We start from the raw sequence: 72089 nt of genomic DNA, 5'->3' as shown, positions 1-72089 counted from the left end.
CTGCAATGTTGAGAATCCAATGTTTCCTAAACATTGCTTGTAGTGTGTTGTGTGTGTGTGTGTGTGTGTGTGTGTGTGTGTGTGTGTGTGTGTGTGTGTGTGTGTGTGTGTGTATTGGTGCTGTGACTGGTGGCTGACAGAGTGAAAGACACTCTGGTCAGCCAATCACCAGCAGCACAAATGATAGGAGGCAGGTTGGTTGGCAGTTATTGGGAGTTCAGCAGTGAGTGAAAATGTCATTAAGTCACTGCATGTTCTGCATATATAGACATGCGCTGGGTCACTTCAGTCTCCACCCCCAACTTTACCCAATCCTGAATAAAACTAAAAAGCCCAGCGCCACAGCGATCCTGGGTTGTCAGCAGCACATCTAAGGGGTCTGGTTTTTCTGGGACCCCCAAGAATACAGAATACACTGAGGAAGCCGCCGCTGACAATTACAGGTGGGGAAAGCGTTTGTGGAAGTCGTAATCGGAGGAGAGCATACCCTCTGTATGTGAGTTACTTACCAGCCGGCCGGCTGACTAAGTTTGCCTCAGTACCCATTGGTGCCTCCTGTAAAGGGGAAGATAAGGCTGTTTGTACATGGACCCCAGTGCTAAGGGGATATAAGGAGTCTGCTCTGGTACCATTGTACTTCTTTGATGCAACTAATTACACAAAATCACTGGCTATAAATTACGGTACATTGCAGGGACACCTGCATTGTTACTTAACAAGCTGCTAATAGGACATTGAATGGAGCTTAAGGTCCAAATGAGAGACTAACGATTATACTAATACTTGCATGCTCATTTTTGGCTGGACACTATTAGCCCCTGCATGGCTTATGTAGAGTATATGGCTGGATTGTTATATTAATATACATATATTAATATACAATACAGGATTATCCACCTAGTGGAACAGATAGCACTCACCAGACTTTACTTTCAATGAATCAGCAAAGAGAGAATTTAATGTAAAGGTAACCTCACATCTCTCACATCTCTGTAATAACAGTTACCTAATATGCTGACCATGCTATAATGCTGACTGCTGTGACCACGCTGTAACTCCTTGACAAAGGTCCTGGTGTGGACCGAAACGTCGGAAATGGATATTACATTGGAACTGTGAGATTACCTTTACATTAAATTCTCTCTTTGCTGATTCATTGAAAGTAAAGTCTGGTGAGAGCTATCTGTTCCACTAGGTGGATAATCCTGTATTGTACTATGGGTCCCACCTCTATGTGGGTCGGACTCTGATTGGCACCCCAGCTGTTGGCAGAGTTGCGTGAGAGTGCAGGGATTTGTATGTATATTAATATACAAATATATATTTTGTATTACTATACAAATATATATTTTGAAAAACAGTTTTTATGGAATAGTGGATTGATTATATAGGTGCATGCATTCCAGTGGTTTATTTTTAATTAAGGAATTTATATTTTATTTTGTGATACCGGCCGGTGTCTTAATTTTTTAAATGTATTACTGTATTGTGCATTAAATAGCCATACCTGGGTAAGAAGCGCGGTCCTATATTTTGTTTGTATTTACCCAATCCTGCTCTCCACTCTCCATCTCTATGCTGCCTTACCCATCTCCATCTCTAAATCCTGTATTGTACTGCCCCTTATTGTCATGTTGTCTTCCTGTTATTGCCAGACCTCATTGATATGTCACCTCCTTTTCCCCCTATGTTTTGTATTGTACACACTCCTCCCCTCCCTGTGGATAACTTACATTAGATGCCCAGGTTCTCTCAAGTTCCACTACTGCTCCAGGTTCTGCCACTGATCTATACCTCCCAACTTTCGATCAGCACTGGTCGGGACAAAGGTGTGTACAAAATTAGGGGGTATGGCTTAGTGGCAAGGGGGCATGGCCTTGATCAGAATGCTGTGCGGGAGATCCATGCCCCCGTTTTCATCATACTGGGTACTTCCTCAGCACGAAGGAAGCTACTGGACAGTCCCCAGCCTCTCTCAGAGATGACCCAGTGTGTGTCCATGCATCTGTCATACATTCACCTCTGTTCTGCAATGCAAAACAGCAGTGTCCAAGTGTCCCCCCAAATAGTCTACAGCACCCCCCGAAGAATAGGTGGCACTCCCACATCCTGCCCGCTTCTTAGTAAAGCAGGCAGGATTGGAAGATAATTATGGGAATAGTGGAGCCTTATTGATGGGGTGGGCTTAATTATTCAGTTTGCATAATTTTACCCCCACACCCTCCCCATGATTTTTTTTGACATGGTGGGGGTGGGTCATAATGACGTGAGCATCAGGCCCCACCTGCCAAAGTGGTCAACAGTGTCTCCTCTCTGGGATTATACCAGAAAGGAGCCAGAGAAACTCGGCAAGTATGAGTTGTACTTTCCATACACTAGGTGCCTACCAAAATGTGCCTATGCAAAAAACGTATGACTTGTATGCACCCGTTCCCTGAGTATGTGCAGTGAGAATTCATGCAAGATACAATATACTTTACAAACTGGAGTACATCTAACTCTCTACATCACACTAATGCAGTTGTTCTCAAACTGTGTGCCGTGGCACCCTGGAGTGCCTATTGACACTTGTAGGGGTGCCTTGGATTGGTTGTCCAGGACCAATTTTAATTGTTTATGGTCAATGTAATAGGCAAAACCAGAAACCAGTGCTGGTGTCTGTCAATCATAAAATACGTGGACAAACAGAAGCAAATCTTGTTCCTCATCACACAACTGGACCTAAGGATGACATATAAACACAATTTACTTAATTTAATATTTTTCAAAATTTCTCAATAGGAAACTTTGACCTAGGGTGCCGTGAAAAAAATTCTGATACGCTAGGGCGCCGTGATTCAAAAAGTTTGGAAACCACTGCCTAATGTATTAATTTTTCTTTTCCACTTTTCTTATATGTTGTTGCCAGACTCGTGTATTTTGCATATTAACACATCCCATTGGATGCCTTTGGCTTAATGATGCTCTTTAATCACGCACTCTGCCTGTAAATATTTGATACTTGTCTCTTTCACCAGCGCAGTTTACAATAAGAACACTACTGTCACACCGCTGTCTGGCGGGCTGATGTTTAGATTTGGCAGTTCCTATCATCACACGGGATTGGTATGTAATCCCGGTGGTTGGGATCCCGGCGATCAGGAGACCGACCCTGGGATCTCGACAGACGGAATCCTAGCAGCGAGTGCAGCGTGTCCCCTTGCAAGCTCACTGCGCTCGCCACGCATCTGGCCCACTATTATATTCCCCCTTGGGTGGTGGCGTGGACCACCACCCAAAGGTTAAATACTGGGTTTGTGTTAGTATTCTGACTGCTGGCATTTTGCCAGGTATCGGTATCCTGACCATCGGGATCCTGACCACCTGGATGTTGACCATATACCCATCACACTACTACTAGGAGGAGGAAAGTGTGCAATCACATATTAATGAGTAAAGCGTCCAATGAGACATTCTGCATTCACATATTTTGCATTTAGAAAAAGACCCTATCTATGTTGTCACTGTATCGTTTATTATATCATTATGATCAATTTGGTTTTATGCCAACTGCTTTAACATAGTAATAATACCGGAATATTATATGTTCTTATCACAAAATAAACCTTATATACAGCTCTGCCTGTTTGAAAAGGGCGTTCCACTTGTTAAGCACCAAAAGGTTACTTTTGTTGTCTCATACACAGTTATTTAATTGTATGCCATGAAAGAAAAATTGTTAGTTGATGATTGCCAATATTTCATGGTGATTAATTTTTCTACAAATGAAAGTACACCTAGGTAAGTTCAAGCACTGCAAAGATATTGTGGTTAATTTGTCAAAAACAGTTTCTTATAATTCATTTCTTTGGGACAAATCAGTCACAGCACAGGTTTGCCAAAGTGCAGTTTTCAGCACGGTGATGTGTGGTTTGTAAACTGTGCCATTTGCTATAGGCCAAACCACACATCAAAGGTAAAGACTGAAAATTGCAATCCTGATTTTTATACATGGAAGTCACATAAACTCTTCCAAGTATCAAGCAGCGGTTTATCAAACTGTAAGGCAAAAAACTGAAAACACAAATTAATAATGAAATGAAGAAAAATAGTTTCCTCTCTCCTTCATACTGTAACCACCCAGCCTACTCAGCATCAAGCCTAGTTCTTCTATGTAGAGTAGAACTGGTCCCTTCCTGTTTCTTCCAGGCTTCGGTTACTATATGATAATATATGCACACTAGGCCCTACGAGTGCCAACATGCACTGACATTTTTCTTTTAAAAAATAACTTCTATGGGTCAAATGATCTATTTCCAATGAGCACGTAACACAAAAATGGGCTATGCTCTGGTGAGCCTGACTACTTAACAGCCCAAATATCTCAGACTCATATAGGCGCAAAGGCAGAACTCTGGGAGGCAACGGAGTCAACTGCCGCCGGGCTCCTGCTTTGAAGGGGGGCACTTCTCCTCCGGTTCTGTGTGTGCAGCGACATTAATCAATTAAGTTAATTGACAGCAGCCGGTATCTCTTCCGTAGCCAACTTCCCCACTAGTCACTACACCTTACAAATCACACCCTCTTTATTATAGATACACTGGAAGCAGACACCTTACTGATGGAGCTATTTGCTCCTATAAAGGAAGCATGAGAATTCTATCTATATGAAGTTATTTCTGTGACAATTACACGTAACTTCATATAGTTAGAATTCTCATACTTCCTATGCAAGAGCAAATATCTCCATCAGTAAGATGCATGCTTCCAGTGTAATAGGTTGTGGGTTCTAATCCTGGATATGACACTTGCAAATTAATTGTTAGAGAAATAATCAGCATTGTCAGTGACGGAGCAGATCTATGTAGTGTGTGGCTGGACCCCTACAAAGATCTGCCTAGTTGCAACGGTTTTGTAGTAGCTTCATATAGTTAGAATCTGCAGGCTTGCTATATATATATATATATATATATATATATATATATGGGGGGGGGGGGGGGGTGTGTCACCAATATTTTTCTTGCCTCCAGGCATCTGGGACAAACTTACACCACTGTATAGGCGCTTAAGAAAACAACAAGATAGAAAAGTCAAATAATTAACAAACAAAGGTATTGTACTCCCCTGGTTTAAAGTGGTTCTTGAATGTCCCAAATGTCACTTTTATCGATGTTAACATGAAAAAGAAAAGAAGACACAGAGAGGAAAAAATCCTTGTGTAATATTGCTTGGGTAAATACACACTGCAATAACAATTTTCATGTGAAAGACCAATTGCGGTTGATTTAATAGTATGATGGGGTTGCTCCCTGTATCAAACCACTCACAAAAGTGTACATTATGGTCAGCTTATCACCACCTCAAAGTGAAAAAGATATATACTTTCACCAGAAAGAAACAGTTTCAGGGGATGCCCCCCTTAATAAAGAACTCACAAATGCAACACTTGTGTGCAGGCAACAATACATCTTTATCTTGTGTTCACACAAAAGACAAAAGATTCAGGAGATGCCCCCTTTCACAAAACACTCACAAACGGGACCGTGTATGGTTTGCAGAGTAGGTGGGTATAAAAAGCAAATTATGGGAGCAGGTTTTTATATTTAAAAAAACATTTATTATACAAACATCCATAAAATCTCTTTTAAAAGCAAAGATAGGGAAGCATACCCTGGTTGGAGATTGCAAGGGAATGGTGGATGCTGAGATAAAAACGGGGCCTTGTTTTATCGGTCCAAAAGTCCTTTCCTAGCTGGATAGAGTCCGTTCTGTGGCACAGACTACCCCACCTATGCATTTCAATCCTCTAGGGATCTTTGTAAAGGTGTATCATACACCTTGCACATACAAGAAGAATATTACTCTGTGCTCAGGGGCAGAGAGGAGAGACCTGGATCAGGTTCAATGTAAACCCCTTCCTCTCTGGCAGCTAATAGACTCTGACATTAGCTCATCCAGAGTCGCATCCAATACCAATGTTTGTGCGTTGATTGTCTACTGCTCATCAGCAAAATTCCTAAAACTACTATGGCGATGCATTAAACAGAATGTACACACAAAAACACTTGCATGTTATGGACATGACGATAAAGTGTTTGCGTACACGGACACTCAATCATTCACAATGGTGGCCATAAATTCTGCTGCTGTCATAGGGCTGATACAACTTTTTACTGGTGTGACAGGCGGCTTGGTCTAAAGACGCACCAGGCGGTATTTCAGCATCTCCAGATGCTGACAATGGGCGTCTCAGTCCTTTCCCTTTCATGTCCATGCAAGAATACACACCATAGCTGTCTAATAAGGAGCGTTACAGTTGATGCACTGACAGTCAGGCACTCAGCTCCATGTATTCTACTCCCCAGATTGTGGTCAGACAGTTGTTGGATACTAGTCTCCGCACAGAGTTTGCCATAGTTGGGGTTACATGTGCAGGACTTAGTTTCCCAAGAAAAGTCCAGATATTTCAAATATTTATTATTCTAGAATTCAAACCATTATTGCATGCGGATTAACAATATTTACAGGAAAATGCTTTGATTATTGCATTTTCCAGATAAAAGCAAGCAAGATGTCGCAATTACAGAAGAGGGAGACTGCTGGTCACGATCTGCTCATTCAGAATTATAGGAGCCCTGTGTACTTAAAAGTTTAACAATCCTACTAAAAATCACATATGACTTATATTTAAAATAAAAACCATAGTATAGAATGAATGATAATGTGTGGTCCAGCTGCACTTCATTATAGCCACTGTATGAGACCCTTCATGTTTTACTTCAAAAAGCTCTTACTGATATCAAGACAGCCATTGGGCAGATAACTTCTGCTCCTAGTTTTTAAATAATCTTTTTTTAGCTGTCCAGTGGAATACATTCTTTTTATCTCTTTTTTTTTTTTTTAAATCTGCTTGATACAAGCAGATGAAAATTTTGTATAAAAAGGTATTAAAATAATAATTACAGTATAATAATAATAATAATAATAATAATAATAACTGCACAATAAAATACACTGTTGTTGTAGAACGAGGTGTATTAAATATGTTATTATATGGCATACTTGCCAACTTTGAAATCTTCTCAGATCAATGAGAATATGGTGAGAGCTATCGATCATAGAAAAGTCTATGATGAGAATCTGAGAATTGTGTCATCGTGTTCCCTGGATATTTCAGGAGAGTAGGCAATATGTTACTCACTCACTATTTAAATACATAGGCTTACCATACTATCCCTTTAGACTGGGGCACTCGTGAATTACACAGGTTCAGTGACTGTTTAAAAAAGGTGAAAGTTGAAGTCAGCCAGCCAGCCACAGAACCTGTCTTATTCATGAGTGGCCCGGTTTAAAGGGATAGTATGTTAAGTCAATACATACACATGTTGGTCAATAGCCTTGTATAAAAGCATACACCGTCTTCACATTTTACAAGCCAGTATTATGTTGACCAGAAAATGCTGAAGTGGATTTACCGCAAAACATTCCAAGTGTTAGGCGCCGGGGTCCGCTTGTCCGCGCGGCCCGGCGCCTAGCAACTAGGGACGCTGTGCGCGTTCAGCCGCCGGCTCCCTAGCAACGCTAGACGCTGGGCGCGCTGAGCCGCACGGACCCTAGCAACGGGGACGCCACTGGCGGACCGCGTTCCCCGTTGCTGGGCTTAATGAACTAACACATACACCTGTCCTCCGGCCGTGCAGCAAGGCAGCTGCACGGCATTTATTCCAATCAGGCTCTAAGCAGCTGATTGGAGGACTCCCTGTTAAGTATCTTCCCAGGGCTTCTCACAGACGCCGGTAATAGCTTCCTGCATGCTGCTTTGGTTTGCTGAGAGTCTGTTTCCAGTCCTGCTGTATCCGGTCATTCCTGTCCTCAGAAGTCCAGTATTCGGGAGTTGTCATCTCATCCCAGGAAGTCGTTTTGTTCCCTGGAGTCCTGACTGATCACCGTTTAACATCGAGTGGTGTTTCGTGAGTTGCGGCTCTGCCGTGTGTTGCGGCTCAGCCGCTTTATCTTTATATCTTCTGTTGTCGGAGCATTTGCGGAGGGTTCCGCTTCCACAAGTCCTCTCTGGAACTCGGCGGTGCCGGGTAGGAGAAGTGGACAAGTGGATATTTTGGTTGTCCTTTTCTCTGGCGGTTTTTCCGCACATATTCTAGTTTTGAGTTAGCTTGTAGCCCCTGGCCTGGTTGTTTAGTCAGAGGACCCCTTGTTATCTCCCTGTCTCGGATTTCCCTTTGTCTCTCACTAAGACCGGGGGGCATCGGAGTTGGGCAGACATAATCCGCCCTTCAAACGCGGCTGCCAAGGGCTCAAGCAACCATAGTCTCGCAGGGGATTTCTGACAGCACGGGTGAGACAACGGAGTTAGGGCGCAAGGGGCTATTTTCCATTCCCGTTCCCTTTCCCAGCATCCCGTTCCAGTGCTCCGGTCCTCGCAATAAGATCTCCTCAGACCAGAGTGCTGGAATCATAACATACCAAAAAATTAAAATTAAACAGGGCTTTAATTTTTTCCCTCTCTTTCAGTTTTTGTTTAAAATTTTTTGGCCTCATGAATCCGACAGGTGTAGGGCCAAATCCTGGCCAGTTCTTAGTCAATCAGATTCAAGAACTTACTCAGATGGTTCAGGATCTTTCGCTTCGGGTGAAGTCGCAGGAAGATCTTTTGCGAGCCTCCCCAAGGGTTGTCCCTGAACCAAAGATGCATTTGCCTGACCGTTTTTCTGGCGATAGAAAATAATTTTTTAATTTTAAGGAATCCTGTAAACTTTATTTCCGTTTAAGACCCACTTCCTCTGGTACTGAATCTCAGCGGGTTGGGATTATTATTTCTTTACTCCAGGGGGATCCTCAGACCTGGGCATTCGGTTTAAGGGCAGAGGATCCTGCATTGTTGTCAGTAGACGCTTTTTTAAAGTCTTTAGGGCTTTTGTATGATGACCCTGATAGAGAGGCGTCCGCTGAAAGTCAGCTGCGCGCTCTCAAACAGGGTAGAAATCCTGCAGAGGTTTATTGTACTGAGTTTCGCCGTTGGTCGAACGACTGTGGCTGGAATGACCCAGCCCTACGCAGTCAGTTTCGCCTTGGCTTATCAGAGTCAATAAAAGACAGTCTCCTCCAGTACCCCGCTCCTGAGACTCTCGATAGACTCATGGAGCTTTCTATTAAGATTGATCGTCGTCTCAGAGAGCGGAGGGCTGAAAGAGGAACACCTGTAAGGTCAATTCCGTGTGTTTACTCCATTCCAGAAGACGTAGAGGAGCCCATGCAGATGGGTCTCTCCCGGCTGTCTCCTGAGGAAAGAGCCAGAAGGCAAAATTCCGGTCTTTGTACTGTGGTGGTAAGGGACATTTTGCTCGTAACTGTCCGAACAAGTCGGGAAACGCCTTGACCAGGTGAATTGTGAGGGGGTTCACCTAGGTCTGCAGCTTATCTCCTCGAATAACTCTCTTTTAGTCCCAGTTAAAGTTTCCTTTGGCAGCCTCAGTTCTTTGGTGTCGGCTTTTGTCGACAGTGGAGCTGCAGGAAACTTTATGGATTTAACTTGGGCTAAGGCCTTAGGCATTCCTCAGTTACCATTGGGTAGGTGTGTCACCATGCATGGCTTAGATGGGAGTCCGCTTTCCAATGGGGTTATTTCTCACCGTACACCTCCCGTGCTACTTACAGTAGGAGCTTTACATTCCGAAAAAATTGAGTTCTATCTTACACATTGCCCAGCACTTCCAGTTGTTCTGGGTCACCCTTGGTTGGCCTTTCATAATCCCACCATTGATTGGCGGTCCGGGGAGATTTCACAATGGGGTATTTTTTGTGCTAAGGAATGTATTTCGTTTCCAGTCAGAGTAGCAGCTATCATTCCAGAACTCATTCCTGTGGAATACCTGGAGTTTGCCGATGTTTTCTCCAAAGGCAATGCGGACATTCTGCCTCCCCATCGGCCTTATGATTGTGCTATTGAGCTAATTCCTGGTGCCGCATTGCCAAAGGGAAGATTGTATGCATTGTCCGGGCCAGAAACTTCGGCTATGAATGACTATATTCAGGAGAGCTTACAGAAAGGGTTTATTAGACCATCAAAATCTCCTTTAAGTGCTGTTTTTTTCTTTGTGGAGAAGAAGGATGGCTCGCTTAGACCATGCATTGATTTTAGAGCCCTGAATAAGATCTCAGTCAAAAACACCTATCCTTTGCCGTTGATTTCTGTACTCTTTGATCAGTTACGTTCTGCTGTGATTTTTTCTAAGATTGACCTGAGAGGAGCTTACAACCTCATCCGAATTAAATCTGGAGATGAGTGGAAGACGGCTTTCAGTACTCAGTCGGGTCACTACGAATACCTGGTGATGCCGTTCGGCCTGTCTAATGCTCCAGCAGTTTTTCAGGACCTCATAAATGATGTGCTCCGTGACTTCCTAGGGAAATTCGTGGTCGTTTATTTAGACGACATCTTGATTTTTTCTGAATCGATGGAACAACATATCACCCAGGTGCGTCTGGTTCTTCAAAAGTTACGTGAGAATCATTTATATGCCAAGCTGGAGAAGTGTGAATTTCACGTCACGGAAGTATCTTTTTTAGGGTACATAATTTCCCCTCAGGGATTTTCCATGGAACCCAAGAAGCTTCAGGCCATCCTTAATTGGGCGCAACCCACCAATTTAAAAGCAATTCAGCGCTTTTTAGGGTTTGCGAATTATTATAGGAGGTTCATTCATTCTTTTTCTGACCTGGTAGCTCCCATTGTGGCTCTGACTAAGAAAGGAGCGGATCCTACCAACTGGTCGCATGAAGCTGAGTTGTCCTTCCGGTCCCTCAAACAAGCCTTTGTCTCAGCTCCAGTCCTCAGACATCCCAATCCGGAATTGCCCTTTGTTGTGGAGGTTGATGCCTCAGAGGTTGGAGTGGGGGCTGTCCTTTCTCAAAAGGATCCGGAGTCTTTGGAGCTACATCCTTGTGCCTTTATGTCCAGGAAGTTCTCCTCCGCTGAATCCAATTATGACGTTGGTAATCGGGAGTTACTGGCGGTAAAGTGGGCTTTTGAGTAGTGGAGGCATTGGCTGGAAGGAGCTAAGCATACTATTTCGGTATTGACTGACCATAAGAACCTGCAATACATTGAATCAGCTAAACGGCTTAATGCTCGGCAGGCACGTTGGGCATTATTTTTTACTCGTTTCAAATTTATTATCACTATCAGGCCTGGTTCAAAGAATACTAAAGCTGATGCCCTGTCACGTAGTTTTCTTACGGTTCACAATAACAATCCTGTTGTTACCCCAATACTTCCATCTTCGGTCATCCGGGCAGGCCTCACACAGGATTTATTTACCCAGTTAAACCAGCTTCAACACCAAGCTCCTAGATTTACTCCTGCTGGTCGTCTTTTCGTTCCTGAATTTTTGAGAGCTACTGTTTTAACTGAATTCCATGACAACAAGGTTTCAGGGCATCCGGGAATCACTAAGACATTGGAGTTAGTCTCTCGCTCAGTATGGTGGCCTAGTATGTCCAAAGACGTTAGGGAATTTGTTTTTTCATGTCCGGTTTGTGCACAGCATAAGGTTCCCCGTTCCTTGCCTATCGGGCAACTTATGCCCTTAAGTGTTCCTCTCAGGCCATGGTCTCATATTTCCATGGATTTTGTGGTTAACCTTCCCCTTTCAGCCGGATTCCGAGTCATATGGGTGGTAGTGGACCGTTTTAGTAAAATGGCTCATTTTATTGCTCTTCCCCGATTGCCTTCTGCTCAAGGGTTGGCAGTTTTGTTCCTCCGCCATGTGTTTAGGCTTCATGGGTTACCCACTGATATTGTTTCTGATCGGGGTCCACAATTTATCGCACAATTCAGGAGATGTTTTTGTGCTTCATTAAAGATGAAACTGTCATTAACATCCGGTTATCACCCACAATCCAACGGGCAAACCGAACGAGTTAACCAGTCATTGAAACAATATCTGCGCTTGTATTCGGCCAAGCTCCAGAATGATTGGTCCGAGTTTCTTCCTTTGGCTGAATTTGCTTACAATAATTCCTGTCATTCCTCCACTAAAGAGACTCCATTCTTTTCAGTTTTTGGTTTTCACCCCAGAGCTAATTCTTTTTTTCATCATTTTCCAGTCTCCTCGCTGGCATTGACCTCCCATCTCAGAGCAATTTGGAAAAAAGTGCACCTCGCTCTCGGAAAAGCGGCCTTTCGAGAGAAGAAATTTTCCGACAGGCTCCGACGTCCTTGCACTTTTAAGGTGGGAGATAGGGTGTGGTTGTCGACTCGCAACATCAGGCTTCGACAATCCTCGGCTAGACTGGGACCCAAATTTATTGAGCCATTTCTTATTATTAAAAGAGTCAACCCAGTTGCCTTTCGGCTACGTTTACCAAGATCTCTCAGGATTGGAAATACGTTTCATTGTTCCCTGTTGAAACAATACGTTTCTTCCAGTAGGTTTCCTCGGAGGATCTCTCAGGGTAGATCTCCAGTGGATGTACAGGGACAGCAGGAGTTCTTGGTAGAGAAGGTTCTCGATTCCAAATAATCCCGGGGTCGGCTTTATTTTTTAGTTCACTGGAAAGGCTATGGTCCGGAGGAAAGGTCTTGGGTCCTGGATAAGGATCTTCATGCCCCTAGGCTCAAGAGGGCATTTTTTCGTGAATTTCCTCAGAAACCTGGCTTTAGGGGTTCCTTGACCCCTCCTCAAGGGGGGGGTACTGTTAGGCGCCGGGGTCCGCTTGTCCGCGCGGCCCGGCGCCTAGCAACTAGGGACACTGTGCGCGTTCAGCCGCCGGCTCCCTAGCAACGCTAGACGCCGGGCGCACTGAGCCGCACGGACCCTAGCAACGGGGACGCCACTGGCGGACTGCGTTCCCCGTTGCTGGGCTTAATGAACTAACACATACACCTGTCCTCCGGCCGTGCAGCAAGGCAGCTGCACGGCATTTATTCCCATCAGGCTCTAAGCAGCTGATTGGAGGACTCCCTGTTAAGTATCTTCCCAGGGCTTCTCACAGACGCCGGTAATAGCTTCCTGCATGCTGCTTTGGTTTGCTGAGAGTCTGTTTCCAGTCCTGCTGTATCCGGTCATTCCTGTCCTCAGAAGTCCAGTATTCGGGAGTTGTCATCTCATCCCAGGAAGTCGTTTTGTTCCCTGGAGTCCTGACTGATCACCGTTTAACATCGAGTGGTGTTTCGTGAGTTGCGGCTCTGCCGTGTGTTGCGGCTCAGCCGCTTTATCTTTATATCTTCTGTTGTCGGAGCATTTGCGGAGGGTTCCGCTTCCACAAGTCCTCTCTGGAACTCGGCGGTGCCGGGTAGGAGAAGTGGACAAGTGGATATTTTGGTTGTCCTTTTCTCTGGCGGTTTTTCCGCACATATTCTAGTTTTGAGTTAGCTTGTAGCCCCTGGCCTGGTTGTTTACTTAGAGGGCCCCTTGTTATCTCCCTGTCTCGGATTTCCCTTTGTCTCTCACTAAGACCGGGGGGCATCGGAGTTGGGCAGACATAATCCGCCCTTCAAACGCGGCTGCCAAGGGCTCAAGCAACCATAGTCTCGCAGGGGATTTCTGACAGCACGGGTGAGACAATGGAGTTAGGGCGCAAGGGGCTATTTTCCATTCCCGTTCCCTTTCCCAGCATCTCGTTCCAGTGCTCCGGTCCTCGCAATAAGATCTCCTCAGACCAGAGTGCTGGAATCATAACACCAAGCTGATGCTTAGGGTTCTGGATCCAGGTACTTATCCATCATGCAATACCATCAGGGTGGCGTAAGATTGACTCCAAATTTATTCTGTAGCAGGAGAAGGGATCCAAACATAAGCTAATGTCATTTAGAACTATATTCAGCATAAAGAAGAATAAGGAGTCCTGGAAAAGATGATGTGGCCCACACAGAGCACTGATCTCAACATTATAGAGTCTGTCTGGAATTACATGAAGAGACAGAAAGATTGGAGCAACTACAGCCATAGAAGATCTGTGGTTAGTTCTCCAAGATGTTTGGAAAAACTTCCCTGCTGAGTTTCTTCAAAAACTGTGTGCAAGTGTACCTTGAAGTATTGATGATGTTTTGAAGGAAAAGGGTGGTCACACCAAATATTGATTTGATTTAGATTTCCCTTCTAATCATTCACTTTATTTTTATCAGTTAGCAAAATGCAAAGTATTAACACTTAACACCTTTATTTTTTAAAGCATTCTTACTTTGCAGCATTTTTTCCACACCTGCCTAAAACTTTTGCACAGTACTGTATATATAAGTATATTAGTGATGTTCACCGGAAATTTTTCAGGTTTTGTGTTTTGGTTTTGAATTCGGTTCCACGGTCGTGTTTTGGATTCGGACGCGTTTTGCAAAACCTACCTGAAATTTTTTTGTCAGATTCGGGTGTGTTTTGGATTCGGATGTTTTTTTACAAAAAACCCTCAAAAACAGCTTAAATCATAGAATTTGGGGGTCATTTTGATCCCATAGTATTATTAACCTCAATAACCATAATTTCCACTCATTTCCAGTCTATTCTGAACACTTCACACCTCACAATATTATTTTTAGTCCTAAAATTTGCATCGAGGTCGCTGGAAGACTAAGCTAAGTGACCCAAGTGGCCGGCACAAACACCTGGCCCATCTAGGAGTGGCACTGCAGTGTCAGACAGGATGGCACTTAAAAAAATAGTCCCCAAACAGCACACGATGCAAAGAAAAAAAGAGGTGCACCAGGGTCGCTGGATGGCTAAGCTAAGCGACCCAAGTGGCCGACACAAACACCTGGCCCATCTATGAGTGGCACTGCAGTGTCAGACAGGAGGGCACTTAAAAAAATAGTCCCCAAACAGCACATGATGCAAAGAAAAAAAGAGGTGCACCAAGGTCGCTGGATGGCTAAGCTAAGCGACCCAAGTGGCCGACACAAACACCTGGCCCATCTAGGAGTGGCACTGCAGTGTCAGACAGGATGGCACTTAAAAAAATAGTCCCCAAACAGCACATGATGCAAAGAAAAAAAGAGGCGCAATGATGTAGCTGTGTGACTAAGCTAAGCAACCCAAGTGGCCGACACAAACACCTGGCCCATCTAGGAGTGGCACTGCAGTGTCAGACAGGATGGCACTTCAAAAAAATAGTCCCCAAACAGCACATGATGCAAAGAAAAAAAAGAGGCTCAATGAGGTAGCTGTGTGACTAAGCTAAGCGACCCAAGTGGCCGACACAAACACCTGGCCCATCTAGGAGTGGCACTGCAGTGTCAGACAGGATGGCACTTCAAAAAATAGTCCCCAAACAGCACATGATGCAAAGAAAAATGAAAGAAAAAAGAGGTGCAAGATGGAATTGTCCTTGGACCCTCCCACCCACCCTTAAGTTGTATAAACAGGACATGCACACTTTAACAGGGTGGTATTCATGTGACCGCCGGTCAGCTGACCGACAGTCACATGACCTCCTCCACGAGCCCGGCGGCTCACTTTCCCGATGGTCGGCATGCCGACCAACAGGGACTATTTCCACTCGTGGGTTTCCACGACACCCATAGAGTGGGAATAGAAGCCGTGGCGACCGCAGGTCGCCACCGAGCCCGCAGCGTGGCGAGCGCAGCGAGCCCGCAAGGGGCTTGCTGCACTCGCCCCTCCCCGCCAGGATCCCGGCGTAGGTATGCTGCCGGGATCCCGGCGTCGGTAAGCTGACCGGCGGTCAGGAGACCGCCGGTCAGCCATACTACACCCCTTTAACAAACCCATCATTTCAGCGACAGGGTCTGCCACACAACTGTGACTGAAATGACTGGTTGGTTTGGGCCCCCACCAAAAAAGAAGCAATCAATCTCTCCTTGCACAAACTGGCTCTACAGAGGCAAGATGTCCACCTCCTCCTCATCGTCCGATTCCTCACCCCTTTCACTGTGTACATCCCCCTCCTCACAGATTATTAATTCGTCCCCACTGGAATCCACCATCTCAGGTCACTGTGTACTTTCTGGAGGCAATTGCTGGTGAATGTCTCCACGGAGGAATTGATTATAATTCATTTTGATGAACATCATCTTCTCCACATTTTCAGGAAGTAACCTCGTACGCCGATTGCTGAAAAGGTGAGCGGCTGCACTAAACACTCTTTCGGAATACACACTGGAGGGGGGGCAACTTAGGTAAAATAAAGCCAGTTTGTGCAAGGGCCTCCAAATTGCCTCTGTTTACTGCCAGTAGACGTACGGACTGTCTGACGTGCCTACTTGGATGCGGTCACTCATATAATCCTCCACCATTCTTTCAATGGTGACAGAATCATATGCAGTGACAGTAGACGACATGTCAGTAAACGTTGGCAGGTCCTTCAGTCCGGACCAGATGTCATCACTCGCTCTAGACTGCCCTGCATCACCGCCAGCGGGTGGGCTCGGAATTCTTAGCCTTTTCCTCGCAGCCCCAGTTGCGGGAGAATGTGAAGGAGGAGCTGTTGACGGGTCACGTTCCGCTTGACTTGACAATTTTCTCACCAGCAGGTCTTTGAACCTCTGCAGACTGGTGTCTGCCGGAAAGAGAGATACAACGTAGGTTTTAAATCTAGGTTCGAGCACAGTGGCCAAAATGTAGTGCTCTGATTTCAACAGATTGACCACCCGTGAATCCTGGTTAAGCGAATTAAGGGCTCCATCCACAAGTCCCACATGCCTAGCGGAATCGCTCTGTTTTAGCTCCTCCTTCAATCTCTCCAGCTTCTTCTGCAAAAGCCTGATGAGGGGAATGACCTGACTCAGGCTGGCAGTGTCTGAACTGACTTCACGTGTGGCAAGTTCAAAGGGTTGCAGAACCTTGCACAACGTTGAAATCATTCTCCACTGCGCTTGAGTCAGGTGCATTCCCCCTCCTTTGCCTATATCGTAGGTAGCTGTATAGGCTTGAATGGCCTTTTGCTGCTCCTCCATCCTCTGAAGCATATAGAGGGTTGAATTCCACCTCGTTACCACCTCTTGCTTCAGATGATGGCAGGGCAGGTTCAGGAGTGTTTGCTGGTGCTCCAGTCTTCGGCACGGTTGGAATTTGCCCAGATGTAATGCATGCACAATATTGGTGGCGTTGTCCGATGTCACAAATCCCCAGGAGAGTCCAATTGGGGAAAGCCATTCTGCGATGATGTTCCTCAGTTTCCGTAAGAGGTTGTCAGCTGTGTGCCTTTTATGGAAAGCGGTGATACAAAGCGTAGCCTGCCTAGGAACGAGTTGGCATTTGCGAGATGCTGCTAGTGGTGCCGCCGCTGCTGTTCATGCTGCGGGAGGCAATACATCTACCCAGTGGGCTGTCACAGTCATATAGTCCTGAGTCTGCCCTGGTCCACTTGTCCACATGTCCGTGGTTAAGTGGACATTGGGTACAACTGCATTTTTTAGGACACTGGTGACTCTTTTTCTGACGTCTGTGTACATTTTCGGTATCGCCTGCCTAGAGAAATGGAACCTAGATGGTATTTGGTACCGGGGACACAGTACCTCAATCAATTCTCTAGTTTCCTGTGAATTAACGGTGGATACCGGAAACACGTTTCTCACCACCCAGGCTGCCAAGGCCTGAGTTATCTGCTTTGCAGCAGGATGACTGCTGTGATATTTCATCTTCCTCGCAAAGGACTGTTGGACAGTCAATTGCTTACTGGAAGTAGTACAAGTGGTCTTCCGACTTCCCCTCTGGGATGACGATCGACTCCCAGCAGCAACAACAGCAGCGCCAGCAGCAGTAGGCGTTACACTCAAGGATGCATCAGAGGAATCCCAGTCAGGAGAGGACTCGTCAGACTTGACAGTGACATGGCCTGCAGGACTATTGGCTTTCCTGTCTAAGGAGGAAATTGACACTGAGGGAGTTGGTGATGTGGTTTGCAGGAGCTTGGTTACAAGAGGAAGGGATTTAGTTGGCAGTGGACTGCTTCCGCTGTCACCCAAAGTTTTTGAACTTGTCAATGACTTCTGATGAATGCGCTCCAGGTGACGTATAAGGGAGGATGTTCCTAGGTGGTTAATGTCCTTACCCCTACTTATTACAGCTTGACAAAGGCAACACACGGCTTAACGAAGAGGTGATTTTTTTTTTGTATTTTGACCAGGCATGTCAATGGCCATATTCGTCCCACGGACAACAGGTGTCTCCCCGGGTGCCTGACTTAAACAAACCACTTCACCATCTGAATCCTCCTTGTCAATTTCCTCCCCAGCGCCAGCAACACCCATATCCTCATCCTGGTGTTCTTCAACAGTGACATCTTCAATTTGACTATCAGGAACTGGACTGCGGGTGCTCCTTCCAGCACTTGCAGGGGGCGTGCAAATGGTGGAAGGCGCCACCTCTTCCCGTCCAGTGTTGGGAAGGTCAGGCATCGCAACCGACACAATTGGACTCTCCTTGGGGATTTGGGTTTTTGTGATTTAGAAGAACGCACAGTTCTTTGCTGTGGTTTTGTCATCTTAACTCTTTTAAGTTTTCTAGCAGGAGGATGAGTGCTTCCATCCTCATGTGAAGCTGAACCACTAGCCATGAACATAGGCCAGGCCCTCAGCCGTTCCTTGCCACTCCGTGTCGTAAATTGCACATTGGCAAGTTTATGCTTCTCCTCAGACGATTTTGATTTAGATTTTTGGGTCATTTAACTGAGCTGTATTTTTGGGGATTTTACATGCTCTCTACTATGACATTGGGCATCGGCCTTTGCAGACGACGTTGATGGCATTTCATCGTCTCGGCCATGACTAGTGGCAGCAGCTTCAACACGAGGTGGAAGTGGATCTTGATCTTTCCCTATTTTACCCTCCACATTTTTGTTCTCCATTTTTTAATGTGTGGAATTATATGCCAGTAATATATCAATAGCAATGGCCTACTACTATATATACTGCGCAAAACTGAAATGCACCACAGGTATGGATGGATAGTATACTTGATGACACAGAGGTAGGTAGAGCAGTGGCCTGCTGTACCGTACTGCTATATATTATATACTGGTGGTCAGCAAACTGTGCAAAACTGAAATGCACCACAGGTATGGATGGATAGCATACTTGACGACACAGAGGTAGATAGAGCAGTGGCCTACTGTACCGTACTGCTATATATTATATACTGGTGGTCAGCAAACTGTGCAAAACTGAAATGCACCACAGGTATGGATGGATATTATACTTGACGACACAGAGGTAGGTAGAGCAGTGGCCTACTGTACCATACTGCTATATATTATATATACTGGTGGTCAGCAAACTGTGCAAAACTGAAATGCACCACAGGTATGGATGGATAGTATACTTGACGACACAGAAGTAGGTAGAGCAGTGGCCTACTGTACCGTACTGCTATATATTATATACTGGTGGTCAGCAAACTGTGCAAAACTGAAATGCACCACAGGTATGGATGGATAGTATACTTGACGACACAGAGGTAGGTAGAGCAGTGGCCTACTGTACCGTACTGCTATATATTATATACTGGTGGTCAGCAAACTGTGCAAAACTGAAATGCACCACAGGTGTGGATGGATAGTATACTTGACGACACAGAGGTAGGTAGAGCAGTGGCCTACTGTACCGTACTGCTATATATTATATATACTGGTGGTCAGCAAACTGTGCAAAACTGAAATGCACTACAGGTATGGATGGATAGTATACTTGACGACACAGAGGTAGGTAGAGCAGTGGCCTACTGTACCGTACTGCTATATATTATATACTGGTGGTCAGCAAACTGTGCAAAACTGAAAAGCACCACAGGTATGGATGGATAGTATACTTGACGACACAGAGGTAGGTAGAGCAGTGGCCTACTGTACCGTACTGCTATATATTATATATACTGGTGGTCAGCAAACTGTGCAAAACTGAAATGCACCACAGGTATGGATGGATAGTATACTTGACGACACAGAGGTAGGTAGAGCAGTGGCCTACTGTACCATACTGCTATATATTATATACTGGTTGTCAGCAAACTGTGCAAAACTGAAATGCACCACAGGTATGGATGGGATAGTATACTTGACAACACAGAGGTAGAGCAGTTGACTACTGTACCGTACTGCTATATATATAGTTATACTGGTGGTCAGCAAAATTCTGCACTGTCCTCCTACTATATACTACAATGCAGCACAGATATGGAGCGTTTTTCAGGCAGAGAACGTATAATACTGGTGGTCACTGGTCAGCAAAATTCTGCACTGTCCTCCTACTATATAATACTTCTGGTCCCCAGTCCCCACAATAAAGCAATTAGCACACTGAGCACAGATATTTGCAGCACACTGAGCACAGATATGGAGCGTTTTTCAGGCAGAGAACGTAGATATTTGCACTTGCAGCACACTGAGCATAGATATTTGCAGCACACTGAGCACAGATATTTGCAGCACACTGAGCACAGATATTTGCAGCACACAGAACATAGAAACTGAGAGGACGCCAGCCACGTCCTCTCACGATCATCTCCAATGCACGAGTGAAAAATGGCGGCGACGCGCGGCTCCTTATATAGAATACGAATCTCGCGAGAATCCGACCGCGGGATGATGACGTTCGGGCGCGCTCGGGTTAACCGAGCAAGGCGGGAGGATCCGAGTCTGCTCGGAACCGTGTAAAAAAAGGTGAAGTTCGGGGGGGTTCGGATTCCGACGAACCGAACCCGCTCATCACTAAAATATATATACTGCACAGATATTTGCAGCACACTGAACATAGAAACTGAGAGGACGCCAGCCACGTCCTCTCACGATCATCTCCAATGCACGAGTGAAAAATGGCGGCGACGCGCAGCTCCTTATACAGAATACGAATCTCGCGAGAATCCGACCACGGGATGATGACGTTCGGGCGCGCTCGGGTTAACCGAGCAAGGCGGGAGGATCCGAGTCTGCTTGGAACCGTGTAAAAAAAGGTGAAGTTCGGGGGGGTTCGGATTCCGACGAACCGAACCCGCTCATCACTAAAATATATATACTGCTCAAGTAGGTACATTACTCCACTATATTTTTTTGGTTTTAAATAGGTCGAGATAGTATTCAAAATATTCCACTTTTCTACAGTGATCCAATACAAACAGGACTTAATTAATTATACTCTGAGTACGGCCTCTGATCCACTTTCTTATTTATTTCTTAATATGGCCATTTACTAGTACTTCCAATCTAGAAGAATATAGCAAAACAAATAGTTCCCTGTTTCATGGGCTCCTCTGTGTATATGTATAACTCAGCTTCTGTAAATACATACCCTGGTGTAGACTTGGGTCTCAAAAATCCAAAGTCTAAATATAGTATCAAGGGTACTACAGTATACTGGAAACTACTGAGGAGGAAAGGGATGTAGGAGTCACTATTTCAAGTGACTTAAGCACAGGTAAGCAATGTAACAAAGCAATGAGGAAGGCTAGTCAGATGCTTAGTTGCATAGGGAGAGGAATCAGTAGCAGGAAAAAAGAAGTAATAATGCCACTGTATAGGTCATTGGTACGGCCTCATCTGGAATACTGTGTCCAGTTCTGGAGACCATCGGTGGGATGTAATGGTGTCCGAGTATGCCGATGGTGCAGGATGCTGGCTGATCTCAGACGTTTTTTAAAGCTGCAGTCATTTACAGGGCAAAAGCATGCCTTATAAGTAGAGATGAACGGGTTCGGTTCGTTGAGATCCGAACCCCCCTGAACTTCACCTATTTTACACGGGTCCGAGGCAGCCTCAGATCTTCCCGCCTTGCTCGGTTAACCCGAACGCGCCCGTGTCAGCCCTGCCGTTTCCACTGCACTTCGACACGGGTTATTCCCGGGTGGAATCTGTTTACACTTAACCCGGGTAAGCTCTGTAAAAGCCTATTGATGTCACTCGGTTCTGAAACATGGGTAATGACCGTTTCCACTGCACAGTTACCCAGGTCATTACCGTGTTCAACTCAGGTAGCTACCCGGGTAGGATTCCAGGGTCACTTAACCCGTGTTGAGCCGTTTCCACTTACTAAAACACAGGTACTTGCAAAAACACTGGTAAATTTAGCTAGTGGAAAAGGGGTAAAATGCGGTAGAGCAATTTAAACATGCTTGGTATAGGCATAATAATATCCTTACAAAGAACTAAGGTGTACAAATGTATGGAACGATGATATGGAGGGGAAGAGGTATCAGCCTCTTATGTGCGCTGATACAGATTCCCCCAATATAATTATGCGGTGGTATGTGCCCAGTGACAGGAGCACTATGCCAAGGAAACTCAGCAAACATGAAAAGTCAACAATTCTCATTCAAAGCCAAATTCCTTTAAAAACTTTTGGAATCTCAAGGATAGATCTGGCTTGGATTAAATATCATCAGGGCAGTCTTTTCCTATGGGCTTAATGGGCAGTTCCCCAAGGTCCCCACAATTTTAATAACCTGCAGCCAATAGCACACACCCGTGCCCGAACTTACAGCCATGGCCAATGGCATGCCCTTACCCAGCCTCCCTGCACCGGGTATGGGTCATTAGGTCCACCACACTTAGGTCGACAGTCATTTGCCCAACCACTATTGGTCGACAGTGACTAGGTCAACGCCTGAAATAGGTCGACATGAACAAGTCAACATGGAAAAAGGTTGACATGAGTTTTTTTACTTTTTTTGGTGTCTTTCTACATAAAGTGACGGGGAATCCCAATTAGTGCACTGTGTCCCCTCGCATTCGGGCAAGGTTCCTCGCTCCGCTACCACTGCACTTGGCACAGGTTACTATTCCCAATCGTAGTCCACGTGGATAGTAAAGTATGAAAAAGTTCCCCGGGATTCTACGTGGAGAAGGGGACCGACTCTTCGTGTCAACATAGGTAAGTATGTATGAATGTAAGTGTGCATGTATGTAATAAAGTTATACTTTCACGGTGTCTGTGTATTGTTTTTTTGGGGGTATTTTTTTTAAGTAGAACTACAGGTACCAGCGGGCCCATTTTTCCCCTGCATGCTGGTACTTGTGGTTCTCCAAGTACCACTTTATAGGAGAGGCTTGCTGGGACTTGTAGTACTGCTACAAAAAAACAATATTCTTTTTTTTTACACTATGGCTATCAGCCCCCCATCTGCCGCCCTTGGATGGGGGGGACAGCCTTGGACTTCATCCCTGGCCCTTGGGTGGCTGGAGGGGGAGACCCCTTGATTTAAGGGGTTCCCACTCCTCTAGGGTACCCCGGCCAGGGGTGACTAGTTAGTGATTTAATGCCAGGGCCGCAGGGACCAAGATAAAAGTGTCCCCCGGCTGTGGCATTATCTCTCTGACTAGTGGAGCCCGGTGCTGGTTCCAAAAATACGGGGGACCCCTACGCTTTTTGTCCCACGTATTTTTTGCACCGGGACCAGGCGCAGAGCCAGGTGCTGGTTGTTAAAATATGGGGGAATCCCTGTCAATTTCCCCCCCATATTTTTACAACCAGGACCGGCTCAAAGGGCCCGAGGCTGGTTATGCTTAGGAGGGGGGACCCCACGCAATTTTTTTTTCTACTTTTTAACACTTTCCTACCCCTTCCCACTGATAAACATGCACAGATCTCATGGATCCGTGCATGACTAACAGAGTACGGTAAAAAAAAGCAGGTCTGTTTTAAAACGGCTTTTTTTTACGATTTGTATTTTTTCACGCCAGTGTTTGGCTATTGCCGGCAGTGTTTGTGAATTTGAATTTTTAGTAAATTACCTAGTTCTATACCTAAACAGCCGCGTTTGACCGATGGTGTATTCATTCGTATTTTTTATCTTTGACTTTCAAAAAAATACGAATGCCCTCATCACTGCCGAGATTTCAGTTTAGTAAATTCCCGAGTTGACACTTTGATGAAAAAACATCAAATCGGTCAAAATTGTCAGCTTAGTAAATATACCCCCACGTCTCCAACCTAGCAACCTCAGTTCTATGGGTCTGATCGTTGTTGTGCAAATTTGCAGATGTCTGCGATCAGATAGCCGCCGCCCAGGGAGAGTTTATAAAAACAAAATGAAACTATGGCGCTAATTAGATTAAATCTCTATTACTAAAGGAATTTTTATTGTATGGATTTTAGCCGCAAACATCTAAGTGTGTTTGTGGAACACACTAAAAAAGATATACAGCTGAGTCTATTTAAAGAGACACCTGCTTTCTAAGCAAGTAATATAAAAAAGTTGCGCTGTTAATATAATATCCTGCTATGGCTGAAATGAATTACACTCACTCTAATTTGAAATATAAAAAAATATACATATGTTTATTCATGCACGGAATTCATTGTAAATGTATCACATATTTAAACAGTAAGAATGATGCACACCTGAATATTTAAAAAAGTAAAAATGATCAATGAAAAGCCAGCCACCCAGGTCAAATAGTGGTATAAATAGGTGAAATTAATACTCAACACTTATAGTGCAAAAAGTTTTTTTTAAAGCAGTTAAAATGCCTTTAATATTTGCTGCAGCGTTGTAAGTGTAATACCAAGTCTGATGTATGAAGCATCAGCCGCTTCCACCAGTGCCGTAGCTAGACATTTTAGCGCTCTGTGCAAGAAACGGCATTGGCGCCCCCAGACCCCCTTATGTAAAATAGGGGCAGTGCGCGCAGTAGGCGCGCGTCACAAATATAGGGGCGTAGCTTCATGGAGAAGGGGTGTGGCCACAAAATTATACCAATTCAAATTACGCAGCACAGTAGCGCCACTACACCAGGTAGAGCCCCCTTTTTACACATTACGGCAGGTAGAGTCCCCTTTTGACACATTACGGCAGACAGCATCCCCTTTTTACACATTACGGCAAGTAGAGTCCCCTTTTTACACATTACGGCAGACAGAGTCCATCTTTTACACATTACGGCAGACAGCGTACCCTTTTTACACATTACGGCAGACAGTGTCCCCTTTTTACACATTACGGCAGACACTGTCCCCTTTTTACACATTACGGCAGACAGCTTCCCCTTTTTTACACATTGCGGCAGACAGCGTCCCCTTTTTACACATTACGGCAGACAGCTTCCCCTTTTTTACACATTGCGGCAGACAGCGTCCCCTTTTTACACATTACGGCAGACAGCGTCCCCAAGTTCAATAATAAGTTTTGCCTAAAATAAACTATAAGTACTGTTTTCCTAACCATTTCTTTGCTTTCTTAGATGTGTTTTCTTATGAAAGACCGTTAAACCATCCATGTATATCTAACCCTCACCATGCTAAGTATACAAAAATAAACCTAATTCTGTTTGAATTCTCTCATACAGTATATTTTAGAAACCTTAAGAAATAAAACAAATGTGCAGTTAGAAAGAGAAGTGACATTTTTTATGAAATGCTTAGTATTGTTCTTGCTAATGTTGATCTAAGTGAAAATTTGTTAGGGGTGCACCGCAGGAGGGGCGTGTCTAGCACCGCCTTTTGGGCATGTCTAGCACCGCCCAGGGACATGTCTAGCACTATTTTAAATTCTCTCAGTAATATCACATGGCTTAATCTAATTTCTCCCTAGTTCCTAATAATAAAGTAGATGGCATAACACTGAGTCCTAGCTGCCGCTGCACCCTATCGCTGCTTACACTTCCCCAACCTATCCCTGACCCAGTGGCGGAAATAGAGAGTGGTGGGCAGAGGTGCATATGCATCCCCCACCCCTTGCACCCCCAAGCACCTACACCCTAATTTTGAGTGGGACATTCTGAAATGTATGGGAGATTTAGGGGGCCGAACTATATAACACAAGTACAGTTTAAAATATACACATGTGCCATCAGAGCCACATTGGCCTCTTTCTATGCCATCAGACTCCTCCTCTGCAGGACACAAGCATTTGTCATACATGTCCTCATGCTCACCAGCTACTGACAGTAGTGCCCCGAAATTCATATTATGCTACATGGTATGAGCCGAAATTCATATTATGCCACACGGTATGAGCCAAATTCTCATTATGCACACGGTATGAGGCAAAATTCACATTATGCCACATGGTATGAGCCAAAATTCACATTATGTCACAAGGTATGAGCCAAAATTCACATTATTCCACATGATATGAGCCAAATTAACATTATGCCTGGAGTTGGCCCTAATCAATTTTATGTCCTAGGCAAATTTTGGCTGGTGCCCCTAGCGCTGCCAACCTCATCATTGCCAGCCTCATCACTGCCGCGGTGCGTACCCACGGGCATATGCATACCGGCAAGATGCACTGAATGCCGAGTTGCAAATAGTTGCAGCCAGCGTTCGCACCGTAGAAGTCTATAGCATGCGCATGAATATGCACTCGCGCATCATAAAATAAGGCACACTAGTCACGCCATCCATGCCGCAATGATGGATTAGCGTGGCAAAATCTGTAGTTCTGCCTCTGACCCAGTACCCTTCACCCAGCATGACCATGAAGCCTTACCCCGCTGGAGTAGACAGTGGTAGAAGTAAATGACTGCAGGTCAGGTGGCACCTCGACCACTGAGAGAGAAAGGGGGAGAGAGAGATTCACCCCCCAGAATATTGCAATGAGATCCTGCCCATTGCATTCAATATGTAATCCATGATAAATGTGCCCCATAGAGAGAGAGGGAAGGAGAGAGAGTGGGAGAGAGTGAGGAGAGAGACATTTGGAGGGGGGGGGGGTCGAGGGGGGGGGGGAGAGAGAGGAAAATATAGGGAGAGAGAGGGGGAGTAGGACGAAAGATAGGGAGAGAGGAGGAGACGAGAGAGGAGGAGAGAAAGATAGAGAGACAGAAAGAAAGCGAGATATATAGGAAATATAGTAAAAATACGCTGACACCAGACTGTCTCTGTGTCAGCTGCATCATGGGTGGGAAGGGCACCTGCAGCTGCTTTGTGGAGTCGGCAGCGCTGCAGTTTGTGCCCGGTTGCCTCCTCCTGCCGCTCTTCTGTCATGCTGCAGTTCCAGTCACACCTGTTCTAGCCAGCAGAGATAGAACAGGGGGGTGGGGTCAGAACCTCGGGGGCTCCTCAAAACACAGGTTTACTCTTTGCATCACCATGTTGCCGGGTCTGCTGACACACACACACACACACACACACACACACACACACACACACACACACACACACACACACACACACACACTAACACACACTGTTACATACATTGACAAAAACCTTACCTTCTCCTTCCTGGCCGGGCTCTATGGGATGGCTGCTGTAATCCACGTGCACCAGCAAGAGAAGGCAGGGCTTCACACAGATCGCTGGGCCCAGGGAAAGTTGTGGGTGTGGCATAATTGCAGACCCCCGTGGTCACCCCCAGTTTTAGAAAAACCCTTCAAATCAGCAGGAACCGGCTGGAGAGGAGGCGCACGGGACCTCAGTCAGTGCAGAGCAGCAAGCTGGGCTATGCGGCGGGGAGCTGGATCACCACTCCATTGTGCTGCAGCAGGCATGGCATGTGGGGGTGTGCAGCACATTAGGGGGTGCCTGTGCGCACCAGGCACCCCCGTGCACATACCTATGGTGAAACGAGTGTAGTTCATTTAAAGTCATTACATTTCAGACAGCCCATAGTCTGAATTTCACTGTGGAGTTTTGGTTGATACATTTATGTACTTCTAAATTGAGAGCCTACTCACCTGGAGGCAGGGCCGGATTAAGGGAGGAACGGCCGTCCCAGGACCCCACACATTAGGGTCCACACCAGGGTCGGACTAGCCCACAGGGGTACAGGGGAAACCATCGGTGGGCCCCACTGCCCGAGGCCCCACCCCCTCCTCTAGTGATTAGATTTTGCACTTGAATTACACATTATGCATATGTTTCATTATACTGCACAGGACTATGGTGTACTTTCTACAGTGTTATTAATCTGGTACATTATGATGCATGCACTAGCGGTATTTGCTATATACTGTATATGTATCAAGGGGCCCAGAACCTGCACTACTGGTTAGCCAAGCCTCTAAGCATGGGCCCCTATCACTGCATTTCCCCTCCATGCCCCAGTCCGACACTGGTCCCGACACACTGCGTTTTCAATCAGAGGAGTCTCTCTCTGGTGGCTCAGCTGTTCATTAACAGCGACTGCCGAAGAGCTTCTCCATGTACAGTCAGTCTCGCGGGATAGTGAAGGGAAATCTCTAATAAACTGACTGTAAACTGCCGGCATCTGCTACTCCAGCACATTTTACCTGGCCAGGGAGAGAGAGAAAGAGAGAGTGTGTGTGTCTCACTTTGGCATAAAGTTTAGTGGTGGGGCCCACCCTACCTTCTGGCCCTGCCTGGAGACACCAGGTCTATTGCAATGTGTTTGGAACTTTTTTTGTTTTGCTTTTTCTTGTCTAGATTAACTCCTCCCTTACATGCATCTGTGATGGGACTATACTGTAAATTGATTGACAGCTACTATTTTGTGTATCACTGTTCAGAGAGGCATGTTTGGGATCAGTAGCTGGATGGTATGCTCATCCTTTTAGTTCAATATTGGAGGATCCTGGGTGGCCTCCAGGTTGGCTCTCAATTTAAAAATATAAATGTATTACTCAAAGTGGTGCTATTAGCATGTACTGTAGGATCACCAGAGCAGAGACACCTGGCCGTCACTGGTGACTTACCATGTTTGCAAATGTATATAACTAAGATCTCTGCATTACTATAACATATAAGATGATGCATATCTTTTTTACTGATCTGTGTGTTTGAGGAATATGTTTTGTTTTTGCTTGTCCAGGCATCCTAGACTGATTTATTTTGCTGATGCTTGCCACTTCAGAGAGAAAAGGAACAAGATCTTTCATTTGTGTAATGTTCTCTGTTCATTCTAATTTCAGGTACTTAGACCACTGCATCCCCTCATGGTCGTAACTCATTAGACCTCATATCAGTTATAAGATGGTGGGGCTGGCAGAAACATGGTCAAACATTGAGGTGTGTAGTGTGATCAGATTTCTGTGTCTAAAGGGCACATCGGCAGCTGAAATTCATTGCCAACTTGTCGAGGTGTACGGTGATAACGTCATGTCACGGAGGCGGATTTGGGTTTGGTGCACTGCCTGTGGTGGACATGGTTAACCGGCTGGATCACTGCTCATCTTGAATGTCTGTCCTGCCGTTATAAATGGTAGTGCACCAAGCCAAAACCTGTTTCCGTGACATGACGTTATCACCGTGAATGCGGTTTTAAACCTTGTTATAGCTGCTCAAACCCCTTTCACACTGCACCTTAGAAGCGGGTTTTTCCTGGGTCTTTGCCTTTCACACCGCTCCCATGTCTGCTCTCCAAAGCCATGCGAGTCATTAATGGTGGATGTTACAGGCTCTCAAAGATAACTCAGGAAAAGTGAGCTCCTTTTAAACATAACCCGGGTTGAGTAACTCGAGTCCCCTCTTTCACACCACAGTGTATGCAGCGGAGACCCGGGAATAACCCTGGTCTTAACCAGCATTGCAGACCAGGGAAATTTGACTCTTTCACACCAACACATGACCTGGTAAATTCCAAGTTCAAATGCTTGGTGTAAAAGGGGTATAATATAGTACACACACGTATTCTGCAGAGCTTTACAGATAATATTTAATCATTCACATCTGTCCATGCCCCAGTGGAGTTTACAATCTGTATGCCCTACCACAGAGCCGGTCCTGACCAATATGATGCCCTAGGCAAGATTTTGGCTGGTGCCCCCTAGCACCACCGCTGGTTCCGCCTCTGGCCTTGCACCTCTTTCCCAGCACCATCACCCCTCATCCATAGCAGTCCTTATTTTGGTGTTTGTACCCCCTATATTTTAAATAGGAACAGTTCTCCCATTTAGTGCACAGCCCAAAAAGGGGTGTGTTTTTGCTGGCAAGGGGCATGGCCACACAATAGTGACCCCAATTCCAGTTACGCCACACAGTACTGCAACTTTATTCACATTTGATCATGCGATAGTGTCCATAATTCATATTACATCCAACAGTAGTATCACTTTACCTTATAAACAATACTCCTCACAGTAGAGCCCCTTATTCACATTACATCACACTGAATTGCTCATTATTCACATTACACCACACTCTATTGCTCTTTATTCACATTAGACAACACAGTAGTGCCCTTTCTATATGCAATGCCACATAGTAGAGCACCTTATACACATAATGCCACACAGTAATGCCCCTTACACATATGAGACACATTATTAATGTCTTTATAAACATAATGCACCTTACACATTATGACAACCTTTATTAATGCCCTTTTACACATAATGTCCCTTACACATATGCTGCACATTATTAATGCCCTTATACACATAATGACACACATAGTGCCCCCTACACATTTGCTGCACATTATTAGTGCCCCTATACACATGACACACATACAGTAGTACCCTGTTACACATATGTCACACATTATTAATGCCCTTATAGACATAATGGCACACATAGTGCCCCTTACACATATGTTGCACATTATTAATGCATTTTTACATGACACACATAATGCTCCTTACACATATTCTGAACACTACTGCACAACCAACCCACTCACATGCACACAGCACTCACACTGCCACTAACACTGGGACCTCTGCCTCTGCTTGGATACAGATGTGTCTTCATAAATCTTGCCTCAATGCTAACGTCGGGCACATTTTTTTTAAGAAAATGCATCTTATTTGCATTGCTATGTGGCTAGGATGCACAAGCAGCTTCTGCTGATTAAAATGATATGCAGCATGCTTATATACTGTGTGAGACTGTGGCTGTATCTGCATATGAAATGCTACACACAGAATATAGGCATGCCACATATCATTTTAATCAGCAGAAGCTGCTGATGTCCCTAGGCATACCAAATGCCCTAGGCAATTGCCTAGTTTGCCTATGGCTATGGCCGGCTCTGCCCTACCACATGTACTTTGAACACACTTACATACTAGGCTAATCTTTGTCAAGAGCCAATTAACCTACTAATATATTCTTGGAGTGTTGGAGGAAACCGGAGTACCCAGAGGAAACCCACTCAAGCATGAGGAGAATAAACAAACTGCACACAGTTAAGGCTTTAGAAGGAATTGAACCCAAGAACTCAGTGCTGTGAGGCAGTAATGCTAACCATTACAAAAACCGTGCTGCCATATACATGAAAATATAGATCATGTTATGTGGAAGAGGAAACAAGAATTTATTTTTATTTTTGAGCACTAGTATTGTATCTAGAGGAGTAGCGAGGGTCGCTCCTGTGGAGTGCAAGCTTCAGGCGCCGGCAACAAAAGAGGGCAAGAAGTCAATTCTCTCCCGCTGTGCTGCAGACTGCTGTACAAGTAGCTGCAGAGGAGGAGGAGCAGAGGGGGTGCACACTGACTCGGACTCAGAGACTAGGTAGGGAACAGGGCAAGACAGAGACTAAAGAAGGAGATACTGAGAGCTGGCACATCCTGGAGCTCTGCCCATCCTCTTTATATGACTCACTGTGTGCTTGTGGCTGTGCTGCAAGGTTACTTCTGTACTGCAGCACCACTCTGCCACCGCTTACCTCTCTCTGTCTAGCCCAGCTGCTGCAGCAGCACCTCTCTCTGCCCGAGCTGCTGCATAATCTCTCTCTGCCCCAGCTTTTTCAACATCTCTCTCTTTCCTGGAAGCTGCAGCATATGTCTTTTACTTTAGATGCTGCAGCACCTCTCTCTGGCCCGGCTGCTGAAGCGCATTTCTCTGCCCCGGCTTCTGCAGCCCCTCTTTCTGCCCCGGCTGCTGCAACACCTCTCTAGTCTACATTGATGCTGCAGCACTGCTCTGTGACCAAGCTGTTGCTCAGCATCTCACTCTGCCTCTCAGGTAGATGCTGGCCCTCTCTTTGCCCCTCAAGCTACTGTGTGACGTAACATGTATAAGTGGTACTACTGCATGCACTGTCCATATTTTAAGCATGGAGGCACCCAAAGGAAATTTTCACCCTGAGCTCCACAATGTCTACAACTGGCCCTGTCTCTAATTTAGGAATTTTCAATATATTTTTCTTTTCAAATGTAACAAACCACATGTTGGCCAGGATCTCAATTCAGTACAGGGGAAGGAGGCACCAAAACATACCCTTACACCTCTGATTTTATCCACATAAAACAATGGTTACACTATTGATACAAAGCTATATTTCCACTACTATCACAAGTAATTTTTCCAGTGTCTTTTTTGGTCTCCCTTTTACTGGATTCATTTAAATATTGACATTAAAATGCTACTAACTTCCTCCAAGCTTTTCTAGGATAAGAGCTCTGATGCTGACGGTATAAATTTTTGTGTCTCGCTGACTTGGTACACAGTGACCTTGTTCTGTACACTATGTTTTCTGTCTTCCATGTATTTTACTACGTTCCGTCATTGCATATGCATACGTGAGCTCTGAATAATATGGTGCTATTTCTATTCTTGTCACCGTGATTAATGCTCTAAGAACAACAAACAGATCAAATGTTACTTTTTGGTTACAGTGCGTTGACGTCAGCAATTTAGCTGAAACACTATTTTATTAAAAGAAGGACTGATATTGTAGTTCTGTTTCGCTGCTTGAGCACTCACATATTAAATGGAGGATGAATCTTTCATTTGACAGTCCTCTCCAATTTGTCTCTAAAGGGGTATACGCACAAGAAGATTTTGCCTCAATAAAGATAAAGATTTCCCCTGAAATGTCTCCAGCAGCAGAATGAACGATATAGTGCATACACACTGAGCGATAAAGTGAAAGATATTTTTCAGTGATGTTACCCCTCCCATTCCTGAGCATGCAGTCATGAAAGATATATCCTAAAGTGGACTGCATGTTCAGTTGATAAAGACAAAGATAAAGGGTTCTTTTCATGAAGCAGTAAAGAAGTGAGCCTGTGGAGAAGTTGCCCAACCAATCAGCTGCACCGTAGAATTGTATAGTATGCAAATTATAAATGTTACTCCAGTGCTGATTGGTTGCCATGGACAACTTCTCCACTGGCTCACTTCTCCACTCTTATCACTGGTTCATGACTAGACCCCAAAGACCCACGGGAGTGCACAACTTTATCTTTATCATGCAAACACACTGCACATATTTATCTTTATCGTGCATATCGTCCACTTTTATCTTCTCGTATGTATGACCCTTCAGTGTTGTGGCAAATTTCTCCCTAATTAAGAAAAGTTTTTTTTCCTAAACATACATCAAGATCCAGTCTACAATATGTTTTGTAGAATCATGTTTTATTGAACGTCTCAGTTTATTTTGTGGAAAAAAGATTGTATTATATTATTTTGTTATGATGTAATTCCTCCTATTTAGTATTTTGCTTTTGTTTTTCATAACAAGAGGTGTCTCTGCTGCTACTGTTTATTGAGTGTAAATAAAGTAAATTCAGAGCACATTGGTTAATTACTCAACATAATTTATTAAAGATAAGACACCAACATTTCTGTGGTGTAATACCATCATCAACTTGAGGAAATATTGTTGGCTTATCAACAATCAATCATTATGAGCAGCTAAGAAAAGAATCCGAAGTGTGGAGAGGATTCAGTTCAGATTCCTCTGCCTCCTTCGGCCCGCACTGTGCAATGGGGGTAATTCCAAGTTGATCGCAGCAGGAAATTTTTTAGCAGTTGGGCAAAACCATGTACACTGCAGGGGAAGCGGTTATAACATTTGCAGAGAGAGTTAGATTTGGGTGGGTTATTTTGTTTCTGTGCAGGGTAAATACTGGCTGCTTTATTTTTGCACTGCAATTTAGATTGCAGATTGAACACACCACACCCAGATCTAACTCTCTCTACAAATGTTATATCTACCTCCCCTGCAGTGCACATGGTTTTGCCCAACTGCTAAAAAATTTCCTGCTGCGATCAACTTGGAATTACCCCCAATGTGTGATCAAAGGCAACAAAATTGCTCAAAATAATGTTTATCTTTCTTATAGTGAAGATGCAGATAAAACAGGAACCCTGTACCGTAGCTGCAGCTCTCAGTAGGGTTCTAAAGAACAGCTTCCATAAATATCTATTGCACAGCTATGGATGTAATCCAGTGCCCCAGTTTTGAACGCTGCAGCGAGAGCTACTGTAGCTGTTACCTTGGGTGGTCTTCAGTATGCCGAATGTCGGGATCCCAGCGCACAGTATACCGGCGCCGGGATCCCGACACCCAGCATACTGACAGCTATTCTCCCTCGTGGGGGTCCACGACCCCCTGGAGGGAGAATAAATAGCGTGGCACGCGTAACGTGCCACCGTGCCCGCAGCGTGGCGAGCGCAGCAAGCCCGCAAGGGGCTCCTTTGCGCTCGCCACACTGTCAGTATGCCGGCGGTCGGGCTCCCGGCGCCGGTATGCTGGTCGCCGGGTGCCCGGCCACCGGCTTACCATACTACACCCGTTACCTTCGGGCACGCGTGGACTAACTGTATTTAATTTGCAACAACTTCACTAAAAGAGGTGTTGTTCTTTCCAATAAAATGTACTCATGAAACATGAGGCATTGAAAATAATAATAAAAATCAAATGCTATCATAAGAAAAACAGCACAATGGTGATACAGTGACTAGCATTGCTGCTTTTTAAGTACTATAGCTGTGTGTTCTAATTAGAGATGTGCAGTTTGGTTCTCCAGCAATCCGCTCCAACCCGAATTTTGTGGATCTGAACCAAACCAAGACCTAGTCCAGATCTCTGTAGAAGATCCGAACCGAGTGCAGGTTCGGATCTTCCTGCAGTTGTGAATTTGGATTTTAAATCTGAATTTCAGGTTTTGGATTTGGTTTGGATTGCAAAAATAACATGAATTTAGTTGTTTTTATGAAAAAAAAAAAAAAAGAACCAAAACCAGCGAGGCGGTTGAAGCAAAACCCTCCGATGAATAAGCCAGTGCACATCTCTAGTTCTAATGTGATCATGGCATGTCTTGGATTCCCTCTGGACATCCAATTTCCTCCCACAGCACAAACACATACTAGTAGACTAATTGGCTTCTGACCAAATTAACATTAATTTGTGTAGTAAAGAATTAAGACTGTGAGATTCACTGGATTGATATGAAACACCCTCTGCAAATGTTGTCAATGCTGCATAATATTTTGGTGCCATTATACAGTACAAACAAAGGTTAATAATGAAAACATGAATCAACTGTGCAGGAAAAAACAAATGGCAAAAACACAGGATTCTTTTACTTTATCTAGTATTAATATGTCTGCTGAAACTAGAAGATCTTGAGCATTTTATAAAACAGCAGTTTTAACTTAAATTCTTTATTGTTTCCTAGAGGGAATTGACTGTAGAATTATTCTGAGTCTCAGGGGTATATTTACTGAAGTGCGGGTTTTAGAAGTGGAGATTCTATCTATTATCTTCTAGAAGGCGCTAGATAACATTTTATGTAGAATCTGATTGGTTGCTATGAGCAACAGCTCCACTTCAAAAAACCTGCACTTTAGTAAAAATACCACTCAGACTATGGAGGCCGTCGTTACCTAGCGATCGCCTCTGCTTGATTGACTGGCAGAGGCGTGTGCTGGGTGGGAGGGGGCGGCACGGTGGCATTTAGCCACCGTTTTTGGGGCGCGTTACAGCCAACGCAGGCGTGGCTGTACCGTGCCGGGCCGCAGCGGCTGTGTGACGTCACATGCAGCCGCTGCGACCCGCGGCAGCGATGTGTAACTCCCAGCCAGCCGCAGGAGCTGCGCTGGCCGGGAGTTACTCTTCAAGTACAAAAGCATCGCCGCTGTGCGATGCTTTTATACTTGTGCGGGATGGGGGGGGGGGTGAACTGACATGCGGGGCAGACTAGCCCCGTGCTGGGCGTCCCCCCGCATGTCTGGGAAGATGATCGTAGCTGTGCTAAATTTAGCACAGCTGCGATCAACTCGGAATGACCCCCTATGTTGGCTGTGGAAATTTCTCCCGTAAAGGAAATACCAGCATACTATCTTTGATGTGACCTTATGGAATACATACAGTGCATCCGGAAAGTATTCAGAGCGCTTCACTTATTCCACATTTTGTTATGTTACAACCTTGTTCCAAAATGGAATAAATTAATTTTTTCCCTCAAAATTCTACACACAATACCCCATAATGAAAACGTAAAAAAAGTGTTTTTGAGATTTTTGCTAATTTATTAAAAATAAAAAACTGAGAAATCATATGTACATTAGAGATGAGCGGGTTCGGTTTCTCTGAATCCGAACCCGCCCGAACTTCATGTTTTTTTTCACGGGTCCGAGCGACTCGGATCTTCCCGCCTTGCTCGGTTAACCCGAGCGCGCCCGAACGTCATCATGACGCTGTCGGATTCTCGCGAGGCTCGGATTCTATCGCGAGACTCGGATTCTATATAAGGAGCCGCGCGTCGCCGCCATTTTCACACGTGCATTGAGATTGATAGGGAGAGGACGTGGCTGGCGTCCTCTCCATTTAGATTATAAGAGAGAGAGATTTACTGGAGCTTAGGACTAGGAGGAGTACTGTAGAAGTGTAGAGAGTGCAGAGAGTTTACTAGTGAGTGACCACCAGACAGTGCAGTTTATTTAATATATCCGTTCTCTGCCTGAAAAAAGCGATACACACAGTGACTCAGTCACATACCATATCTGTGTGCACTGCTCAGGCTCAGCCCAGTGTGCTGCATCATCTATATATATTATATATATGTCTGACTGCTCAGCTCACACAGCTTATAATTGTGGGGGAGACTGGGGAGCACTGCAGTGCCAGTTATAGGTTATAGCAGGAGCCAGGAGTACATAATATTATATAGTGAGTGACCACCAGACAGTGCAGTTTATTTAATATATCCGTTCTCTGCCTGAAAAAAGCGATACACACAGTGACTCAGTCACATACCATATCTGTGTGCACTGCTCAGGCTCAGCCCAGTGTGCTGCATCATCTATATATATTATATATCTGTCTGACTGCTCAGCTCACACAGCTTATAATTGTGGGGGAGACTGGGGAGCACTGCAGTGCCAGTTATAGGTTATAGCAGGAGCCAGGAGTACATAATATTATATTAAAATTAAACAGTGCACACTTTTGCTGCAGGAGTGCCACTGCCAGTGTGACTGACCAGTGACCTGACCACACTGACCACCAGTATAGTTAGTAGTATACTTATATTGTGATTGCCTGAAAAAGTTAAACACTCGTCGTGTGACTTCACTTGTGTGTTGTTGTTTTTTTAATTCTATAAAAATAAAACTCATTCTGCTGACAGACAGTGTCCAGCAGGTCCGTCATTATATAATATATAATATATACCTGTCCGGCTGCAGTAGTGATATATATATATTTTTTATATCATTTATCATCCAGTCGCAGCAGACACAGTACGGTAGTTCACGGCTGTGGCTACCTCTGTGTCTGCACTCGGCAGGCAGTCCGTCCATAATTGTATACCACCTAACCGTGGATTTTTTTTCTTCTTTATACATACATACTACTACGACATCTCTTTATCAACCAGTCTATATTAGCAGCAGACACAGTACAGTACGGTAGTTCACGGCTGTGGCTACCTCTGTGTCTGCACTCGGCAGGCAGTCCGTCCATAATTGTATACCACCTAACCGTGGTTTTTTTTCTTTCTTCTTTATACATACATAGTTACATAGACATCTCTTTATCAACCAGTCTATATTAGCAGCAGACACAGTACAGTACGGTAGTTCACGGCTGTGGCTACCTCTGTGTCTGCACTCGGCAGGCAGTCCGTCCATAATTGTATACCACCTAACCGTGGTTTTTTTTTTCTTTCTTCTTTATACATACATAGTTACATAGACATCTCTTTATCAACCAGTCTATATTAGCAGCAGACACAGTACAGTACGGTAGTTCACGGCTGTGGCTACCTCTGTGTCTGCACTCGGCAGGCAGTCCGTCCATAATTGTATACCACCTAACCGTGGTTTTTTTTTTCTTTCTTCTTTATACATACATAGTTACATAGACATCTCTTTATCAACCAGTCTATATTAGCAGCAGACACAGTACAGTACGGTAGTTCACGGCTGTGGCTACCTCTGTGTCTGCACTCGGCAGGCAGTCCGTCCATAATTGTATACCACCTAACCGTGGTTTTTTTTTCTTTCTTCTTTATACATACATAGTTACATAGACATCTCTTTATCAACCAGTCTATATTAGCAGCAGACACAGTACAGTACGGTAGTTCACGGCTGTGGCTACCTCTGTGTCTGCACTCGGCAGGCAGTCCGTCCATAATTGTATACCACCTAACCGTGTTTTTTTTTTCTTTCTTCTTTATACATACATAGTTACATAGACATCTCTTTATCAACCAGTCTATATTAGCAGCAGACACAGTACAGTACGGTAGTTCACGGCTGTGGCTACCTCTGTGTCTGCACTCGGCAGGCAGTCCGTCCATAATTGTATACCACCTAACCGTGGTTTTTTTTCTTTCTTCTTTATACATACATACTACTACGACATCTCTTTATCAACCAGTCTATATTATTAGCAGCAGACACAGTACAGTACGGTAGTTCACGGCTGTGGCTACCTCTGTGTCTGCACTCGGCAGGCAGTCCGTCCATAATTGTATACCACCTAACCGTGGTTTTTTTTTCTTTCTTCTTTATACATACATAGTTACATAGACATCTCTTTATCAACCAGTCTATATTAGCAGCAGACACAGTACAGTACGGTAGTTCACGGCTGTGGCTACCTCTGTGTCTGCACTCGGCAGGCAGTCCATAATTGTATACTAGTATCCATCTCCATTGTTTACCTGAGGTGCCTTTTAGTTGTGCCTATTAAAATATGGAGAACAAAAATGTTGAGGTTCCAAAATTAGGGAAAGATCAAGATCCACTTCCACCTCGTGCTGAAGCTGCTGCCACTAGTCATGGCCGAGACGATGAAATGCCAGCAACGTCGTCTGCCAAGGCCGATGCCCAATGTCATAGTACAGAGCATGTCAAATCCAAAACACCAAATATCAGTAAAAAAAGGACTCCAAAACCTAAAATAAAATTGTCGGAGGAGAAGCGTAAACTTGCCAATATGCCATTTACCACACGGAGTGGCAAGGAACGGCTGAGGCCCTGGCCTATGTTCATGGCTAGTGGTTCAGCTTCACATGAGGATGGAAGCACTCAGCCTCTCGCTAGAAAACTGAAAAGACTCAAGCTGGCAAAAGCACCGCAAAGAACTGTGCGTTCTTCGAAATCCCAAATCCACAAGGAGAGTCCAATTGTGTCGGTTGCGATGCCTGACCTTCCCAACACTGGACGTGAAGAGCATGCGCCTTCCACCATTTGCACGCCCCCTGCAAGTGCTGGAAGGAGCACCCGCAGTCCAGTTCCTGATAGTCAGATTGAAGATGAAGATGTTGAAGTACACCAGGATGAGGAGGATATGGGTGTTGCTGGCGCTGGGGAGGAAATTGACCAGGAGGATTCTGATGGTGAGGTGGTTTGTTTAAGTCAGGCACCCGGGGAGACACCTGTTGTCCGTGGGAGGAATATGGCCGTTGACATGCCTGGTGAAAATACCAAAAAAATCAGCTCTTCAGTGTGGAGGTATTTCAACAGAAAAGCGGACAACAGGTGTCAAGCCGTGTGTTGCCTTTGTCAAGCTGTAATAAGTAGGGGTAAGGACGTTAACCACCTCGGAACATCCTCCCTTATACGTCACCTGCAGCGCATTCATAATAAGTCAGTGACAAGTTCAAAAACTTTGGGCGACAGCGGAAGCAGTCCACTGACCAGTAAATCCCTTCCTCTTGTAACCAAGCTCACGCAAACCACCCCACCAACTCCCTCAGTGTCAATTTCCTCCTTCCCCAGGAATGCCAATAGTCCTGCAGGCCATGTCACTGGAAATTCTGACGAGTCCTCTCCTGCCTGGGATTCCTCCGATGCATCCTTGCGTGTAACGCCTACTGCTGCTGGCGCTGCTGTTGTTGCTGCTGGGAGTCTATGGTCATCCCAGAGGGGAAGTCGTAAGCCCACTTGTACTACTTCCAGTAAGCAATTGACTGTCCAACAGTCCTTTGCGAGGAAGATGAAATATCACAGCAGTCATCCTGCTGCAAAGCGGATAACTGAGGCCTTGACAACTATGTTGGTGTTAGACGTGCGTCCGGTATCCGCCGTTAGTTCACAGGGAACTAGACAATTTATTGAGGCAGTGTGCCCCCGTTACCAAATACCATCTAGGTTCCACTTCTCTAGGCAGGCGATACCGAGAATGTACACGGACGTCAGAAAAAGACTCACCAGTGTCCTAAAAAATGCAGTTGTACCCAATGTCCACTTAACCACGGACATGTGGACAAGTGGAGCAGGGCAGGGTCAGGACTATATGACTGTGACAGCCCACTGGGTAGATGTTTGGACTCCCGCCGCAAGAACAGCAGCGGCGGCACCAGTAGCAGCATCTCGCAAACGCCAACTCTTTCCTAGGCAGGCTACGCTTTGTATCACCGCTTTCCAGAATACGCACACAGCTGAAAACCTCTTACGGCAACTGAGGAAGATCATCGCGGAATGGCTTACCCCAATTGGACTCTCCTGTGGATTTGTGGCATCGGACAACGCCAGCAATATTGTGTGTGCATTAAATATGGGCAAATTCCAGCACGTCCCATGTTTTGCACATACCTTGAATTTGGTGGTGCAGAATTTTTTAAAAAACGACAGGGGCGTGCAAGAGATGCTGTCGGTGGCCAGAAGAATTGCGGGACACTTTCGGCGTACAGGCACCACGTACAGAAGACTGGAGCACCACCAAAAACTACTGAACCTGCCCTGCCATCATCTGAAGCAAGAAGTGGTAACGAGGTGGAATTCAACCCTCTATATGCTTCAGAGGTTGGAGGAGCAGCAAAAGGCCATTCAAGCCTATACAATTGAGCACGATATAGTAGGTGGAATGCACCTGTCTCAAGCGCAGTGGAGAATGATTTCAACGTTGTGCAAGGTTCTGATGCCCTTTGAACTTGCCACACGTGAAGTCAGTTCAGACACTGCCAGCCTGAGTCAGGTCATTCCCCTCATCAGGCTTTTGCAGAAGAAGCTGGAGACATTGAAGGAGGAGCTAACACGGAGCGATTCCGCTAGGCATGTGGGACTTGTGGATGGAGCCCTTAATTCGCTTAACAAGGATTCACGGGTGGTCAATCTGTTGAAATCAGAGCACTACATTTTGGCCACCGTGCTCGATCCTAGATTTAAAGCCTACCTTGGATCTCTCTTTCCGGCAGACACAAGTCTGCTGGGGTTGAAAGACCTGCTGGTGACAAAATTGTCAAGTCAAGCGGAACGCGACCTGTCAACATCTCCTCCTTCACATTCTCCCGCAACTGGGGGTGCGAGGAAAAGGCTCAGAATTCCGAGCCCACCCGCTGGCGGTGATGCAGGGCAGTCTGGAGCGACTGCTGATGCTGACTTCTGGTCCGGACTGAAGGACCTGACAACGATTACGGACATGTCGTCTACTGTCACTGCATATGATTCTCTCAACATTGATAGAATGGTGGAGGATTATATGAGTGACCGCATCCAAGTAGGCACGTCACACAGTCCGTACTTATACTGGCAGGAAAAAGAGGCAATTTGGAGGCCCTTGCACAAACTGGCTTTATTCTACCTAAGTTGCCCTCCCACAAGTGTGTACTCCGAAAGAGTGTTTAGTGCCGCCGCTCACCTTGTCAGCAATCGGCGTACGAGGTTACATCCAGAAAATGTGGAGAAGATGATGTTCATTAAAATGAATTATAATCAATTCCTCCGCGGAGACATTGACCAGCAGCAATTGCCTCCACAAAGTACACAGGGAGCTGAGATGGTGGATTCCAGTGGGGACGAATTGATAATCTGTGAGGAGGGGGATGTACACGGTGATATATCGGAGGGTGAAGATGAGGTGGACATCTTGCCTCTGTAGAGCCAGTTTGTGCAAGGAGAGATTAATTGCTTCTTTTTTGGGGGGGGTCCAAACCAACCCGTCATATCAGTCACAGTCGTGTGGCAGACCCTGTCACTGAAATGATGGGTTGGTTAAAGTGTGCATGTCCTGTTTTGTTTATACAATATAAGGGTGGGTGGGAGGGCCCAAGGACAATTCCATCTTGCACCTCTTTTTTCTTTTCTTTTTCTTTGCATCATGTGCTGATTGGGGAGGGTTTTTTGGAAGGGACATCCTGCGTGACACTGCAGTGCCACTCCTAAATGGGCCCGGTGTTTGTGTCGGCCACTAGGGTCGCTAATCTTACTCACACAGTCAGCTACCTCATTGCGCCTCTTTTTTTCTTTGCGTCATGTGCTGTTTGGGGAGGGTTTTTTGGAAGGGACATCCTGCGTGACACTGCAGTGCCACTCCTAGATGGGCCCGGTGTTTGTGTCGGCCACTAGGGTCGCTTATCTTACTCACACAGCGACCTCGGTGCAAATTTTAGGACTAAAAATAATATTGTGAGGTGTGAGGTATTCAGAATAGACTGAAAATGAGTGTAAATTATGGTTTTTGAGGTTAATAATACTTTGGGATCAAAATGACCCCCAAATTCTATGATTTAAGCTGTTTTTTAGTGTTTTTTGAAAAAAACACCCGAATCCAAAACACACCCGAATCCGACAAAAAAAATTCGGTGAGGTTTTGCCAAAACGCGTTCGAACCCAAAACACGGCCGCGGAACCGAACCCAAAACCAAAACACAAAACCCGAAAAATTTCAGGCGCTCATCTCTAATGTACATAAGTATTCGCAGCCTTTGCCATGAAACTCAAAATTGAGCTCAGGTGCACCCTGTTTCCACGGATCATCCTTGAGATGTTCCTACAGCTTAATTGGAGTCCACCTGTGGTAAATTCAGTTGATTGGACATGATTTGGCAAGGCACACACCTGTCTATATAAGGTCCCACACTTGACAGTGCATGTCTGAGCACAAACCAAGCATGAAGTCAAAGGAATTGTCTGTAGACCTCTGAGACAGGATTGTCTCGAAGCGCAAATCTGGGGAAGGGTACAGAAAAATATCTACTGCTTTGAAGGTCCCAATGAGCACAGTGGCCTCCAACATCCATAAATGGAAGAAGTTCGGAACCACCAGGGCTCTTCCTAGAGCTTGCCAGCCGTCTTAACTGAATGATCGGGGAGGAGGGCACTAGTCAGGGAGGTGACCAAGAATCCGATGGTCACTCTGTAAGAGCTACAGCATTCCTCTGTGGAGATGGGAGAACCTTCCAGAAGGACAACCATTTCTGCAGCAATACACCAATCAGGGCTGTATGGTAGAGTGGCCAGATGGAAGCCACTCCTTAGTAAAAAGCACATGGCAGCCCACCTGGAGTTTGCCAAAATGCACCTGAAGGACTCTTAGACCATGAGAAACAAAATTCACTGGTCTGATGAAACAAAGATTGAACTCTTTGGCGTGAATGCCAGGCGTCATGTTTGGAGGAAACCAGGCAACACTCATCACCAGGCCAATACATCCCTACAGTGAAGCATGGTCGCAGCATCATGCTGTGGGTATGTTTTTCAGCGTCAGGAACTGGGAGACTAGTCAGGATAGAGGGAAAGTTGAATGCAGCAATGTACAGAGATATAATGGATAAAAAACCTACTCCAGAGCGCTCTTGACCTCAGACAGGAGCGACAGTTTATCTTTCAACAGGAGAACAACCCTAAGCACACAGCCAAGATATGAAAGGAGTGGCTTCAGGACAACTCTGTGAATGTCTTTGAGTGGCCCAGCCAGAGCCCAGACTTGAATCCGATTGAACATGTCTGGAGAGATCTGAAAATGGCTGTGCACCGATGCTTCCCATCCAACCTAATGGAGCTTGAGAGGTGCAGCAAAGAGGAATGAGCAAAACTGATCAAAGATAGGTGTGCCAAGCTTGTGGCATCATATTCAAAAAGACTTGAGGCTGTAATTGCTGCCAAAGGTGCATCAACAAAGTATTGAGCAAAGGCCGTGAATACTTATGTACATGTGATTTCTTAGTTTTTTATTTTTAATAAATTTGCAAAAATCTCAAAAACACTTTTTTCACGTTGTCATTATGGGGTATTGTGTGTAGAATTATGAGGGGAAAATTAATTTATTCCATTCTGGAATAAGGCTGTAACATAACAAAATGTGGAAATAGTGAAGCATTGTGAATACTTTCCGGATGCACTGTATGATATGCCGGCAGTCAGGATGGTCACCACATGACCGACTACGGCATCCTGACATTGAATATACCAACATTGGAGGGAGTAAGTATTTTTACCCCCCCCTTCCCCCATCCCCTACCATAACCCTTGGGGGGCGGGGCGGATAGGACTAACCCTCCCAGGGTGTTGGCTACAGCTAGTCCTTGGGGCGGAGGGGTGTCATTTAGGGCTAACCCCCCCCCCAGAAGTGCCAAAACCCATTTAGTGCATAACCCTAACCATCTCCACCTCAGACCCTAACCCTAAGGGACAACCCCGATACTCCCCTTCAGCATCCCATCTGTCAGTGATCCAGCGCTGATCTCTTGAGTGCTGCCAGGATTCCGACATGAGTTGCATGACCGCCGGCATCCCGACAGGTGCGATGCTGAATGCATTCCAACAGGCGGGATGCTGAACGCATCCCGACCATACCATATATAAAATCAGTTAACATACTCCATTCATTTGATCTTTATATGATTTCCAATTTTGGAGGTTTAAATTGGCATTATAATTAAATAACTAGTCCATTCTGTTTATGGATAGTACATGCATATGTGTTTTAGAACAAAGTCTTCTGAATATGACATTATATACTGTAGGAAAACGATTCTATCAATTCCATTTTATAGAACAACTAGCTGTTCTACCCGTTCTTCGCACGGGAGTTTCTGATTTTCACGGTTGTAAATATAAACAAGTGTTAAAAATTTGGTAAATCTATAGAGGTGTAAATTTGAGACGTCTTAATGTAAGTAAATATTAATCCATGGTTCTTGGCATTACCCGAGGAGCACCCATAGCAGATACGGTAAAAAGTGACAGGACCATTTTTGTAGTATATTAAATTCTACACACTAGTGGTGCAATCCAAATTTTTATCTGTCAATTTGGACGTTATCCTTCACGCAACGCAAGGCACGCATCGGTAATGATGTCATTATGTCAACCCCCTTTTCATCCCCTTAGGGGAGGTTTATTATAATTCTAATTACGTAGTTTTCCTATTTCCATCTGCAGAATACATGTTACATTTCATCTTCCTAACATACCGGAAAGTAAGAGAATGAGTGAGTGAGTGAGTGAGTGAGTGAGTGAGTGAGTGAGTGAATAAGTGAGTGAGTGTGGGCTTTCGCATTTATATATATAGATTCTTCTAATCAGTTCAGTAGAAAGTACACAGTATATGACAGATGAGTATAAATTACCCATGTACAAATGAACATGCAAGTCATACGCATCAGCTATTTTATTATTACATTTATAATATGAACCAGATTTTTAGACTGAAATCCTTTTTTATTTACTGTACACTGTAGTACATTTCAATTTATGTGGGTAACAGTATCTCTCCTATATTTTCACAGTACTTTATGAAGTCCGATAGAGACCAAGCTAGTATCCATATTTAATTTATTTTATGTGTTACGGTAAGTATGATGACAGATACATTTATATTTCTGTGTGCACATTTATATAAATCCGTTGTAAACCCATTTTTTTTAATCATTATCTTGCGGATCCCTCTTCCAGTATTCTCTGTGAATGTAGCCTATCATCTCACAAGCTTTTTAATGAATGACTTTATACTACGGTGTGAGTACTGGTTTTATTTTTTACAGGTAGTTTACAGGTGTCAGCAGGCCCTTGATGCCTGTGTTTGCTGGTACTTGTGGTTCCCAAAGTGCTAATATGCCTTGGCAGCCTTGCTGAGACATGTAGTATACCAGTAAAGAACAAAACAATTTATACTATTATATACTCATTACCTCCATACCCAAAGCCCTATGGAGAGAAGGGGACCCAATCGGAGACACATGGGATGTGACCGGTCGTACAGACAGTGTTTTTAACTTCAGGGAAGGATAATCTTTCTGCAGTTGCAGCTCTCAGAGGGACCGGAAGGTTCCTCTGCCTCCCTGCACTCTCCCCCAGTGTCTGCCGTTCTGCCGATCACTGCTGATCAGTCAGCACGGGAGGACCCCCCCCACCCAGCAGCTGCAGACAATAGCAGCCGCTGGGGAAGTGTAAATTAGCCCCCCGGGCGATTAAAATAAGAGTCATGATGGTCACAATGTTTTTGATGTTCCGATTGTGCCATCTGATGTTTCAATGTTTGAAAAATATTGTATAAAAATAATAATAATTATTATTTTTTTAAATAAAATCATTTTGGATAAGATTAAATACATATTCTTCAGCTATTTCACTCATTAAAAAAACCCAAAAACAATTTCTGAGCGGTTTTGAAAGTTAACATTGATCCACTTTACTGAGCCACACCCTCTGCACTACCATACAGGAATTCCTCACAGGTTCTCATGAGGAGGCAAGCATGTATGTAAGCATGATTGTGTCTCTGTATGTTTCCAGGTTGTCAGTGACATTTACATTTTTCTCAGCTGAAATTTTTTTCTCAGCTAACAAAATACAAAAATCAGCTCACAATTAAATGGGCAATTTCTATTTAATATGACACATGATACCCACATGTTTTATTGTACATTGGACCTTATTCATGTTTGTAAGTAAAGCAAAAAAAGCAAGTAACTTTAGGTTTGGAACAAACCATGTTGCAATGCAAGGGGAACAAAAATACTTTAATATTTTTTTTGTGCAGGGTAAATCTTGGCTCCCTTTGCATGTAGCTCACATACATTAGACAGCTTTATATTTACACTGCAATTTAGATTTCAGTTTTAATACAGCCCACTCCAATCTAAATCTCTCTGCACATGTTACATCTGCCCCACCTGCACAGCAACATGGTTTTGCCCAGTTGCTTGCTTTTTTGCTTTACTTACACACGTAAATCAGGCTCATTAGTAGATGAAGTGACAACAAATGACAAAGAAATGAGGTATTTTTCTCTTTTAAAACATTTCATTATATATTTCATTAGTGTATACAATATAATGACAACACATATAATTGAAAACTGCCAAAAACACCTGTTGTTCCTTTTCTTGGGTATATTGCAAATCAGAAGCTGATAGTTACATTGGAATACACTAACAAATGGTGAAATGATTATCGCACACTCACAGACACGTCCCAGTGTAACTGTAAACTGCTGGCAGTTATGTATCTCACAGATATGGATCAGTAGATTATCACCGCACTGATAAGAAGTATTGCTAAGTTTAGTGTGAGGTGACTAATGAGTGAGTGACTACAGAAGTGTTAAAACAAAGAGTCTAGTTCAGACCCTGTCGCTGTTTTTGCACATCTGCGCATGCGCGTACGCCGGTACGCGCATGTGCAAGGTCCTAAACTGGAGGGGGTCGGGAACGGGGCTTTGACGCTCTATTTAAGGGACGCGGTCCGGACAATGAAGGCGTGTCCGGGCCATTGCTGGGGCGGGTTGCGGCGGCTGCGTGATGATACCTGATAGCCGCTGCAAACCTTAACATGGCGGTTAGCCTTCTGCCGTCGCATCTAAGCTGCGTAGGCAAAGGGCTACTCGAAACATGCAAATTCTTTGACATGCGCCCCCCCCTCCCGCATGTCAAAGAATTTGATAGTTTCCGCACATCTACAATCAAGTCTGAATTACCCAAAAAATTCAGAAAAGTATTTTTAACAAAAGCTTTTTTCAAACCAGTTTTGTTACAATAAAATTCAAACTTCCTACTTTTAAAGGGGTAAATGAAAAAGGAATATAAAATTAAATTATTCTCAATAATGGAAAAATCAAGCACTCTGTATAATAGCTCCAGCAGAGAAAGATGCATTAAAAATACACACTTGTTATCCAATTCAAATAATTGCAATATGATACAAATATATCAAATTGTGTGGGTTATTCAGGTTTGTTAGCAAAGCAAAAAAGTTAGCATTGGGCAAAATCATATTGCACTGCAGATGGGGCAGATATACATGTGCACTGCAGGTGTGGCAGATATAACATGTGCAGAGAGAGTTAGATTTGGGTGGGTTATATTTTTTCTCTGCATGGTAAATAATGGCTGCTTATTTTCTACACTGCAATTTAGATTTCAGTTTGAACACACCCCACCCAAATCTAAATGTCTCTGCACATGTTACATCTGCTCCCCCTGCAGTGCATTATGGTTTTGCCCAATTTTTTTGCATTGCTTACAAGCCTGAATAAGGCCCTTAGGCGCTAATTCAGGTTGGATCGCAACTCGCGATCCAAATAGAATTGTTGCGGGTCGACATTGACATGGTCGACATGGACATATTGTCGACACATTAAAATGGCCAACACAGGACAGGTCAACACATGAAAAGGTCAACATGGCTTTTTTTTTTTTTTAAATAGATTTTTAACTTCTTCATACTTTACCATCCACGTGGACTATGATTGGGAATGGTAATATGTGCTGAGCACAGCGGTAGTGAAGTGAGGCACCTTGCCCGCAGCATGGTGAGCGAAGCGAGCCATGCAAGGGGAAGCAGTACACTAATTGGGGTTCCTGATCATGTTACGGAAAAAATGACACCAAAAACATTTTAAAAATCCATGTCGACCTTTTCATGTGTCGACCTGTCCCGTGTCGACCATTTGCATGTCTGGACTTTTAGTCCATGTCGACCATGTCTATGCCGACCAATAGTGGTCAACCTAATGAATGTCGACCTTAACATGGTCGACCATTCATACCAGAACCCCCAAATTAACTATTATTTTGCAAATTGGGAAAAAGTACACTGCTATTTTTAATGCAGCACACATTACTATTCAGCTTAAGAATAACCACAGTGCTTACTTACTCAGTGGTTATGAAACTGGAATCTGAAAATCACTGAGAATTCTGTGATATAATTAATTGTAAGCTTGCGAGCAGGGCCCTCCTACCTCTATGACTGTTTGTTTTTACTAGAGATGAGCCTGTTCGGTTCTCAGATAACCGAACCCTACCGGACTTTGCCTTCCGAGCCCGGATCTGAGTCAGGCTCGGGTTTTCCCGCCTGACTCGGAAACCCGAACGCGGCAAAACATCGTCATCCCTCTGCCGGATTCTCGCGGGATTTGGATTCCATATAAGGAGCCGCGCGTCACGCCCATTTTCACTCCAGTCTCGGAGATTGTAGTGAGAGGACGTGTCTCCGTTCTCTAGTGTCTGTGTGGGGGCGGGAAAGTGGGGTGGCAAGTCTTGTGCTGTGTTGTGCTGCTCAGTCTAGTCCAGTGTAGTCAGTGTATTGTGCTGCATCAGTCCAGGCAGTCATAGTGTTGGAGTCCTCTACTGCCAGTGTAGCTGTATAAAGTGTTGTTGACTGTGTTGTGCTGCATCAGACCAGTGGTAGTGTCCTGTCTCATCAGTCATTCCAGTGATGATATACGCTGCTGCTATATGTCCACTGCTGCCGTATAATAATAATAACAACAACCACAAGTCTCTTACAGTATTGTTGTGTTGTGCTGCATCAGGCCAGTGGTAGTGTCCTGTCTCATCAGTCATTCCAGTCATTCCTGTGTTGCATACTGTCTCATATAACTCCCAAAAAATAATGGAGAACAAAAATTCTGAGGATAAAATAGGGAAAGATCAAGAAGAACCACTTCCTCCTAGTGCTGAAGCTGCTGCCACAAGCCATGACATAGACAATGAAATGCCATCAACGTCGTCTGCCAAGGCCGATGCCCAATGTGATAGTAGAGGGCATGTAAAATCCAAAAAGCCAAAGTTCTGTAAAATGAACCAAAAAAATAAATTTACATCGTCTGAGGAGAAATGTAAACTTGCCAATATGCCATTTACGACACGGAGTGGCAAGGAATGGCTGAGGCACTGGCCTATGTTCATGACTAGTGGTTCAGCTTCACATGACGATGGAAGCCCTCATAACTGAGGCCTTGACACATGTTGAAGTTAGACGTGCGTCCGGTATCCGCCATTAGTGCAGTGGGATTTAGACGATTGATGGAGGTATTGTGTCCCCGGTAACAAATCCCATTTAGATTCCACTTCACTAGGCAGGCGATAGCGAGATTTTGCCATTTAATTCCAGTGATTTGGACATATAATTACAGTGATTTTGGCAATTAATTTCAGTGATTTATAATTATTAATTACAGTGATCTTGCTAGTTAATTCCAGTGATTTATAATGATTAACTACAGTGATCTTGCCATTTAATTCCAGTGATTTGGACGTATAATTACAGTGATTTTTCCAATTAATTTCAGTGATTTATAATTATTAATTACAGTGATCTTGCCAATTAATTACAGTGATTTGGACGTATAATTCCAGTTGGAATTGTTTGTTTCGCTTGGCTTAGTCATACAGCTACCTCATTGCACCTCTTCGACATCTTTGCATGAGGTGCTGTTTGGGGCCTAGTTTTTGAAAAGTGCCATCCTGTGTGACACTGCCGTATGAGTCCAGGGGTACTGCTGTATTAGTCCTGGGGTACTGCCGTATAAGTCCACCAATTGCAGATTTTTTTTAAAGTGACTGGAGCGTTCTGGAGATGTTGTCAGTGGACCGAACAATTGCGGCCCACTCTCGACATTCCGTGACACTACTAGATAGGCCAGGTGGTTGTGTCGCTTACCTTAGGCCTACAGCAACCTCGGTGCACCTTTTTTTCTTCTTTGCATCATGTGCTGTTAGGGGCCTTTTTTTTTATATCTGCCCTCCTGTCTGCCACTGCAGTGCCACGCCTAGATGGGCCAATTGTTTGTGTCGCTTGGCTTAGTCATACAACTACCTCATTGCAATTCTTTTTCTTCTTTGCATGATGTGCTGTTTGGGGTCTTTTTTTATATCTGCCCTCCTGTCTGACACTGCAGTGCCACTCCTAGATGGGCCAGGTGTTTGTGTTGTCCACTTGTGTCGCTTAGCTTAGTCATCCAGCAACCTAGGTGCAACCTTTTGGCCTAAAAGCAATAATATGAGGTGTGATGTGTTCAGAATAGACTGGAAATGAGTGGAAATGATTGTTATTGAGGTTAATAATAGCGTAGGAGCAAAATTACCCCCAAATTCTGTGATTTTAGCTATTTTTATGGTTTTTAAAAAAATCATCCAGATCCAAAACCAAAACACGAAAGAGGAATTAGAACCAAAACACAAAACACGAAAAGTGCCCGCCGCACATCTCTAGTTTTTACCCAGTTTTGTCATCTAATTGTGTCCAGTTGTAAAGTACAACGGAATTTGCTGTGCTATATAAGAATCTGTTAATAAATAAATAAATAAATAAATAAATAATATAATATAATTAATGAGAATTTTCTTTTCTGGATAAAAGTGGCTGCGTCAATTACTGCAATAATGACAATTTGTTTTCAACTGCTCTGTTCAAATGTGCTAGACAAACAACTTATTACACAAGAAGTTTGCTTATCACCTTTCTAATATCTGACTCTATTTCCTGACTCAACTGTCCAATATCATTTAAATGATTGACACATTAGTAAACAAACGATGTGTTAGAAATAGAACTGAAAGTGTACTGTGGGATTAGACTCCACCTGAAGGAAATAGAAGTATAATAGAATATTTTTATTTACTGACATTTTCTACATTTGAAAAGAAAACACCACATCATCAACTTAACTCTTATGGTATGCATTTGTGTTTGCTTTGCTGTGGCACTAGAATACCTATGAAGTTACTCACTTCTGAAAGTTTTGTCTCTGCAGATGGTTATAGAAGGAATAATGACGTTTCAATTGACACTGAAATAGGAGAAACATTTGGATAAAGATCTACCCCTCCTTGCTAAACCTGTCTATAACGTTAAGGAGACAACAGAAAAGATGTGCATCCATTAAGACAACAGAAAAAAACGGCACCAATTAAGGAGACAGAAGAGACGTGCACTTATTATGAGGATAGAACAGATGTGCAACCCATTAAGACAGAAATTAATTGCGCTAATTAAGGAGACAGAAAAGACATACACCTATTAAGAGGGCAGAGGTGATGTGCAACCCATGTATACCACTTTTACACCAAAAACCCAGGTTGGACCCAGGTTTCCAGACACAGCTCCAACCAGGGTCAGACCACTGTTTACACTGCACATTGGACCCAGGTTATTCCCGGGTTAGCCCCATTTACACTGAACCCCGGTCTGCCCTGCATGTCATTCAAGACCCTCCCTTGAGGCAGACCTCTGCATACACAGCCAATCAGCTGCTTTTAAGCATAACCCGGGTTCGATAACCTGGGTCGAGCTGTTTATACTGCATTGTTACCTGGGTCCAACCCTGGTGTCTTTTACACCAAACATTATAAGGGTGCAAGGATGATGTGCATTGACATCTGTAGAAAATAATCCCAAAAATTAAGCAGATGAGTAGTCCTAGTCACCGTAATCTGCACCAAGCAGGGCTGGCGCTTCCATTAAAATACACAAATTCACTTTGCATTATTATACATAGTTTACTGGCTGAAATGAGATAAGTGCAGACACATGTCTTAAAATAATATTATTTTTTATTTTTTAATATGGAGAGTATGCAATTACCCCACAAACTTAATATACCATTAAAACATGAACAGTACTCAATCAATTAGCATCCTATTCTACTGCACGCATTCCTCTAAATGCTAAAACACATATGTGTAACAATTCTATAAATAATAACTACTGATAGAGGTGGATCAATTATCTATAATCATAACAGTGCACTGTTAGAAAATAACCACATATTAACTTGTGGATAGTGAGACGTATATAAACTGGAACCTTACGTCCTTTAACCACACACGGAGGTTAGATATTGTCCCGATGCAGGTTTTCACAAATACCAAAATAGTGTTAATACGTTTGCTGCTGTATAGTAATTTGAGCCAGTCTTAATTATCACACCAATGTGTGTATGTATGCTCAATCTAGCCACCTGTGAGGATGATAACGGGCTCACCACAGTCCACTGAATAATTGAATAGAACAGCTTCTCCCACGGCGGGTCAGTGATGTATTGTGAAGGAGTCGGCTAGGAGGCACCAGACGTCTCCGTCCTCCACAGTCTGATTGCCGCTGTGCCTTCCAGTATCCGCCCAATGGAGTGCTGTCACTGACAAGTGGTGAGCTAGTAACCGTACAAGCGTGTCCTCAATGGTGCTTTCCCCGTCACCGCTATCCTCTGATGCGTTTCGCTCGGACTGGAGCTTTATCGAGGAGCTTTAGGCAGCTGCCTATGGGCGGGTGATCTGAAGGGGCAGCCCGCTGAGAATGCCCTGGAAAATTTATGCTGCAGAGTGAAGGTATGCAGCGCTACAGTGAGGAGGGCGGCGCTGTAGTGGCGGGTCACGGCATCGCGCTGAGGAGCAGCAGTGGCAGGGGAGAGGATTTGTCTTTGTGTCAAGAGGTGCAGCGCGCGTATCTACAATAGAGTGACAGAGGCGGCATTTTGAATGCTGCACTAGCTGTGAGCCAATCGCAACTAGTGCAGCATTCAAAATGCAGCCTCTGTCACTCTATTTCAGCTCCGCACGCTGCACCGCTTGACAGTGGCCCTGCAGCAGCCTTGGGGTGTCCAGCTTAGACTCTGTTCCGGACACTGAGGTATTTGAAACCCCCGAGCTGCTCCAAGAGAGGAAAGATCCTTCTCCACCTTCCGGGAAGAGAAGGTCCTGCAGGGTCAGGCTGTAGTGGGTAACGGCCGGGAGCGGAGAAAGGAGCACGCAAGAGAAGAGCCGGACAACCTGCTCCCCGCCACCAGAGCACTTCACAAGCCCCCTTTCTGAGTAAGTATGTGCATCTATAGGTATAGAGAGAATAATGTTTTTACTGCACTCAGGCTGCTGCTGGCTTCCCCGCACTCTGTAAAGTAAGTGGCTGCTACACTGCGCCTACAAGTGTGCTACCCCATCCCACTGCCGGTGATCATTGTGTCCTTGATCATCCTTGTCTATAGAGGAAATTGGATTGTCAACTGCGCACTGTAGTCCTGCTAATGGTGCGGGGAGTGCTGCTAATATATTGACAAGGTTGTCCACCTTGCTAATTCAATACAAATTATACAAGTATATAGCGCTCAACCCCTAAGGTATGTTGAAATGTTCTATTGTACAAATAACAGTGGATATGAATCAGTTGCTTTATCAATGCTTATTTTGCTTGTATTAATTCCAAATGTATCGCTGATCCTTATTAGCACAGGTACTGTATAATGCGGTACCTATCTTAAAATGACTATCATGCAATAACAAACAATGCAATGAATGGATGATATTACAATGCAATTGTCAAACAGTGCAGATGCTCCAGGTTATAGTAACCTCTTACTTCTGCAATGCTTAAGTAAGTCTCTTAGGCTTGTACAGTATATGCCTGTTTCTGCGATGCACTTCTTAATAGCTCCTAATAGCTGCATCCCGCTTGTCTGCTATTTGATTAGCGTGATCTCAGCCTTGGCCAGTTGTTCACCCGGAGGTACGCGATCAGATTGGCTTCGGGCTGGAGGACGTGCTTGAGGAACACGGAGTAATGGGCCCTATACATTAGGTGATAACACTGAACGATATGAACGTTCCCATTCATTAATGAATGAGAACTCATTCATATCTTTCAGTGTGTAGGCACCAATGATGAACGATGCGTGGCCCTGTGCTCGTTCTTCGTTGGTGCCAGGTCGCTTATGCATGCAGGCCAATATGGACAATCTCGTCCATATTAGCATGCAGTGCTTTGGAGCCGGGTGACTGGGGGGAGTGAAGAAATTTTACTCCCCCCGTCAAACCCCCCCCCCCCCCCCCGCTGCCGGGTAGCCTGTCTGCCGAATCGGCTGCGTCGGGTCACGTGATGTGTGGGCCCCATAAGTCCAGGGGATCCGGACCGGCCCTATCTTCCACAGTGTGGCTGCCTATAGTGTTACCCATCAGGGTCACTTGCTGGCGTCACTAACTGTCTTGAGCGGGTAATGGTCTGGGGGACAGGATACTCCTGCTGGAGCTGATTTGCCATGTTCCTCCATCTTACAGAGCTTGCCTGGATACTCGTTCTCTTAGTGCACAGTCCTCCACCGCCGATGTTTTCTGTCTTCTGGTCACGTGACCGCGATGCGGCTTGCACTCAAAGCCGTTTGCCGTGGTCCTGGTTGAAGTCGCTTAGGCGGTGATGTACTAAGCAGTGATAAGAGTGGAGAAGTGAGCAAGTGGAGAAGCTGCTCATGGCAACCAATCAGCATTGAAGTAACATTTATAATTTGCATACTATAACATTATACAGAGCTGCTGATTGGTTGCCAAGGGCAACTTCTCCACTGGCTCACTTCTCTACTCTTATCACTGCTTCATGAATAGACCCCTTAGTGCTTTGTGTCAAAGAGTACTTGTAGTCTCGTTGATATCACCCTTATATATGCTGAATCTGAGGCTGCAGAGCAGACTCAGCAATCACATTAGGCTGATTGGGGGGAGGGAGCAGGAACCTCCTCTTACTCCTCCGTTCCGCTCCCTTTCCCAGCAGTCCTGTGCAGTTTGACAGCCTGCAGGGAGTCAGACAATCCGACTCCTACACATGAAAAGTGACAGCCTGCCTGCAGAAAGGGAGGTTGTCACAACTGCAGTGGTGATCCCTGCGGCATCTGCACTCATTGACAGAGCAGGCTGGTGCCTCACCTATGTTGTCAGCATGGTCTTACATGTCAGCATGGAAAGAAAGAGGTAAATAATTACTTAGGTCTAAACCCTACTACGCTAAAGGTCCCATGATGTCACACGCATGTGGCAACAGGGGGAGGAACATGTGTGCCCAAACAGGGGCGGATCCAGAAGAAAATGACAGGGGGGGGGGCACCATGGAAGGGGCAAGTACATTTGCGGACGCCTTCAGTGCATGCGCTCCCAGAAAAGGGGTGTGTCACCACTACAAGGGGTGAGGCCTCACAGTACAGGGAGAGAGTGAGAGAGAGAGAGAGTGACTTGCAGTAGGTGACAGGGAGAGTGACTATCAGTTGGTGACAGCTAGCGGTTGATGGAGAGTGACTGGCAGTGGGTGACAGGCAGTGGGAGAGAGGGTGACTGGGAGAACGTGACTTGCAGTGTGTGACTGGGTATAGAGTGACTGGCAATGGGTGACAGGAAGTGGGTGATGGGGAGAGTGACTGGCAGTGGGTGACGGGGAGGGTGACTGGCAGTGGGTGACAGGGAGAGGGTGATTGGCAGTGGGTGACAGGGAGACTGGCAGTGGATGACAGAGAGAGGGTGACTAACTGGCAGAAGAGATGCTGAAGGGGAGATACAGGGAGGGTGAGGGTGCTGAGGGGGGATACAGGGAGGGTGAGGGTGCTGAGGGGGAGATGCTGAGGGGGAGATACAGGGAGGGTGAGGGTGCTGAGGGGGAGATACAGTGAGGGTGCTGAGGGGGAGATACAGGGAGGAGGAGGGTGCTGAGGGGGAGATACAGGAAGGGTGAGGGTGCTTAGGGGGGATACAGGGAGGGTGAGGTTGCTGAGGGGAAGATACAGGGAGGGTGTGGGTGCTGAGGGGGGATACAGGGAGGGTACTGAGGGGGGATACAGGGAGGGTGAGGGTGCTGAGGGGGAGATACAGGGAGGGGGAGGGTGCTGAGGGGGAGATACAGGGAGGGGGAGGGTGCTGAGGGGGAGATACAGGGAGGAGGAGGGTGCTGAGGGGGAGATACAGGAAGGGTGAGGGTTCTGAGGGGGAGATACAGGGAGGGTGAGGGTGCTGAGGGGGAGATATAGGGAGGAGGAGGGTTCTGAGGGGGAGATACAGGAAGGGTGAGGGTGCTGAGGGGGAGTTACAGGGAGGGTGAGGGTGCTGAGGGGGGATACAGGGAGGGTGAGGTTGCTGAGGGGGAGATACAGGGAGGGTGAGGGTGCTGAGGGGGGATACAGGGAGGGTGAGGGTGCTGAGGGGGAGATGCTGAGGGGGAGATACAGGGAGGGGGAGGGTCCTGAGGGGGAGATACAGGAAGGGTGAGGGTGCTGAGGGGGAGTTACAGGGAGGGTGAGGGTGCTGAGGGGGAGTTACAGGGTGGGTGAGGGTGCTGAGGGGGGATACAGGGAGGGTGAGGGTGCTGAGGGGGAGATACAGGGAGGGGGAGATACAGGGAGCGGGAGGGTGCTGTGGGGGAGATACAGGGAGGGGGAGGGTGCTGAGGGGGAGATACAAGGAGGGGGAGGGTGCTGGGGGGGAGATACAGGGAGGAGGAGCGTGCTGAGGGGGAGATACAGGAAGGGTGAGGGTGCTGAGGGGGATATACAGGGAGGGTGAGGGTGCTGAGGGGGAGATACAGGGAGGAGGAGGGTGCTGAGGGGGAGATACAGGAAGGGTGAGGGTGCTGAGGGGGCCTTACAGGGAGGGTAAGGGTGCTGAGGGGGGAGACAGGGAGGGTGAGGTTGCTGAGGGGGAGATGCTGAGGGGGAGATACAGGGAGGGGGAGGGTGCTGATGGGGAGATACAGGGAGGGGGAAGGTGCTGGGGGGGAGATACAGGGAGGAGGAGGGTGCTGAGGGGGAGATACAGGGACATACTGTAACTTTGTTTCAGGAAAGAAACAACAAAGGATTCCCTGACAACCTTGCATGCCCCCCCCCCATCCTATCACATTTACTTAGCAAATACCTTAAGTCTTTGCCCCACTGGCTGGCATCCTAGGACAGGAAGGAGCGTTTGTGACTCCTAATGGTGCCCATAAACAGCAGCTTCAGGAGGAGAGAGCGCTCAGCGGACGGTGAGTAAAGGCTTCGTACAGGAGGAGAGAGCGGCAGCGCGCGGCGCGGTACAGGACGAGAGAGCGGCAGCGCGCAGCGTGATGTGTTTGATGTGGGGTTGCCTTTGGTTACGAGGCAGGAGGAGGTGCAGCGCATCGCCGGCGGCTGACAGTGTGAGCTCTGACCGCCGGGCCTCCTGCGCTGGGACTACTGCCCGCTGGCTCTATCAAGGGGAGATTGCAGCAGTGCCGTTGCCGATCTAAAAAAAAAAACTGCCACAAATGACAGGGGGGGCACGGGCCCGAGTGCCCCTCCCCTGGATCCGCCACTGTGCCCAAATGTACGCTCTCCACGCTTTGGGCATGGTTACTAAAGGCAATAGATGGTGAAGTGGATAGTGACAGTGCTATCCCAACCTTGCTGCTTCCCCTGCCGGTGCGTGTCACGTGACTGAGAAGCCAGAGGTCCTTTAGCCCACTAGGATTTAGCATCAACCATAAATAATTACTGGGGTCCTATCAGTAATTACTGCTTGTCCAGCTGTGATGAGGCTACTAGTACCAGCACATCTATGCCAACTGAATGTGTTGGGACTGTAGTGCCATCACAGCTAGAGAGACATGGCGAGTTCTTTTCTGGCACGTGTTCAATTTATATGTGCACGTTGGTATGGTTGTTCTTATTTGAGGTGGCATATCAACCTATTTTGTCCTCTACCATACATATACCCTGATTTCTTTTTTTTCTTTTTTTTATTAAGTTTTACATATTTGTCTATTTTCTATGTACTTACTGGGTAAAATGTTGGCTATTTTGGTCTCTACCATTTGTGGCCATATATTTCTACTTTTTGGGTTTTTTTTATCTTTTTTTGCATATGTGTCTAGTTTAGTTTATATTTGCTAATTGTCATTGTTACCATTATCAAGCTTTTTCACACCACACGTTCTAATTGCAGTATTAACATTTTTCTTTGAAAGCATATATTTACATAAGTGGACTAAGCGACTCCCTATTTTTTTAAACTATGCCCACCTGTTTGTTCCATGTTATGTTGAGATTAGCACCTATCACCATCATCCTGTGCTTCTCTCCATCCCCCACTGCCTCACCCTGTCACTGCTTCTCCCTATCACCTTCTCTCTGTCATCCACTGCCATTCCCCGTCACCGTTTCCTGTCACCCACTACCTCTCTCCCCGTCACCTCTCTCTGTGTCACCCACTGGCTCCCCCTGTCACCCATTTCCTGACGTCAACCACTGCATCCATGTTACCCATTCTCTGGTGTCACCTACTGCCTCTCACTGTCACCCTCTCCTGTCACCCACTGCTCCTCCGTCTCATACTATCTCCCTGCCACTAAATGCCTCATCATCTGCCTCATCACAAGCTTTCCATTGCCCTCTCTCCTGTCACTCTGCCTCTTCAAGGCATCGCTCTTTCCCAGTCATGCGGATATGACATTCTCTTTGAGGCCATGCACCTTGGGGTGAGACCACACCCACTTTTCCAGGGGTGCTTGCGCCTTTGGCACATGCAAATAACACCCTTCCCCAAACATGGTGCCCCCCCCCCTTCCCCCCCTCCAGTCATTTTGCTCTGGGTGTGCCACTGTATACCTCAGTGGCATTAGGGAGTGCCAGCTCATACTTGCCTACCTGACCCTCTCCATGAGGTAGAAAATGCTCTGTTCCTGGAGTTTCCTGGTAATGTATGATTGCCATCACCTGTGGTGAGCTAGTTAATTGATAAGAAAGGTGTTTCACCACAGATGATGGCAATCATACATTACCAGGAAAGTCCAGGAACTGAGCATTTTCTCCCTCATGGAGAGGGTCAGGTAGGCTAGTATGGTGCCAGCTGCCACCTCATTGCACCCAGGTCAAACCTAATGGGAAATGCACTTATTAATATGCAAAATACTATGCCCTGCTCAAAAATACCATCCTATAAATAAACAAAATTCTTTGTCCCATGCAGACACATTTTATCAAATACTGTTGCAAAACGTATCCAGCAAAGACAAAGTCTATACAGTATGTGTAATATTTGTTATTTCTCCTCCTCAGTAAAGTACCATCCCAAATGCAATAGTTAATGACTCAAAAGTTTAAAGTTGCCAGTACTCTTAAAAACCTCCAATTTTATTGACACGTAAAAGGTCAGAAGGAATGCATATTTTATACAGAACACCTGTTCCCTTTACAAGTAAGTGATTACAGGCCAGTAGTTTTTAAAGGGGAGCTCATCTGACCACTGGAAGCCAACCTAATGTGAGTATTCTTAGCTCTGCAAGAAGATGATTTATTTATATGACTGTTTTGTGAGCTGGACGTGGTTTTATTCCAATTTCTGAACAAAGACTTATTACAGCTATGATTAATGTGGAGTTAAAAATGCTTTTCAAGCTTGACAGAAATTTCTTAACAATCAATTATTGCATTGGTGGCAATTGTGGAGTTAAAAGCTTGAAAGTTGAAGATCTCTCCATAAGTGAATTTTGACCAAAAGGTGCAGCGCTGTATCGGTCTCATTTTTCACATTACATACAACACTAAAGTGTTCTTTAGTCTATTTGTTGTTAATAGAGAGGTGATAAAGTATGGGCAATATCCTCTGTCCCTTCTAAAAATTATTCAGCAGCGCCAAAGTCAGCAGCAGCGCCCACTGTGCACACTGTAACCTGCAGATACACTACTGCTCTCCCACATACCCCCACATTCACTGACCAATCACAGTGGCACCAGCTGCGAGAGGTCCACACTGTACACAGGAACAAGCCCACCAACCAGCCAAACAGAGGTCACCGCACAATGCCAGCATGGTGAGAATGAGTTGAACACGGACATAAATATATCAACTCCACACTTTTTCATCTAAGGGGGTGTGCATGGGGGGGAGGGGGGTGGGGGGCGGCTGGTCATGAGTTTTGCCTAGGGTGCCAAATTACCTTGCACCGGCCCTGGCACCAAGGGCTATATGTCCACCCCCCAAAAAAAAATTGTTTTAACATGCTCACCACTGAGTACTGAGTAGTGGGGAGCGATGTTGAGCCGTGGGAGAAATTAGTAGAAACAGGATGCATAAGAAACTGTGATCACAAAAAGGATTAATTGAAAAATTAATCTAATAAATATTTAATCTAATCAATCTAATTTTCTAATGTGCCCTGTTTATATATATATATATATATATATATATATATATATATATGTGTGTGTATATATATATATATATATATATTATAAACACACTGTCGCAAGATCAGGTCAGTGGCTCGTAATTTACTGTACTGTCATCGTAAATGTAAACACTGGAAATAAATAAAATAATGCACTGAAATGGGTGAGAACCATTTAGCATAGTTTACACTTATGTAGCTGATGGAACAATTTGTGATTTTGCTGAATCTGTTTTTTGCTAACTTGGAACTTTACTCTGTTCATGGAAGCGACAGGAGTTCTCTGAATAGAACAGCAGCCATTCACTGTACTAGTGATAATGGAATAATGACTCATCCAATGTCAATGGCTTCCTAGCATTAATAATGTTGAGCTGTCAGTAAGGAAAATTCAGAATTCCATTTATACTTGTGCTGCTGCTGTCTGATATTGTACTGTGACTTTGTCTTTGTTTTCAGGGGAAATGATTTGTTTCAAAGGAAAGAGGTTCAATCACAGAAAGTGCATTATTAACTTTTAGGTTAAAAAGATTGGAGGTGATTTAGGAAGTGCACTCCAGGCATATAATGCAAATGCTATACTGTATGTACACAAATGAGTTTGTTATTTCAGAAGCACATGGGCTGCACTGCAAATTAACAGAACACAACAAGGTGCATGCATTGTTGAATGTACACCAATTTGCGTACCGCACACTGAGTTAAACAATTTCGGATTGTACAGTATGTGTGTAGACTTAAGACAAGAGAGACAAAACAAGGTCATGAAGGTGCATTGTTACATAGGCAAAGCTCAGTAAGGGTGTGTTCTCACAAATTTTCCTTTTCCTTTCAATGTTTAAATAATGCTCATTGTAGCACTATAGTATTTGCTAAACTGTTTCACTTCATCTACTTATTATCATTGTAAGTGCTTTCCTCTTGTGCCCATATGCATATAATATACAATACATTACTGTAGAATTGCAGCTAGAAAACAACAGAAAGACTATAGGCTTGATTCAGAGATGGACGGGATTTCCCTCCAATTTTAAGGAGAAACATGCAGGAGACACCTCCTGCATGTAAAGTAGCTCTGATCCCAGCACTGCGACCGATGCTCCCGATGACCATGCAGACGGCCAGCTGAGTAACAGCTGACCAACAGCTGACCAATGGAAGCGGGGTCGGCAAAGCCAGGAAGTGTGCATGTCACCCAAACCCTTGACTCTGCCCTCCCAGATAACATGGATGACACCCACAGTTAGGCAGTGGCAGAGGGAAACTATAAGCGACAATGCAAGGCCCATTCTGAATCAGGCACAATATTACTGACACCTACATGTTGGAATGAATAACCTTGTTCAGGGGCAAATGCAGGATTCGCAAGGGGGTGGGGGGTTCCTTATAAGTGTGCATAATATACACTGAGGGCTTAATTCAATTGGGTGTGAGTCTGAATGTGGGTTTGTATCATGAAACTCACAGACTTCTCATGAATGCAGATACCCGAGAAAGGCAAGCTCCAATTAGAAATGCCTGTTTGTTGTATTTACGACCAGAGGGTGTACATTTTATACAAAATACACCTGGGAGAACTAGTGCATGAAAATGTGGGGAGACCTTCCTGGACCCCCAAAAAAGTAACAACTTTGTTAGCAGAATCATGTAGAAAGCTTTTAGTGGGCATAAGGAAAGTTTTGGGTGCTCTTAAACAGTGTTTAATGGCTAATTAGTGCATTTTTTTAAGTAAAAAATGATTTAAAAAAATAAATTATATAGTTTAATTACAAACAAATTAAACAAAAAATGCAAAACAAAGTACCAAAAAAGGTGATTTTGGAGTAATTTGAGGCCACTTGAATTGTTTCAATTTTTTTAAATAAAAAAACAGTTTTCATTGAAATAAATACTTTCATTAAATTTCGGTTGCACAAAAAAGTGCAGAAGTTGATTTTGGAGTAATTTGAGGACATGTTATTATTGGTCCAATTAAGCTAAATAAAAACTTCTTCCAACTGATAGATTCAGGAGCTAATTACTTATTTAATTACTATGCTGTGTTACTAAAAATTTCCGTTCAGCCGCAGAGCCACTGCGTGCTTGTGGGTGCACACCCTCAGACACCACATTTTTATTTAAATGGTTCTGTGCTAATACTGTAAGAAGTTTTCTTATATTATGAATGCAGAACTATTTAAATATAAATAAAAACTTCTAAATACTTAATTAGTCATTGGGAGGAGTGTCCATGGGGTTCTGAACCAAGTCCTGACATTTATATTTTAGAATAAGAATTTGTTTTACAATTTCACATATGTGTATCTGGCACTGCACTATTAGGGGCATATGTGTATCTGGCACTGCACTATTGGGGGCATATGTGTACCTGGCACTGTACTATTGGGGGCATATGTGTATCTGGCACTGCACTATTGGGGGCATATGTGTACCTGGCACTGCACTATTGGGGGCATATGTGTATCTGGCACTGCACTGTTGGGGGCATATGTGTATCTGGCACTGCACTATTGCCTATTGGGGGCATATGTGTATCTGGCACTGCATTATTGGGGGCATATGTGTATCTGGCACTATTGGGAGCATATGTGTATCTGGCACTATTGGGGCATATATGTATCTGGCACTGCACTATTGGGGGCATATGTGTACCTGGCACTGCACTATTGGGGCATATGTGTATCTGGCACCACACTATTGGGGGCATATGTGTATCTGGCAATGCCAGGGGCATATGTGTATTTGACACTGCACTACTGGGGGCATATGTGTATCTGGCACTATTGGGGGCATACTGTATGTGTATCTGGCACTGCTAGAGGCACATGTGTATCTGGTACTGCTGGGGGCGTATGTGTATCTGGCACTGCACTACTGGGATCATTATGTGTATCTGGCACTTTATGAACTTGCTCTTAAAAACTGTCTCTTGATAGTCAGATAACTAAGAGGCATCTTTCATTTATCTGTGCGCCCCCAGCTGCCAACTGTAGCCTTTCCTCCCCACCCCAAGTCCTGGTGCCCTAGGCTGCAGCCTAATTAGTGTAATGATTGATCAGGCACTGAATATGCCCCATTATACACCAGCCAATCATCATTTACACTTGAAAGCATGCTTAGAACCCTTTGTTTGTTGCCAAAACACAAAAGTCACCATTAATCATCAATAAAATATACTACACTGTACTTACCAAAAACCTCAGAAGCAACTGACTATAAGAAAACATGTGCGTAAACATACAAAAAAGCATAATATATGCACAAACAATAAAGAAAACACTAATAATTGACAGAGGTATATTCACAACCAGCCAATTACAAGTATTTTAGTGTTGGCAAATGTCATCATCGGCTATTTGCAGCCACCTTCAAACACTCACAAATACAGTAATACTGCTTTCCCATTTGCTCTTACTGCACTAGGCCTTAGAATCCTCTTTCTTACCCCCGTACATCCTCTTCAGGTCGTCGTAAGTACCACAGTTCAACAAAGGTGAATCAGCATGTACCCAGATTTCTGGAATGGACCCCTGTTGTAACAGCATTGCAACATTGACAACGTTACCATATCACATTCCCCTCCTCCGAATGGTTCTCCAAACAATAATCAGCGAGTCCAGAGATACCATAAGTGGAGCATAAAGCTGCGTTTACTGTGCTTGCACAGACTTATATGGTGAGTCCTATCACATCAACCCCAAAGTGTAGTCTTCATTATAAAAGGAATCAGTGACAGCTTTGCCCGATTTATATTTATAAGAGCAGACCGGTAATAAATTAATATGCATCATTCACATTATGACACTCTCATTGTATGCATGGCACTAAATACGTATATTGACTTGTATACACAGTCGTCCACATAATTGCTGTTAAGGTGTGTACACACGGTGAGATAAATCTATAAGGTTTTGGCTATATAGTCAAAATCTTAAGGAAAGTTAGGGCACATCTCAAGGTGTTGGGCAGCTTGCGATACAGATTCGATCCCAATGCACACTCCCGTGGGGCCGGTATCGTAAGGCTAGATAGACTGTGCAGGCAAGTCAATCTTGACTATCTAGTGTACTATCTAATAGAGATGAGCGGGTTCGGTTTCTCTGAATCCGAACCCGCCAGAACTTCATGTTTTTTTTCACGGGTCCGAGCGACTCGGATCTTCCCGCCTTGCTCGGTTAACCCGAGCGCGCCCGAACGTCATCATGACGCTGTCGGATTCTCGCGAGGCTCGGATTCTATCGCGAGACTCGGATTCTATATAAGGAGCCGCGCGTCGCCGCCATTTTCACACGTGCATTGAGATTGATAGGGAGAGGACGTGGCTGGCGTCCTCTCCGTTTAGAATAGATTAGAGAGACACTTGATTTACTAATTTTGGGGAGCATTAGGAGTACTCAGTACAGTGCAGAGTTTTGCTGATAGTGACCAGTGACCACCAGTTTTATTTATAATCCGTTCTCTGCCTGAAAAAAGCGATACACAGCACACAGTGACTCAGTCACATACCATATCTGTGTGCACTGCTCAGGCTCAGGCCAGTGTGCTGCATCATCTATTATCTATATATAATATTATATATATCTGTCTGACTGCTCAGCTCACACAGCTTATAATTGTGGGGGAGACTGGGGAGCACTACTGCAGTGCCAGTTATAGGTTATAGCAGGAGCCAGGAGTACATAATATATTATATAGTGAGTGACCACCAGACACACAGTGCAGTTTATTTAATATATCCGTTCTCTGCCTGAAAAAAGCGATACACAACAGTGACTCAGTCAGTCACATACCATATCTGTGTGCACTGCTCAGGCTCAGGCCAGTGTGCTGCATCATCTATATATATTATAAATCTGTCTGACTGCTCAGCTCACACAGCTTATAATTGTGGGGGAGACTGGGGAGCACTACTGCAGTGCCAGTTATAGGTTATAGCAGGAGCCAGGAGTACATAATATTATATTAAAATTAAACAGTGCACACTTTTGCTGCAGGAGTGCCACTGCCAGTGTGACTAGTGACCAGTGACCTGACCACCAGTATATATAATATTAGTAGTATACTATCTCTTTATCAACCAGTCTATATTAGCAGCAGACACAGTACAGTGCGGTAGTTCACGGCTGTGGCTACCTCTGTGTCGGCACTCGGCAGCCCGTCCATAATTGTATATACCACCTAACCGTGGTTTTTTTTTCTTTCTTTATACATACATACTAGTTACGAGTATACTATCTCTTTATCAACCAGTCTATATATTAGCAGCAGACACAGTACAGTGCGGTAGTTCACGGCTGTGGCTACCTCTGTGTCGGCACTCGGCAGCCCGTCCATAATTGTATATACCACCTAACCGTGGTTTTTTTTTCTTTCTTTATACATACATACTAGTTACGAGTATACTATCTCTTTATCAACCAGTCTATATATTAGCAGCAGACACAGTACAGTGCGGTAGTTCACGGCTGTGGCTACCTCTGTGTCGGCACTCGGCAGCCCGTCCATAATTGTATATACCACCTAACCGTGGTTTTTTTTCTTTCTTTATACATACATACTAGTTACGAGTATACTATCTCTTTATCAACCAGTCTATATATTAGCAGCAGACACAGTACAGTGCGGTAGTTCACGGCTGTGGCTACCTCTGTGTCGGCACTCGGCAGCCCGTCCATAATTGTATATACCACCTAACCGTGGTTTTTTTTTTCTTTCTTTATACATACATACTAGTTACGAGTATACTATCTCTTTATCAACCAGTCTATATATTAGCAGCAGACACAGTACAGTGCGGTAGTTCACGGCTGTGGCTACCTCTGTGTCGGCACTCGGCAGCCCGTCCATAATTGTATATACCACCTAACCGTGGTTTTTTTTTCTTTCTTTATACATACATACTAGTTACGAGTATACTATCTCTTTATCAACCAGTCTATATATTAGCAGCAGACACAGTACAGTGCGGTAGTTCACGGCTGTGGCTACCTCTGTGTCGGCACTCGGCAGCCCGTCCATAATTGTATATACCACCTAACCGTGGTTTTTTTTTCTTTCTTTATACATACATACTAGTTACGAGTATACTATCTCTTTATCAACCAGTCTATATTAGCAGCAGACACAGTACAGTGCGGTAGTTCACGGCTGTGGCTACCTCTGTGTCGGCACTCGGCAGCCCGTCCATAATTGTATATACCACCTAACCGTGGTTTTTTTTTCTTTCTTTATACATACATACTAGTTACGAGTATACTATCTCTTTATCAACCAGTCTATATATTAGCAGCAGACACAGTACAGTGCGGTAGTTCACGGCTGTGGCTACCTCTGTGTCGGCACTCGGCAGCCCGTCCATAATTGTATATACCACCTAACCGTGGTTTTTTTTTCTTTCTTTATACATACATACTAGTTACGAGTATACTATCTCTTTATCAACCAGTCTATATATTAGCAGCAGACACAGTACAGTGCGGTAGTTCACGGCTGTGGCTACCTCTGTGTCGGCACTCGGCAGCCCGTCCATAATTGTTTACTAGTATCCAATCCATCCATCTCCATTGTTTACCTGAGGTGCCTTTTAGTTGTGCCTATTAAAATATGGAGAACAAAAATGTTGAGGTTCCAAAATTAGGGAAAGATCAAGATCCACTTCCACCTCGTGCTGAAGCTGCTGCCACTAGTCATGGCCGAGACGATGAAATGCCAGCAACGTCGTCTGCCAAGGCCGATGCCCAATGTCATAGTACAGAGCATGTCAAATCCAAAACACCAAATATCAGTAAAAAAAGGACTCCAAAACCTAAAATAAAATTGTCGGAGGAGAAGCGTAAACTTGCCAATATGCCATTTACCACACGGAGTGGCAAGGAACGGCTGAGGCCCTGGCCTATGTTCATGGCTAGTGGTTCAGCTTCACATGAGGATGGAAGCACTCAGCCTCTCGCTAGAAAAATGAAAAGACTCAAGCTGGCAAAAGCAGCACAGCAAAGAACTGTGCATTCTTCGAAATCCCAAATCCACAAGGAGAGTCCAATTGTGTCGGTTGCGATGCCTGACCTTCCCAACACTGGACGTGAAGAGCATGCGCCTTCCACCATTTGCACGCCCCCTGCAAGTGCTGGAAGGAGCACCCGCAGTCCAGTTCCTGATAGTCAGATTGAAGATGTCAGTGTTGAAGTACACCAGGATGAGGAGGATATGGGTGTTGCTGGCGCTGGGGAGGAAATTGACCAGGAGGATTCTGATGGTGAGGTGGTTTGTTTAAGTCAGGCACCCGGGGAGACACCTGTTGTCCGTGGGAGGAATATGGCCGTTGACATGCCAGGTGAAAATACCAAAAAAATCAGCTCTTCGGTGTGGAGGTATTTCACCAGAAATGCGGACAACAGGTGTCAAGCCGTGTGTTCCCTTTGTCAAGCTGTAATAAGTAGGGGTAAGGACGTTAACCACCTCGGAACATCCTCCCTTATACGTCACCTGCAGCGCATTCATAATAAGTCAGTGACAAGTTCAAAAACTTTGGGTGACAGCGGAAGCAGTCCACTGACCAGTAAATCCCTTCCTCTTGTAACCAAGCTCACGCAAACCACCCCACCAACTCCCTCAGTGTCAATTTCCTCCTTCCCCAGGAATGCCAATAGTCCTGCAGGCCATGTCACTGGCAATTCTGACGAGTCCTCTCCTGCCTGGGATTCCTCCGATGCATCCTTGCGTGTAACGCCTACTGCTGCTGGCGCTGCTGTTGTTGCCGCTGGGAGTCGATGGTCATCCCAGAGGGGAAGTCGTAAGCCCACTTGTACTACTTCCAGTAAGCAATTGACTGTTCAACAGTCCTTTGCGAGGAAGATGAAATATCACAGCAGTCATCCTACTGCAAAGCGGATAACTGAGTCCTTGACAACTATGTTGGTGTTAGACGTGCGTCCGGTATCCGCCGTTAGTTCACAGGGAACTAGACAATTTATTGAGGCAGTGTGCCCCCGTTACCAAATACCATCTAGGTTCCACTTCTCTAGGCAGGCGATACCGAGAATGTACACGGACGTCAGAAAAAGACTCACCAGTGTCCTAAAAAATGCAGTTGTACCCAATGTCCACTTAACCACGGACATGTGGACAAGTGGAGCAGGGCAGGGTCAGGACTATATGACTGTGACAGCCCACTGGGTAGATGTATGGACTCCCGCCGCAAGAACAGCAGCGGCGGCACCAGTAGCAGCATCTCGCAAACGCCAACTCTTTCCTAGGCAGGCTACGCTTTGTATCACCGCTTTCCAGAATACGCACACAGCTGAAAACCTCTTACGGCAACTGAGGAAGATCATCGCGGAATGGCTTACCCCAATTGGACTCTCCTGTGGATTTGTGGCATCGGACAACGCCAGCAATATTGTGTGTGCATTAAATATGGGCAAATTCCAGCACGTCCCATGTTTTGCACATACCTTGAATTTGGTGGTGCAGAATTTTTTAAAAAACGACAGGGGCGTGCAAGTGATGCTGTCGGTGGCCAGAAAAATTGCGGGACACTTTCGGCGTACAGGCACCACGTACAGAAGACTGGAGCACCACCAAAAACTACTGAACCTGCCCTGCCATCATCTGAAGCAAGAAGTGGTAACGAGGTGGAATTCAACCCTCTATATGCTTCAGAGGTTGGAGGAGCAGCAAAAGGCCATTCAAGCCTATACAATTGAGCACGATATAGTAGGTGGAATGCACCTGTCTCAAGTGCAGTGGAGAATGATTTCAACGTTGAGCAAGGTTCTGATGCCCTTTGAACTTGCCACACGTGAAGTCAGTTCAGACACTGCCAGCCTGAGTCAGGTCATTCCCCTCATCAGGCTTTTGCAGAAGAAGCTGGAGGCATTGAAGAAGGAGCTAAAAGGGAGCGATTCCGCTAGGCATGTGGGACTTGTGGATGCAGCCCTTAATTCGCTTAACAAGGATTCACGGGTGGTCAATCTGTTGAAATCAGAGCACTACATTTTGGCCACCGTGCTCGATCCTAGATTTAAAGCCTACCTTGGATCTCTCTTTCCGGCAGACACAGGTCTGCTGGGGTTGAAAGACCTGCTGGTGACAAAATTGTCAAGTCAAGCGGAACGCGACCTGTCAACATCTCCTCCTTCATATTCTCCCGCAACTGGGGGTGCGAGGAAAAGGCTCAGAATTCCGAGCCCACCCGCTGGCGGTGATGCAGGGCAGTCTGGAGCGACTGCTGATGCTGACATCTGGTCCGGACTGAAGGACCTGACAACGATTACGGACATGTCGTCTACTGTCACTGCATATGATTCTCTCAACATTGATAGAATGGTGGAGGATTATATGAGTGACCGCATCCAAGTAGGCACGTCACACAGTCCGTACTTATACTGGCAGGAAAAAGAGGCAATTTGGAGGCCCTTGCACAAACTGGCTTTATTCTACCTAAGTTGCCCTCCCACAAGTGTGTACTCCGAAAGAGTGTTTAGTGCCGCCGCTCACCTTGTCAGCAATCGGCGTACGAGGTTACATCCAGAAAATGTGGAGAAGATGATGTTCATTAAAATGAATTATAATCAATTCCTCCGCGGAGACATTGACCAGCAGCAATTGCCTCCACAAAGTACACAGGGAGCTGAGATGGTGGATTCCAGTGGGGACGAATTGATAATCTGTGAGGAGGGGGATGTACACGGTGATATATCGGAGGGTGAAGATGAGGTGGACATCTTGCCTCTGTAGAGCCAGTTTGTGCAAGGAGAGATTAATTGCTTCTTTTTTGGGGGGGGTCCAAACCAACCCGTCATATCAGTCACAGTCGTGTGGCAGACCCTGTCACTGAAATGATGGGTTGGTTAAAGTGTGCATGTCCTGTTTTGTTTATACAACATAAGGGTGGGTGGGAGGGCCCAAGGACAATTCCATCTTGCACCTCTTTTTTCTTTTCTTTTTCTTTGCATCATGTGCTGATTGGGGAGGGTTTTTTGGAAGGGACATCCTGCGTGACACTGCAGTGCCACTCCTAGATGGGCCCGGTGTTTGTGTCGGCCACTAGGGTCGCTAATCTTACTCACACAGTCAGCTACCTCATTGCGCCTCTTTTTTTCTTTGCGTCATGTGCTGTTTGGGGAGGGTTTTTTGGAAGGGACATCCTGCGTGACACTGCAGTGCCACTCCTAGATGGGCCCGGTGTTTGTGTCGGCCACTAGGGTCGCTAATCTTACTCACACAGCTACCTCATTGCGCCTCTTTTTTTCTTTGCGTCATGTGCTGTTTGGGGAGGGTTTTTTGGAAGGGACATCCTGCGTGACACTGCAGTGCCACTCCTAGATGGGCCCGGTGTTTGTGTCGGCCACTAGGGTCGCTAATCTTACTCACACAGCTACCTCATTGCGCCTCTTTTTTTCTTTGCGTCATGTGCTGTTTGGGGAGGGTTTTTTGGAAGGGCCATCCTGCGTGACACTGCAGTGCCACTCCTAGATGGGCCCGGTGTTTGTGTCGGCCACTAGGGTCGCTAATCTTACTCACACAGCTACCTCATTGCGCCTCTTTTTTTCTTTGCGTCATGTGCTGTTTGGGGAGGGTTTTTTGGAAGGGACATCCTGCGTGACACTGCAGTGCCACTCCTAGATGGGCCCGGTGTTTGTGTCGGCCACTAGGGTCGCTTATCTTACTCACACAGCGACCTCGGTGCAAATTTTAGGACTAAAAATAATATTGTGAGGTGTGAGGTATTCAGAATAGACTGAAAATGAGTGTAAATTATGGTTTTTGAGGTTAATAATACTTTGGGATCAAAATGACCCCCAAATTCTATGATTTAAGCTGTTTTTTAGTGTTTTTTGAAAAAAACACCCGAATCCAAAACACACCCGAATCCGACAAAAAAAATTCGGTGAGGTTTTGCCAAAACGCGTTCGAACCCAAAACACGGCCGCGGAACCGAACCCAAAACCAAAACACAAAACCCGAAAAATTTCAGGCGCTCATCTCTACTATCTAATACAAAGTATAGTCAAAATCGTCACTTAGTCAAAATCGTACATAGACAAGATCGAAAGTACAGATAGTCAAAATCTGTGCTATCCGGGCTCTGGGGGAGTTCAAGGGAAATCACATAGTCATTGCAAGGATCTCACCGTGTGTACACACCTTAAAACTGCCCTAAATCGAATGTACCAGTCCCATACTTGGTGCG

This window comes from Pseudophryne corroboree, chromosome 4 (genome assembly GCF_028390025.1).
Source record: "Pseudophryne corroboree isolate aPseCor3 chromosome 4, aPseCor3.hap2, whole genome shotgun sequence".
Lineage (NCBI taxonomy): Eukaryota > Metazoa > Chordata > Amphibia > Anura > Myobatrachidae > Pseudophryne > Pseudophryne corroboree.
The sequence above is the reverse complement of the archived record's forward strand: the minus strand, read 5'-3'. Positions refer to the sequence as shown.